Raw genomic sequence first — 72,089 nt, forward strand, 5'->3', positions numbered from 1 at the left:
ATTACAAGTGCATGATGGCATATATATGGCTAACTTTCTGTTAAATCTGATACTTACAACACAAGGGCTTTCCTTTTTGGGATACCCTTCCTCGGCCTTGATTGCTTCGAGGTGAAGAGCAAGGATGTGTGGGGGCCGTGCAAAGTCCTAAACCACGGGGGGAGGGGCATATGAGCGTAGGCGAGCCTCGGAGTGGAAGAAGAGCTACAAAGTGAGCAATGGGGGGGGGGGAAGATGAAAGTGTTGCCCAACACGAAAACTAAGTAGAGGTTGGGGGGCTCTAATTGGGGGTTAAGCGCAATTCTTCTCGAGTGACTTGGAAGTACACATTATTGTGTGCAACATATAAATAACTGGAGAGGCGAAGCTGAGGGCCTTTTGAGCATCAGAGGCTTCAGGCTCTGCACTCTGCTCCCGTCCCTTGCCTTTTTCTCTCGCCACTCTCTCTGCCCTAACTCAGCCTTTCCGACATGAGCAAAGACGATGATCAGGTCCCGCCTTACTCCATGGCTGAGCTTGGTGCCTCCCTTCCCGGTAATCCTCCCCTCTTTTCTCCCTTGCCCTGCTCTTTCTTGTCTCTTTTTTTGTGCTCCGTTGTTGTAGTCGGCTTTCACGCACCTCTTCCCACAGCTTCTATGCCCTGCATTCCTATCTTGAAGCTCCTGCCTCGCTGCAATGTTGTTCTTTCTTCCTCCTTTGTGGAGTTGTTGTTGTGTCACGTTTTTCTCCAACATAGATACATGCGTGGTGATGGACGAGACATGTATGCATGATAGGAACAAATGTGTAATCGATTTTCACAAAAGCTTGCTTTTTTTCCCCCAGCTTATACGGTTTCTTGAAAGGCCGAATACGTCAGAGAAGTTATTAATCTTCAACATCTGTTTGTGTTGGCGTCCGTCCTTACTTCTGTTTTTAAGGCCTCCCCCGCATGTTTAATCTCCTGTCCTCTCATCTACAGAGCAGGGAAAGAGACCTTCTTTTTTTAGTGGCGGTTTGATTCGTCAGACGTTATTACAAGCCGCTTTGCTTTTTTGGTGAGATTAGGGGACTTTAACCGATGGACGTTTGTGCCATTAATTTTACCGACTTCTAATGCCAATACTATCCTTGCTACCTTTCTCCCTTGCCATTTATATATAAGTAATATACTTCGATTTCCAATTCTGGATAGCTAGCTGGACAACATGAAGCCAAAGGTGCTTGTTAAGACTAATTTTGGTGAAGGGCTGTTATGCATTAAGGCCTCACGTGATACATTTAACTGCTCAGTATTTAGTAACAGAAAGTTTGTGATATGTTTTCAGTTTGTCACAATGCATTAAGTACAAATTCTTGTCTTCCTGTATAACAATGGAATAGAGCCTTTAGATTAGCCTGGCCGCTTCAATATAAAAGACATGGTAGAGGTGAGAACGACGAAGAAGAGGACATTTGAATGACATCAACACACAAGGCTTTCAATAAAATGGAATTTCTGGAAAAGTGCCATACAAATGAAATCTTACGTTAGCATCTTTCTTCCACTCTTGAAGCTAAAATAGCTAGCAGAAGTAAAGAGTTCTCTTGAAGGAGTTCTTGCCAAAGCTATGAGTGACATTGACACTATGGAGAAAGGGTGCAAATATAACCCATAGTAAAACGTGGAAATGTATTGAGTTGTTGCCGATGCCCATTTCTTTGATAAACCTCACGATTTGATGTATTCGGCTATGTTTCCTCCAATAAGAAACTTGTCCTTGTAAGTGAGGGATTTTGTTTGCTATGTACGATGTGTGGTCTAGTGTGCTCTTAAACCTAGAGTTTCTTGACGAGTTTAAGATTATTGCAAAGTTTTATAATTGATGTACACTTGAAACGGCGCGTTATGTATTAACTTGACAATGTCAAACTTTTGTGTTCCAACTAGTGTTAGTTTCAAATCATGGGTTCCCTATTTTGACAATGGTGTTGTGGATAGAGCATTATCTCCTAGTAGTTAGTTTGAGCTTCATGCCTATTACGCTTATCAATGCGTTCAATCTTTCTTGAGTTTGTAAGGAGCAGAGGGGGGACCAAGACACCGAGGGTGTCTTCTACCTCAAGTATCCTCTTGATAACTCCCCTCTATCCTTTAGTCTTAGTGGGAGATTTGTTCGCTCTAGTAGGACCGAGGAGTGTACAGTGACGATTGCTTGCGATAAGGTTACTGTGAGTGTAGATATGCTTGCAAGCGACAAAAGAGGACGAGGCAGTGTCCACACCCTAGGTGGGCCCACTCTTGAAGCATCCATTACATTTGCTATTGTGCTAGCCAAGTAGTAGAGAGCCCACCTGACGAGTTCCACCCTAGCAAACTCCTTGTTTCCAAGGAGCTCAATTTCGATTGGTATGATAGGTAAACATAACCTTTAGTACACTTATCTTGGCTCAGCTAGTTTGAGAGTTGTTACATCACAATTCTTGCATCCATTCACTTTCAATAATACAAAGGTTGTTGTTGGATCATTGATGGAGCTACTACTAGCGCAGATTGAGACACCATAAAAGAAACCTCCACGCTAGCCAAGTAGTAGAGAGCCCACCTGATGAGTTTCACCCTAGCAAACTCCTTGTTTCTAAGGAGCTCAATTTCGATTGGTATGATAGGTAAATATAACCTTTGGTACACTTATCTTGGCTCAACTAGTTTGAGAGTTGTTACATCACAATTCTTGCGTCCATGCACTTTCAATAATACAAAGGTTGGTGTTGGATCATTGATGGAGCTACTACTAGCGTAGATTGAGACACCATAAAAGAAACCTCCACGTCTCCTTTGCTGTTGTTGGCTTGCTATTTGTAGTGTTGTTGGTCTTTGGATTCCCCTAACATAATGTCTCGTGATATTTCTTGTTGAGGGGAGCTTTTGGTTCATGGCCCTTGCTCATTAGCTCAAATTTTGTGTGAGCTCTTAAGCGGTTTTGTCTTTGGCCTTCAGCTTTGAACATATATGTATGTTACTGGCTTGCTATAATGTTGTTGGTCTTTGAATCCCTTGGTCTAACGTCTCTTGATATTTATGTGAGAAGTGTAGCGGTAGGAATGGAGAGAGAAACAACAAACACTCACAGGAAAACTGGAAACAAGAGACTTGCACAAGGATCTCAGGAAAACTCTACTCTATTGCCGGAGAAAAACCTCAACTTGTGAGTGAACAATTGTCTGCTGAGTTGAGAAACAAGGGAGGGACGGGGCCCTATTTATAGGGTCACCCCTGCCCCAAATGGATCGTTTAAGGGGGGTAGGTGGTTGACTACGAGGGCTGACTTGGTTTGCAACATACCGACCAGTAGGGTCGGTTGTTGTGGGCTGGTCTGAGGCCTAAAGGCCCGCCAAACAAGGTGCCAACTAGGCGAACATGTGCAGCCCAGTGGCAGCCCCTAGGTAGGCTGATGGCACACCCTACACAGACTCTAGCAAGCCTTATAGACCCCCACACCTTGCGCGACAAATGGCGGCCCCTTCGTGACATGTGGCGGTCCCTCCACATCCTCGAAACAAAGACAAACAGCCTCACACAAGTTTGTGCATATGCAGGCCTTCATGATGAACCCCCTCTGCCTCTCTGGGGCGGTCAAACCCACAACAATGGCCCTGACTCTTCTCACATGGGCGGGTAGAACCACAACCAAGGCACTCATTCAAGGAGACAGGAGATGAACTCTAACACCCCGTCTCAGGTCCTAGATCATGAATCATCTGAGGGAGCTGGAATGATCACCAAGCAGTTGCTGTGCCAAGGGCTCGATGAAGAGGTTTTGCCTTGTTGTCCTTTGTCTTGCAATACGTCAATTGGACTAGGTCATCGAGAACCTTTTTTTAGACATATTCATTGGATATCAATATGCTTGGTAAGGGCATGAAACACGGGGTTCCGGGCAAGAGCAATACAACTTTGATTGTCACTGTGGATGACCGTCGGGGAAACCCAGTCTCTCCAAGCAACCACTGGAGCCAAAGTGCCTCACAAGAGTTGGAACATGCATCATGATACTCTGCCTTAGTGGAAGATAGGGCTACCATCGGTTGCCTTTTATTGCTCCAAGTGATAGCGGCTAAGACAATACCTAGTGGTGGAATGGCGAGTATCGGAATCTCCTCCCCAGTTTGAGTCACTCCAACCTAAAAGTTGGATCCTGGAATGTTGTTTGGACTGATAGAACAACCCTCGATTGCAAGACCTTTAAAGATAGTGAAGATCCACATACCAGCGTCTTGATGGGTCTTCCTAGGTGTGCATGAAGGAATTGAGAAGACCAATTGAGGAGCCAAATCAGGGAACCAATCAACTAGCTGTATATGCTTGCATCTAGTGGATCATTGGGGTCATACTTGGACAATTTGGTACTGGGGCCCGTGGGTGAGGAAATGGCACGACATTCTGACATATGAAAAGCCTCTAGAAGCTCCTGACTATAGCGTTTCTGGGACACAAAGTATCCTCCCAGTCCCTGTGAAATCTCTAGACCCAAGAAGAAGTGTAGACGATCGAGATCTGTCATCTCAAAGGCCTGAGAAAGAGCTGCCTTGGTCTGGGCAATATGTGTGGCACGACTTCCTGTAGTGAGTAGATCATCAACATAGAGGATAATAAGGGAAATAAGTTTTCCTTGACGGTGAATTTACAAATTGGGATTAGATCGAAGTGTTTTGGAACAAAGAACGCATCAATCTTCTGATTTCATGCTCGAGGAGCCCATATAAGGCTTTATGTATGTATTGTACGCCAATGGTGTAACATGTATTTGTATTTATGATGGACACCGACCGATTTGTTATGGCGGAGGATCATCTCAGTAGAGAGGACTAGTCGAGCTGGAGCCATTGCTTTAGACGGCATCGAATTTGGACATGTGATACTTATTCTATCAATAAAAATATGCACACGTGTCTAGGTCCTAGGGGCAATAGGATGGGAAGGTGTAGTCATAAGATAAGGGTAGGTGTAAATGGAAAGATGGAACTTGAGTAATCTCAAGGGATATTAATGAAAGGGTATCACCCTTTCATTGTGAATCTCACATAGCATTCTTCATTCACCTTGCATTCATCTGCCATCTCTCTCCGTAGAAGGGAGAAGAGGTCATTTCAAGTGTTTTCTGAACACAAACGAAGCGGGAGTCGGATAAGTACCACCGACTCTATAACACTTGACTTTTTCTATAAAATAAACCCCTAAGGGGAAGGGATATTTAATAATGAACTTGTCGTTTTTCCTCCATTATTAGAAGAAGATAGGGAGAGAACACCATCACCTCCTCTTGAAGAGGATAATGTAGATGAGAGTTACATATGAGTATGATAACCCACGTATAGAATTACCTTCATCTCTCCTTCAAGAATCTCTTGATAGAGAGTTTAGAAACGAGGAGAGAAATGAGTCCATCCAAGAGCAAGGCATTGAGTTTACGCCTTTAACTCATAATCCAAGTGCAAGAGGGAGAGAGGAGTCTCCTGTTGATAAGCTGGTTTCTCAGCTTAGCCATATGATTGAACAGTCCATTATGACAAAATTAGGGACTAAGAGAGTGCTGAATTTTGGGGATGACGAATTAAGTACCCCCTCAATGAGAGCTAAATTCTGACCCCGAGAGAGAATAGAGTTCCCAATGTATGACGGAGCAAGAGTGGCGGATAAAATCCTCAATTGGATTAGCAATTTTGAGCTATATTTTGCCCATTAAGATAAGACCGACCACGAGAAGCTTGCTCTTGCCACACTACATCTACAGAAGGATGCTTTGATGTGGTGGTCTTTATCACAAACGGGAAAAGAGCCTATTCTTCAATGGTCCAAATTCGTAGAGCAGCTTAAGGCCACTTTCATGCCTCCGAGGCATGAAGAAGAATTGACCTTCCGTTGGGAAAGGTTCAGGCAATTCGATAATGAGAATAATGCTGAATTTACAGCTAGGTTCTGGAAACTCTCTTTAGACTTACCTGAGAAGAGCGAGGATGATAGAAGGAAGAAGTATTTAGCATCCCTAACCCCAAAAGTGAGGTATGAGGTTGAAATGTTCAACCCAACCACCTTGAAAGATCTCACGTCCTGGATGGATACCATTTCCTTCCATGACTGATGATGAGAAGAAAAAGCTAGTTAAGGAGGGTAAATGTTTCGGATGTAAGAAACATAAGCCAGGGCATCCGTGGCATAAATGTCCTACTCTATTAGCTAAATTTGCCAAAACCAATTCTGAAAATGGAAAAGGCAAAGCATCCAAGCAGGAGGGTGAGGCTTCTACCTCCTCTTCCCAAGACTCTACGGTGAACATAGAACCAAGAGTAAATGCTATCCATTCAGCCAACACTAGTATATGGATGTGTGAATTGAATAGAGAGTAGGCATATTCATTGTAGAGTATGGATAGAGAATAAATATTTTATCCTCCGTGTAGAGACTCTGATAGGATGAATAGGGCTGAAATAGAAGAGTTGGAAAAAGAGATTGAAGGTCTATAGTTTCTATAGACTAAGTAGTTCTCCATCGCAAAATCATCGATAGCCAAGGTCTACCTAGTTCAATGAAACATTTGGGTGAGAGAATCGTTTTAATACTGATCAGTTTGTTGAGAACATGTTTCAGCTTATTGAGCAGGTTACTATAAAGAGATTTCAGCAGTTGGTATTCAAAAGAGAATTTTGAGTATGAAGAGATATTGAAGAGGCACTGCAGTGGTACTTCTGCATTTTGAATATTCAGCATTAAGACGAACTAGAACTTGAATATGAGATTTAAGTTCTTATTCAGAAGAGAGTGTGTACTACCAAGAGAAGACTATTTGCAGATTATGAAGAGGAGATGCAAATGCAGAAGTAAAAGGGAAGCGTACTTAAGAGAAAGAGACAAGAGAGGATCCAAAAGAGGACTTTTGCCCATTCAAGCAGGAGGGAGTGTCATGACGAGAAATCACCAATCCGTGATTAGTAGGCATTAAAATATTATTATATATTATACACCAATGGTGTAACATGTATTTGTACTTATGATGGACACCGACCGATTTGTTATGGTGGAGGATCATCTCAGTAGATAGGACTAGTTGAGTTGGAGCCATTGCTTCAGACGGCATCGAATTTGGACATGTGATACTTATTCTGTTAATAAATATGTGCACACACGTGTCTAGGTCCTAGGGGCAATAGGAAGGGAAGGGTGCATTAAGATGCATTGAATGGTAGATGCATGGGTCATAGGATAAGGGTAGGTGTAAGTGGGAAGATGGAACTTGAGTGATCTCAAGGGACATTAATGAAAGGGTATCACCCTTTCATTGTGAATCTCACTTAGCATTCTTCATTCACCATGCATTCATCTGCCATCTCTCTCCCACCTTGCATCTAGGTCGAAAATAGAAACAAGTACTCTGACGAGGGCGCTCTTCCCCATTGGAGGGCCAATTGGCATTCAAATTTTGCATGCATTGCATACATTCGCATTCTCGAAAAGTTTGGTTCTTCACAGAGGTATCTTCTGAGAACCGAACCTGAAGCTTCCCTTGCGGCCTAGAGAGGTGGGGAATCATCTAGATCACTGTCTGGGGAAGTATCAAAAACAGTTGTCGGGGCTGGAGGCGTCGAGGCTGGGAGCAATGAGGAAGAAATGTCGGTGACACCGGAGTCACGAAGAGTCTCAATCATCCAACGAGGTACCTTTTGAGAACCTAACCCGGAGCTTCCCCTGTGACCTTGAGAGGTGGGGAATCATCTGGATTACTATCTGGGGAAGTATCAGAAACAGTTGCTGGGGCTGGGAGCAATGAACAGAATCACCACTACTGTCATCATCCACGGGCTCTGGGAGAAGGGGTGGGGTAACATTAATGACGGAATACAGAAGCTACATCCTTTGCTGAGGATAATCTCTCTCTTGGAAGGATCATATAGTCGATAACTTGTAGATTGAGAATTGTATCCGATAAAGATCGTTTGAGTAGACTTCACATCTAACTTCCCCCTCTGCTTCTTGGGAATGTGTACACAGGTGTCACACCCAAACATGCGGAAATAGGAAACATTAGGCTTCTAGTGGAAATAGGCTTCCAAAGGAGTTGCCTTGGGAACAACAGATGTTGGAGAACAATTCAGGATATGAACTGTTGTGGTAGTGGCTTCAGCCCAAAGGAACTGAGGAACCTCCCGGTGAGTCATCATGGTTCGAGACATCTCAACCACGGTACGATTCTTGCGCTCAACAACCTTTGCTTTAGAGGGAGTGTCGGTGTTGGCAAATTCCCATTGAATGCCTTTTGTTACACAAAACTCATCAAATGGATGAGAACAGAATTCACCTCCTTTGTCAGACTGAAGAGCTTTCAAATAAAAGTTGGATTTCTTTCTTAACTTAGGCACACCATTCCCGGAAGCGAGAATACACCAGAGACTTTTGGGCCAAAAAGTATATCTACATAAACTTGTTGAAGTCATCAACCAGTAACATGAAGTAGAGAGCCCCGCCAGGATTGGCAACAGTCATTGGTTGACAGAGATCAACATGGACCAACTCTAAAGGTAAGGAAGCCCGCCGTGAAGCTTGCTTCGGGAATGCATCTCAATGTTGCTTGCTTTGAATACATGAATGGCACTGACCGTGCTTGTTGCCCACATCCAGTAGTCCGAGGACCATTTGTTCACGAGTAGCACACTGGAGGGCATCAACATTCAAGTGACTAAATAGAAAGTGCTAGAGATCACCTTGAAGAGACGACGTGATCGTGGAAAGCACTGACAAAGTGTAAATGCCACGACTAACTGTACTAGTTTGTACCACTTGACCGGTAACATTATCTCAAACTTTCACAGAATTTTCATCAAACAATACTGTGGCTCCAAGTTGGTAAGTCTCATAAACAAACAACAAATTGAATCTGAGAGAGGGAACGCAAACAGAACTCGAGAGGAGTGCATCCCTCCTTTTCCATTGGGCATGATGTCGAGGTTGCCTTCACCACGAACTTTGATGATTGAGCTATCGTCGATACAGACATCACTACGGGAGATCACAAAATCCTTCAGCTCAGCTGGAGAAGGACTCATACTCCCGGATGCCCCGCTATCAACGATTCAGGTCTGGAAGTCTTTGGCTTGGAGAGGCAGAACCCCCTCTCCAACAGAGGACACAAGAGAATCAATCATTTCAAGATGCACAAAAGTGGGAGTGATAGCAGTAGAGGAAGAACCGGGGCCTTTGTTGTTAACCTGATAAGGACACTTTCTTGCTACAATGATTACACGACTGTTCCGCCTTCAGTGCCTCCTCCTCATATTCAGTCCTCGTGTCAGGGGTACGACGTCCTTCAAACTTGCTCGACTGCGGGGCTGCCAGAGCATCAGAGCCACCGCCATGGGGAGAACTTTGAAACTGCTTTTATTGATCCAGCACCATAGGCACCAATTCTTCCCAACCTGAGAGTACTCATCCTGCCACTAGTGATCAGGGAAGAATAAAATGCAACTCTAGGCACAACATAACCACCCCTAGTAAAACAATCGCAACGACTAGGAGCCCTATGACATGATCTTCCGGCCGCTCGGGAGGAAGCTTTCTTGGAGAAGCAATCTAAATTTTCATTTTCAACAGGATTCACTTCTACTTGAGGTTCACGCTCTCTCTCTCTCTTACAAAAACAAAGTATGCAGAAATATACAAATAGGATTGTCTCGACTCTTTCTTTGGCCAAAATCTTGTGCTCCTTGTTCTGTGCACGAAACTGAGAGTTCTTGCTTTGATGTACTTCCTTTTTGTGGAACCACGGCATACCCAAAATGACGTCATGATGTTTGAGGGGTGAAACATAGAACTCCTCCTCATCCACATAGTCCTGGATATGCATTTTGAGCTTTCCAATCAATGGAGTGATTCCCTTCAAAAACATGTTCCACATCTAGAGCTGGTCCCAACTCTTCAGTCTTGATTCCTAGCTTCAAAGCTAGGTCTTCTGAGATGAAACTGTCTGTAGCTCCTTGATCGAATAAGTTCAAAGCACTCTGGTCTCTTACTTTACCCCATGAGAGGCAAAGCTCTCAAGCTTTTAGGTCAACGGCTCTTCCCAACATATTAGGGACTACTCCCACCAATGGCTTTGATGTCAATTTTGGCATTTTCTGCTCCCTCAAGCTCGTAGGCTTTTCGGAGCATTGGGCAGCCCAAATGCCCTTCTCTTTCGCCCTGAATTGTCGCGGTCATGTTCTTCTTGAAGGTGTCTCCATCTTTGCCTTTTGAGGCAGCCATTGTTCGTAGCAAATCTTTATTTGTTTCTTCAACCACTAGGGTTGAGTGGCTTTGTCTTTCGTTCAATGCTCACATGCGTAAATACTTAGATGCAGACCAGTTCGGTACTTTCGCATCTTTGACTTTTCTGAAATTTCCTTGAAGTGAGTAATTTGGAGATACGCCAAAAAGAACTTCTGATTGTAAGTCTCAACCGTATCCGTGGCTGTCATGGATACACCCTCCCAAGTTGTATGAGCATCATCATAAAAATTCTTTGGTAAGAATTGCTTGAAAAACTACTTCGTGAAACTTTTCCACTTCTTGGGTGCTTCATCCACCACTAGAAGAGCTCCCCACCATGCTTTGGTATTGCTTGTAAGATGGAGGCTTACAATTTTCAATTTTGATTTCTCATGATAGTGTCCTGTCTGAAAAGCTATGTCGAAGGAGTCCAAAGCTTTCTCACTTGCCCCATACTTTCCATCAAAAGTAGTAACGGACTTGCCTCCTTGTTTGAAGTCCTTTCGTCTTGTTCCCGTCTGCCTCCTCTTCCTCCTTTCTTGGGATGAAGAGGAAGAAGAAGAAGAAGAAAGAAGATGGGATGGAGCTGGGAGATCTCCGTCGGTGCTTTCTGCTTCGTCTTCCATGAGGGTTCAGACTCCTTCCTCTTTTCTTTGAATTTGAATATCTTTGAATTGAAGGAGAACTTTGGGAACGCTTTCCTAAGGCACGATGTTGCCTAGGAGATCTTTAGAAATTGAAGGAGTTTTACGACCAATTCCTTATCTATGGGAATAAGGAACGTGCCAAGGCATCATCTCCTCGAACAAGTGCTGAAATCGAGGTATCTTTCTCAGGGACTGAACTCTTGGATTCTTCCCTTTATCTAGATCTTAATCAGGTGCAATAGAACGTCTCATACTAGGCTGTCTTGTGGCTGAATTGCCTTGTTTTGAAACCATGATGTCATTGAATCAAGCTTGGCTGAGCCCAAAACAACCAACAGTGAAACCTCACTTCTTCCAAGGAGGTAAATGTTACGGATGAAGAAGGGAGTCGTCTTGACGCACGATGAAGTAAGGGTGGGAGTGGCTTTTCAAACATTAGTCCGTGGTTTAGGCCACACAAAATAAAAAATTATAGTATATTCTATAACTCGAAATGTATTGCGATGAGCTCAAGCGGAGTGGAGGATCCTTTGAAATCGCAAGTGTGCTACCATTGAGGAGTCTTTTGATCGTTGCTACCGAAGAAAGTGGCAAAACCGCAGCTTTGATTGGTGCAATCATCTAGTTAGTATTTAGTGAAAGATGTTTTCCTCATGAAGGATGATCACCTTTATGTGACTCTAGACATGTGGACAAAGGCTTGGAAGCGTGTCATGCCCCTCGTTATGCGGGACATCAGGGTATTTCTTCTACTACAGAAATATATTTCTTTGGCCAGCAATGGGGAAAGATATACACAAGTGTGTGACGGAATGTCTCATGTGCGGAAGTGCAATCGGCACAAGACCCTAGGACTTCTCATGCTGCTGCCCATACCGTAGAGACCACAGGAGAGTAGCGGGACATCGGGGTATTGCTTCTACTATAGAAACATATGTCTTTTGGCCAGCAATGCGGAAAGATATACCCAAGTGTGTGATGGAATGTCTCATGTTGAAGTACAATCGGCACAAGACCCTAGGACTTCTCATGCTGCTGCCCATACCGTAGAGACCATGGGAGAGTATTGCTATGGACTACATCTTTGATCTTCCTAGCTCTAGATACGAGAACTATGGGATATTGACAATCATTTTAGTAAGCTAGCCCACTTCATTCCAGTAGGAAAAACCATTAAGCTAGACCGCATGGTGAGGTTGTTTCTAGCACAGGTTCTCAAACACCATGGGATGCCTAAGTCGATTGTTTGCATTGTTTGATAACATGGGTATGAAGTTGGATTTTTTATATCCATTTTATCCTCAGATGGACGGACAAAGTGAGAATGCCAATTCCACGGTATTGGGTCTTCTGTGTCCAAATAGAAGATCGAATGGAAAAAGTATCTTCCTTTTAATACAATAGTACTCTTCACAGCTCCACAAGGAAAACTCCATTCGAAGTCATTTATGGAAAGGTGATTTTGCCACCTATCCTCGAAACAAAGAACTTCAGTTTGAAAAAGCACGTCCCATAAAGATGAAAGGGAAAGAACAAGTCTTGCCAAAGCTGTCTCCTAGATATTATTGTGAGCCCATTTATGATGTCGTGTATCGACTAGAGTTACTCAAGACTTGGAAGATTCACAATTCTTTTTATGTGAGTTTTCTCAAGAACACTGGTATATCACACAGAAAAGAAAGAATTTAGAGGCAAGATTATTTGTAGATACCTTGTCAACTATTCAGCACTTGATACCAAGTGGGTAGATGAGGACTTCTTTTCAAAACATCCTCAAGTTTTGCAATTGTATCAAGAAGCTTTTCAGTTGAGGGCAACTGATTGGGATGCCACCATTTGGTGCTTCTCTCAAGAAATAAAGAATAATCTTTATTAGAATTGACTTCAGTCAAATAATGTTAGTTTACTAAGAATAAGTTTTATTGTTTTACTTTCGCTTTGCATTAGTAAAAGAGAACTGGGGGATGTCCACGAGGAACTAAGATTAGTCCAAGGGCTAGGAATGCATGCATTTGCTAACCTTTAATGGGTTAAAGTGTTGGTGTTTGTGGAGGACTTGGAAGAGGCCCACAAATGATGGAGCGAGTGCCAAAAAGCAGATCCCACAAGGCCAAAAGCCAACAAGAAGATAGTGCCATTAAGGAGGACCCCACGGGGTTCTAAAAAGAGCATAAAAGCTGCCCCAAGGTGGGCTAAAAGTAGGAAAGCTTAGTTTAGCTTTAGAGAAGCAGGTCTAGCTTTTAGCAGGCCAAGTCTATAAAAGAAGTGGCCTCAGAGCTCCTAGATTCATTCAAGAGTTGTACTCAGCTTCATGGTCTTCTCATAGCAAGTTGTACAAATTTTATTTCTATTGCAATAAAGACCTTCGGAGGGTCTAACCCTTATTTTTGGGTCCTAGTGCTGTGTATTGTCTTCTTCTCTCTCTCCTAGACACCTTCTCTTGTTGCAAATTGCTTTTCCTGGTCTCTCCTCGCCTTACCCACGGTGATGCAATTGATTCCAATGCAGGAGTCCTTTCCAGTTTGCATGCGTGAGCTTCCCATATAGAGAGAGAGAGAGATCCTGTTGCGTTTTGATTCCAGCCCCCAAAGGGGCTGAAAGGCTGCTGCGAATCGGGTTTCCAGTCCTCATCAGTATTCCAGACCGGCTGCGATTTGCAAGAGTCCAAGACCTGATTGCGATTTGTTCTATAAGGCCAGCATCTGCTGCGATTTGATCCAGGGCTGCCGGATTGGATTGCAAACAGCCTCCTAGTTGCTGCGATTGTTTTACCAGGGGTGGTTTTGTTGTGCCCGGAGTTGGTTTCAGTGGATGGTGCAGAGATAAGTGGTGGAGCTTGCTTGGTGTTCGACAAAGGAGAATGTATTTGATCTCCTGACGAAGGCATTGTCTTGGTAGCAGCTTGAACATCTTCTTCAGTGTATGGGTATAGGCCCACAGCTAGGCACTAATTGGGGTTGTTTCAAAAGGGCAGTGTCTGCCTCTGAGCCCCTTTATTGTCAATTGTTTCCTTAGTCCCATTTTTATTCCTCAAAGTGTCAATCTATGAAAAAAGACATTCTTCCAGCTCACGTGACACTAACAAGGAGGGAGGAACTTCACCACATCTTTCCCACAATAGCCAACAAACGATGGAGCCCATGGAAAGCCTACATTGCTTTTTCCAAGCTTTGGGAAACACATCTCACATCTTCGTGTTGTTTGGTTGGAGTATCTGACAGACATTGGCTCATTTTGCAGGCTTGATAGGTTTTAAGGACTTATCTTTTCATGGTTTTATGTACTTTTAGTTGGCTGGCTCTTTGAAAAATAGAGTTATCTATTTATTAGTCTGGAGTTATGGTGGTTTTTGTAGGAAATTGTGGTTAGTCATGGAAGTGTTTGGACTTTTTCAAAGCTGATATGCTCTTGTTTTCTATGTAATGTCAGGTCTTAGTGCTGCAGACCGTGCAGGTTTAGCCAGTGTTCTGAAGGTGAGCTTCATTATGGTATTTCTGAGCTAGTACTTGACATGAGTGATAAAAACTTCCAAAATGATAAGACTGTTTCTTGGGATCCCATCCAACATGAGCAGCACAGTTTCTTCCGCTTCCTTCCATTATAAGTTTTCAACTCTCGTTTTTGTCATGTGTTGCCTGATTCTAGCATTAACAGCAGGTGAATGCAAAAAGGCCAAGTGGTAAGAAGGGAAAAAATGATTAGATGTGATGGCTTTTTTCACGTTAATATAAAACTGTTGATTCAAAAGGTGTGTCTTAGTCCACTGGCATCTCCTCCTTAAATTGCTGTGTGAGTTTTCTAGATGACCTTTAGTTTTGTCAGTTCATAGGAGACCTCAGCTGTATGCATGGGGCTTGGATGTAAGGCCAGGGTGGACTGGATTTGTGTGCACGATAAGCTCAATACACTTCAATGGAGGGGGTCTGTTTGGTATGTTGTAAATAAATTATAGTTTGCTGCACTTGGACTAAAGAGACATGTATGAGTGTATAGAGCTTTTCTAGATGACTTTTAGTTTTGTCAGTTCATAGGAGCACCTCAGCTGTATGCATGGGGCTTGGATGTAAGGCCAGGGTGGACTGGATTTGTGTGCACGATAAGCTCAATACAGTTCAATGGAGGGGGTCTGTTTGGTATGTTGTAAATAAATTATAGTTTGCTCCACTTGGACTAAAGAGACATGCATGAGTGTATAGAGATTTTTTACCTTGAAAGTTTGCAGTTTTCAGTTTTTCTGTGTGAGGATTGACATGTTATAGTCTTATAGCCCTAGTTAGTGGCCCTTGTGATCATCTTATCATCTTGGAACTGTATGTTGTGCTGGGTACTACTCTTCTATTTAAGGTCAGGTCATTTGTAGGAGTAGACTAGGACTCCACAGTTCTTCGATTGCCTGTAGCCCAGACCACTATGCACAGTGGAAAATATAGATTACTAGCCCACAAGATCACATACTGATATGGATCCTACTCTGTGTATGCACACAAGCATGTATGATAAACTCAATGCTCAGATCTGAAGATAGAGTGTGATATATAGTAACCAAAGCTTCAATAGGTTTCCGCAGATGGGACCAGAAGATAACTACGAGTCCTGGGCCAAAATGCCTTCCTTCAGCACCCTTTATATATCTGTGGAGCTTTATTTAGGGGTGAACCCCTTCCCGACCAGAACAGATTGGCCGACTCATGTCACAGACTGCCATGCACCCTCCCTTTTGTGGCCTCTAATGGCCCACTAGCAGGTGCCACATGCTGGGTCTCCATCCAGCACCGTAGAGCACCCAATGAGCCGCATATCCCAGCCAATGTGCCCTGTCAAGGGCTTATGTACAGCCTTATTGTGGGCAGCACCATAACTGTCCCAATATGGGACTGATCTGAACTCTATAGCTCCTAATCTGCAAAACCACCAAGTGTTAGCAAGGGCCTTTTTGGGGGAGCTGGGCTGGTCATCTGGGGCATACATGCTCATGCATTTACTGATTTCCACTATCTGAACTGCTGTCCACTGTCAATGGGAGCAACGCATTGAATGCATTTTCCAAATGATTGTGTCCTCATGAGACCACATACAGCGCTGTGAATGAGCTGTAATTTCTTGTCAGCTCTGACTAATTCATCCTTAGAGAAAGCATTCCGATGCATTTTGCTCAAAATGCATCCCTTACATACATGCTGGGAGTTGATTCTAGAAAGGCATATTTAGTGACATTTTTTGTCTGTGCAATAGCTAAACTTGCATAGCTTACATGGCCAAATCTTGCATACCATAAACTATGCCTCTTTCACGGCAGGAGTAGATTGTTGCCAAACAAGCATCATGCTTGCTGTCAAATCCGTCCAGCTGGTATAATGCCTAGGGACAAGTGCCAATATTGACCATCTGATAATCTTTTTCATGGCCCTTGACTGTACACTTGCCATCTAGCCATCCTCAAATGTGACAGCATGACCTCTTTTCCCCGAAGAGGAATCTGAAAGAATATTCTTCTTAATCCCTGGTACATGATCAGTCCCATCAACTGATGACAGCATTATCTTCCCAACTCCTCTAACACGATGAGAAGAATTGGTGGCACAGGACAAGTTTCAGCCACATTGAGTGATGCAACTTCCTATCTGGCATCATAATGCACACAACAAAATTGCAGTAATGGGGCTTGCTTGCATCAACCTTTACTTTATTTGACTGCTGTCTTGAAGTAGCCTTTGACTGAAAAGCACTTGAAGTTTTACCTTTGCCCTTTGTCATTGGCAACAAATGCTTGATCATTGCCATGCATTGATGGATATTTACTCTTGTTTGTTTCTTACAACAGGAAACTCACTTACTTCTCAAACTTAAGGGGCTGAGCATCACCCCTCAAAGACAAATCAAGAGAATTTGTGAAATGTTTGGTATGTCTCTGGCAATGATAACAAAATCATAGAATTCAGTTTCTTCTTAGGAATAACTTTAAGAGTATTTAGGAGCAGGTCCCAAAGATCCTGGATCTTTGTAAGATGATCAGTCATGCTGTCACATCTTCAAATTTTCAAGCTCCTTGAGAAAAGCAATTTTTGCATCATCGTTGGCTTGAAGCAGGCTATCAAGAATCTCCCATGCATGCTGCGAACTTGACTGATATAGAGATCACAACTAAGGCCTGAACATCGCGTGAATCCCACCTTCTTTGATCTTGTGGGAGCTGAAGGTCATACATTTTGCTGTCCACCTCTGACAGGTGTGGTGCAACATCGACGAAGCTCACCCACTAACATATCCCCATAAATTCTTCGCCATCAACAGATTGTTCCATCCAACATGTCCTCTTGTACTAAAATCCCAATGCATCTCCTCCGCCATTCTGCAAACACAAATTCAAAAAATACTTGCAGTCTGTAAAAATTACCCTGAATCTACACTCAATCCAAGTGATTTAAATTGCAGGAACGACTGGATCTGCAAATCTATTTGGAATATGAAAAAGCCCTAAAAATTGCAATGCCATCAAGGCACAATACTGCAAACGCCCCAATGTACTGACTGAATTTGCCTGCAAATATGGAAGCATACAACCACCACATATAACGAACGGGCTGCAGGTTGGAGGTGTGGAATCATATGGTTGTATGAATGGGCCCCGCAGTGCGTAGAATGGTGACGAAGCTGGTCTTGCACATATTGAGCCAGCGTTGGGCTGGGAGGACTAATGGAGCAAGCAGGTCGTGTACAATACTGAGGTGATGGCAGATGAATGGAGCGATAGAAAGCAGATCGCACATAGTATGGTTGTACGGAAGAGTATGGTTGTATTGAGAATGAAAGAGTTACAAAGGATGACCAAAATGAGGAATATATACTCTACAAAGGAAGCTTACCTGATACTAAAACTAGGGAAAACAACCTACTAATTGGAGGGAAAACTGTCCCATGGGTGTGTTCACACCACATATTTTTAAGATCCTCAGACCAAGTCTCTTCTCTTTGATTCTTTGGTCCGTCTAGTTGGTATACATGGCAGCCCATGTTGGGGCTGTAATTTATGTCAAGGTGGAAAGGCTCCAAGTTCTTTCACTAGCACAGACGATATGCAATAAGTTGTCAATCCGATACTAGATCATCTTGGCTGAGTTCGCCGTCCCCCCACTGTAGCATTCTAGGTGATCATATATGGGAGAGGATGTCTTTCATGTTTCTTCCCACGGATTATGTATTGAGACTAGACGGGCCTAGGGCATAGGCCACATTTGCACTCTATGGGATCTATAGGAGGATGAGTCAGAGAAGCACCATTGTCTTTTGAGAGAGAAATTCGGAGCCCTCTCTAGCCTCTTGGTTCACCTAAATCAGAGACGATTGATGATCGTTACTTTCGAGGCTATACGACACAGAAACTAGCTGCTCAAGACATGATAACGAGATAGGGATAGCACGGATGAGCAGTTATCAGAGAGATGGCGCACCCGAGAGAGAGACCTGACACACCTTCAGTTTGTTGCTGCATGGATGAGGCTTCCCTTCATATTCACCGGACCAGGGACAGTCAACGGGGATTGCTTGCCAGAGAGCAGCTACGAGGAGAGCACAACATGCCACTCTGGTTGATCGACGTTAGTATCACAGGTTTTATCCTACAACTTTTGTGCACCTTTTCTTTTTCAAATCCATGTCTTGCTTTTTCATCCGAGAACAATCAAAATGCATAGTACGCCTTAGCGAGCCCTCTGCTTCAGGCCACAGTGGCTTGTATGAGTTGCTCTATGATTGCACTTTGTCTCATAGGCCCAAGAGGCCTCTCAAAGATTGTAATAGATCTCTCTCCCCCCCCCCCCCCCTTTTATGGACATGCTCTACCAGACATGGGTAGGATACATGATCTTATCGTCTATCATGGCCTAGATTGTTGGCCCTCCTCAGGCGGGTTCACATGCTTCCCACACTCCAACGTTGACTACCTCGTGGGATGTCCTACCTTTACTTCACATATTACTAACTTCTTTGTCTCACCACCACCCCTAGGAGCAGACCAGCCAAATGGCAACGAGGATGGCTCTCCATGAGAGTCAGAGATTGTGATTGCTGGTAGTACATTGAGGGGACTTGGTGGCCTCCCATCAACAAGCTGTAGAGCGGGCGACCAAGTGTTTGAAGCAATGATGTTGGTCATCGTCTACCAAACACTGTCATCTAGAAAAGAAATTGGACGCTATCAAGAAGGGGGAGTCGAATCCTATCTTGATTCGGAAGACCCTCTGTTCTTGGATCCTGTAAGCTGGCGTGACAGTGTCAATGGAGACGGCTTGGCCTCCCTTTGTCGATTGGGCTGCTGTGTCCTAAGCAAAGACCCACTGCACTCTTATGTCCTAGCCTCTATCATGCAGGCCCTTGCCATAATTTTGGCTGCAGGGCAGCTCCATAAGAAGTGTGGTATTGTATCAAGATCACTATTTGAGCATTGGTGGCACCTTCCATCAATGCCCATTTGCTCCGTGGAGGGGTAGTCTCACAGTGGGCAGTCGTTCGGAAGAAGTAAGTATCCAAATTTCTCTTCTAGTACGCTAATTTGGGAAATCAAATCCCTTCGCTTGGTTCTTGCTTTGGAAGGGGTGGGCCCTCCCTCAACAAGAGGTACTATCAAGACCCGTCGTGCCCAAAAGTGACCGGTGTTGGATCATAGGTCTAGGGCCCCATCCATCTGAGTGTTTCTATCAGACTCTGGTTGGAGAAGCCCCCCCCGGCCCCAGTCTACAATCCTTGGAGTGGAAGGCGGGAAGACCACTCAAGCTTTGAAATAATTGGGCCGGGCCACTGTCTCATTGCACCCAACCAATATGCGCCCGTCGTCCAAACATGTGGCCCTTGTGTCGTGAACCTCTAGATGCCAAAGAAGGGAATGACCCTCAAACCCCTCTCAGCCTCGAGGGTTGGCCCATTTGAGTTGTCTTGACAACCGTTACCACACCCTATGTAGACTTCTCTTCGATGGTGAATCCGTTTCAGTGAGTGGGACCTTTTTGAAGTTGCCACTAACCATTTGTGTGGGGGGTGTTCTGGAGAAGCCCATGATGTAGCAAGAGCTTCTAGGACTTTAAGCCTGGAGTGAGTCAACACAGAGCTAGCTTGTCCAAAAGGACTTTGCTTTGTATCCCCAGGTTGCTGATGCCAAGTCCTCCCTCTACTTGGGGCAAGATCATCATCTGCTAGGCTATCCTGGCTCTAGGGATCCTTGTCTAGGGAGGTGTGTTCCCTCAACCGGTAAGGAAGGTTGCTTCCTCGCTATTGTGGAGAAATAACTTGTGCAGGAACTCTTTTCCTTGCACCTGCCATTCGGTTGTGCCTACAAGAAGCTGTGTACCAAGTGCATGAGCTGTCCCATGCATTCATTGTGAAAACACTAGCACGAGGCTATGTACTAGGTAGTGGTCAGAGGACTTGCTTGGTCACGAGGGCTCGTCTTGCTAGGGAGAGTTTGGCTGAGCTCTAGTACAAAAGCTTGCGCTCTAGCATAGGGGCAATCTGTTGCTCATTGAAATGTCAATATCCACCTGGCAGCTTAAGTACCTTGCTATTTGACCTTGTGGGATGGAGTGGAAGTCAAGAGCGCCTCCCCCTTCCCCCCAATCCACAATATTTTGAACCTTCGTGGTCAACATGAGGAAGCCTAGTGGTTTGCTCTAGTTGATCCTGGCTTCAGATGCTTAGCAGTGGCAAGCTTGCCACACTAAGCAAGAGAGAGAGAAGGCCTCCTGGCCCTCGACAAGCATTTGGCTATCACTCCTTGTATATAAGGCTGCAAGGAATCTAGTGCTCCGAGAAGCCCATCCTCCTCATGGTGGGCTCGAGAAGAGGCCAATCCACCTCGCCATAAGCCTTCTCGAAATCCAAGGAACGACTGCAGCCCAATCCACTGCCTTTCAAAACGCGAAGTTGTTGTCTAGGATGCGCTCTTGAACAAAACCTGTTTGAGTGTAATAGATGATGTCAGCAAGAAGCGAAAGCTCAAGACCTTGGCTAAGATCTTGTAAACAGTACTGAGTCCCTCGAGAGATTCTAGTCAAAGGAGGAGACCCTACAGGTTCTCACAACTAGTGCATCTTTTTGGACACACACCCCTTCCATGGTCTCCCTGGGGCATGAGCATTGAGTAGATAGTTCGAAACGTAGATTTGGCCACCCATGTTGCGTAGCCGTTGGAGCTAGGTCTTTGCTACTGTGGGCCAATGGTATGAAATAACTGCCTAGTCATCCTATCCCCTTGTTGGACCTAGCATGCCTTGGAGCAGTGGTCAGGGAACTCTTCTCTGTGGATCTCTGTGGCTTGAAGGTCAAGGCACACGCTCTCATACTTTTTACAAGCTTGGGAGACTGGGTCCTACTCCTTGAGTCTCTCTATGGAAGCCAAGTGATGTCCCAATGCTCTCTCCCTCTCATGAAGGAATGTCGCCTCTAAAGGGCTTGTGACTGTAGTTGCTCGCTACTCCTTTGGATTGTTGCTATTGTCCCCCAACTGGCCCAAGTGTCCTGGGGGGCACTACTGCTAGATCTTTGCTATGTCTTGCTGAACCAGTAACAAGGCATCGAGGATCCGCACTTGCTATGAAGCACTATCAAGGATTGATCTGACGTTGTCGTCCTAGCTAGGATCCTTGTGGCTCCTCCTTTGTGCATTGCCCACTCCCCCATCCTTGAGCCAATCTAGACCACTTGTCCTCCTATTTGATCATAAACATTTGTGGCCGTGGGCTACATGCGCCCCCGCCCCCCCCTCCCAAACCAACTCTTGCCTACTGTTGGGGATAAAATCTTCGGCACTTGCCTCGAGAGGAGTGGCACCATTCTCTCAACTCTGATGTTGGAGACTGAGAACATATGCTCCATAAGAACGTCAATAGAACGACCCATAGTTCACGAGGAAGAGTTAACTTCTGCGGTTGCTAATGCAGGCATCGCATGTAGGTAGTGCATTTTCCAATTGGCAAACAATGCCCTCCTATGCGTGGAAGCTTGTGTGGCGATCGTCGACTTCTGCGACTTCGGGAAGTAATCTGCATTCGTGTGATGGTGCACTAAAGGCATAAATGGTGAAGAGAATGGGGGTTCTCTTGTGGATGGGAAGTTGAAATGCCAAAAAGGACGGTGACACGATCCTGCAAGATTTGACTGTAACACTGACCTGGAAACTCGTCCTCAATCTAACCATAATCAAAGCGAAGGTGCCTCGATCCTCTCGACGTCCCTCGAGCACATGGTTTAGAGCTCGACTCATCCATAGGCCCGTTTCTAACCCAAGCGTCCCATACCACTTGAGCCTGTTCAGAGGACCCTCGATACACCACCTCTCATTCGCCATGGAGATGGCTAGAGTCCCGGCTTGGGTCCAAGCCTCATCTATCAATTGAGGAGCACTCAACTGAACTCCACGATAGCACTGGCCCTCCCTCTATATAGAAGGAAACCCGCTATAGATAGCACGATGCTATGAATAGCTCCCTCCATATAAAGTGAGCACTATATATGAATCAATCTCTATATATAGCAATCTCGGCTAAAAATAGCCATCCAGCCATGTGCTATCCCGTAACCCATGTTCACCTGTTGTCCAACCCTAGGTACATTATGCACAGGACATACTCCCCTTCCTCTAAGAACTCACTCCTGAGTTCACCAGAAAGCCCAAAAACTCTGTGTTTAGTCAATGCCAATAACTAAATTGTGACTATCAGATTGAGTGTGCTAGACTTTCCATGAGAGTGTAATCATGGAGAATCCAAGGCCGGAGCCACAATCTTTGATAACCAACTCAAGAAAAGTAAATCTCTCAACCTGAACAAGGTTACGTATCTTCGAGGAGTGTTCTCGAGTAACTCTTGAATCCACAGAGTTTGTTCCTTTGACATATATGTACACAAGCATGGTAAAATTCAAAGCTGAAGGTAAATGATTCTGTCAACCTTATCTATTGAGTTCTAACTTTTGCATTCGTGGAGAATTATTCATCATGCTGAATATCATTAAACTCAAAATCTTAGGTTGATACAAGGGAATCATTGTTCTAACAACGCCATCAATTGAACCTCTCGAGGTTAATTTTTGGGTTGTAATTTCGATCAATGAATTACCTGGTATTCAGAAAGAAAATCCATCAATTGAATATCCTTGTAATTCAAAATCTTGGGTTGAAACTTATGACAGACTTTCAATTGTAGAACAATTAGGTATCCATCTTTCCAAGTCACTTGTTTCAAAAGAAGCATTCTCTCAATCTATAATCGTAGGCTATCCTCTAGTGGTTCTAGTGATGCCCTATAGGCCATGGTATGAGCCTTGTAGCTAGAGACACTTATAGTGTTAGTGTCTTTTAGGCCACATAGGACACTTAGTCCTATGTGACACCTAGGACACTTAGTCTTAGGTCTAGGTACTTGTACCTTGTAATCCTTTGTTTTTGGTTTATCTAAGTTTGACGTGACGGGTGTTCTTCTGCGACCCCTTGCTACTTGCACGCTCTCCTTTCTATCCGATCCTACTGTGGTATCAGAGCGAGATCTGCTTCTTGTGCCTCTTTTTTCGTACCGTCCGTACAACTGTACGGACTTTTGTACAGATACGTACGGATCACCGTACGTTTCCTTTGTTTGCTGTCCAAGGCTTCTTGAGCTCTTTCGTCGCCACCAAGCATCTCTTTGCTGTTCCTAGACTGAGGCGACTCCTCGTAGGCTCCAGCTGCAGCATTTTCGAGGTTCTACACAGTACTGTGGCCATCAGTCGTCACTCTTGTACTTCCCTTCAGTAGACGCCTAGTTCAAGTGACGCTTTAGTGGATCCAGGCGCCTAGATTCCGTGAACCTTCAATGACCTCTTCACAGTTGTCTGCAGGAGTCGTTCTGCTATTGCGACCTGTTCAGATCCCCACACAAGACACCTGCAGTTACGCACTTATTTCGAGGTGCCTAAGGGCAGTTCCAGTTTGACGCACCTGAGTCAACATACCACACATCATTGCTTTCTTCTGCACTTGTCACAGATTGTTTCCCTTGGGATGGGGTACTAGTGGATGGACTTTAAGGCTTTTATGTGTTTGTTGTTGACGACATGCGGCCTCTATGGTTCTTCACGACTCTCTTGCATGGCTTCTTCGGTTCCACCCTGATTCAGGCTTCCTTGGAATTCTCCACCGAAAGTGTTTGGGACTCTTGCTTGGACCAGTTGAGGCCGCAGGTGGGTGGCAGGTCTTGGCCCAGTCCATTTGTCAGTTCCTATGAGTCTGGCAGCGAGTGAAGAGCTGGGGAAAGACCTGCAGCCAGCCACATCCACAGCAGCGACCCCCCCTCCCCCCTTCTTCTGCGCCCTACGAGCAGGGGGGAGGGAAGAAAATGCCAATGAGCTGCTGCACTAGTTGGAAAGCGGAACAGGCTGCTGCTGTTCCGCGAACAGCAGTGGTTGAAAAAGGGCACGGAGGAGGCGCGTGTGACAGGCGGGGAGGAAGGAGGAGGAGCAAGGGAGGAGGGCAAGCAGATTTTTTTTTTTTTTGGGGGGGGGGGGGAGCTCCAATCTTGTTAAATTCTAGCATACCACATTGCAGATCTATCTCCCCATGGGTTCAAATATTTATGTGTATATGTATTTCATGCTTCTCCTCCTGTTGCATTCCGTCTGTACGCTGAATTTTCGTTGGAGCACGCCATCCGTACAATCGTCGTCCGTACAATTTGTACGGACTGTTTATGTACAGTTTCACACTGTACTTGCGTCACTCGTCTGTACCTGCTTGTACTTGTCGTACTTGCACGTATCGTACCTGCTACTTTCGTACCTGTCGCACTTGCAATCTCGTCAATACTGTACTTGCGACGCCTTGCCATTCGCCATTTGTCATCGTACAGATCGTCGTCGTCGTACTGCATGTGTAGCGCTGCCTTCCGTACTGTACCGTACAGCTTGTCGCCGTACGCATGTACTTCGTCGTACCGTTTCGCAGATCCGTACATCCGTACAACAGATCTGCTCGTTCGTACAGTCCACGACCGTACAGTCCAGTTGCAAAAATTGTACTTGCAGATATGTACATGCAGATCCGTACATGGTTTCCTTCATCTACTGGTGATCCTTGGTAGGCATTCTTGCAGTTCTTCTGCAACATTTGCAGATTTGGTGGTATTTGTGCAGACATTTGCAGTCATTTGGGTACTTTCGGGTTCATAGTTGCTTGTGAAGCAGACATTGCAGGCAGATTCAGAGGGTTAGCCAAAAATTTGGGGCTTTCTGCTGAAATTGCAAAATTTGGGGCTTTTTGTGCTTTTGCCCCTTTTTGGTTGCAATTACAAGCTCGAAATTTGGGGCTGTCAATTTTGCAGTACAATTTATTGAAGAAAGCTGGGGCTTTTGCAGACAAAGCGCAATTCTTGCAACATTTGGGGCTTTTGATCAATTTGCCCCTTTCTGGTTGCAATTTCAGGCCTATTTTGGGGCTTTTGTGTTGGGAGAGCAATTTTGGAGATTTCAGTTCATACTGCCTTCCTTGGAAGTGTTTTGCAGCACTTTTGGCAGATTTTGAGAGTTTTTTGATGCTTGGACAGATTTCTGACAGTGCAAGTGCAGAAATCTGAGTTGCATTCACAGCTAGTGCTTGGCTGTGTTTTTTGGGAGTTGTGCATTTCATTCCTAGTAAGGGAATTCAGTCTTGTATCTGCTAAAATCTCTTTCTCAGATATGGCCCAGCAAAATCAGAATGATTTCTAGTTCGGTGGTCTTTCACAGGAAGACAAGTTGGATGGTACCAACTACTCCCTCTGGAGTTTTATGGTACGCAATATTCTGATTTCTCGCAATTTATGGGATTATGTGAATGGGGGTGAGATCCGACTAGCAGGTATGGCACCTAATACCCCTCCTTAGCAAGGAGGTGGAAGAGGTCGTGCACAGGGTGTAGCTGCAGAACAAGTTGTTGGTGCAGCTATAGCCACTACTCCGGAGCAGAAGAGATGAGATTCACGGGATGCCTTAGCTTTGTCATGCATCTCTCTTTTAGTGAAAAGATTTATCATTCCGCATATCCGGTCGTGTAAGACCTCGAAGGCAGCGTGGGATATCTTAGAAAGCATGTATGCAGCCCGGAATGATGCAAGGGTATCTTTCTTGAAAAGAGAGTTAAGTAATACACATATGTAAGAGGGTGACTCCATGTTAGTCCACCTCACAAAGCTACAAGATCTCAGAGAGCAATTATTGAACATAGATGAGATTATTCCTGATTTAGAGATGATTACTACCACTCTGAATTCTCTTCCTGAGTCTTATCTCAGCTTTCATACCTTGCTGAACTTATCATTGAGGGGGGGTGCAAATCCTCTCACTTTTCATGAGTTGATAGGACTTCTGCTTCAGGAAGAGCAGACCAGGAAAAACAAATCAGCCTTCCAGTGGGTCAGGACAGCCCTCACAAAAGGCTAAAAATGATGCAAGTAAGCCCAAGAAGAAGGGTTTTTGTCATTACTGCAAAAAGCCAGGTCATCACATTACAGAATGCAGGAAAAGGCTTGCAAAAGAGAAGAAAAACAGGTCCGGTATGGCTGTTTCAGATTCAGCTCCTCATGCATCTGACAGTGGGGATGCTGCAGCCAACTTTGTTGGACAGGATTATGCCTTCTTATCTTGCATTTCAGATTCTAGGCTGGCTGCTCCAGATGCTCGGGATAGTACAGCCACTTGTAATGATGATACATATGCCTTTTTGACTTGCAGTTATGACTCTTCTGCGGATGCATCTGCTTTCAGTGTCAATGAAACACTGAATACTTGGTATTTTGACAGCGGTGCATCTAAACATATCACTTCTAGAAAGTGTCTCTTTACTTCCTTGCATCCACCTCCCGTTGGTAAGAAAGTCACTTGTGCCAATAACTCATCATATTCAGTACGTGGCACAGGAGAAGTTGAGCTTATTGCCATTGATGGCTCAGTTTTCAGACTTTCAGATGTCTTATATGTGCCTGGTATCACCAAGAATCTTCTTTCAGTGTCCACTCTTAACAGGGCTGGATTTTAGGTCATCTTTGAGGATGACAAATGTGCTGTCCGAGATAGGGAAAATGATTATGCCTTGAGATTATCTGGTACTTTGCTGCGTGGGCTTTTTCAGCTTGATCTTTTTGAGAAAAGAGCAGCCCATGCTCTTGCAGTTTCTACCCCTACTGTTGCCATTATCTATCCCACCAACCCATCGCCCCACTTTGCCTTGTCATGTGCTTGGCATCAAGCTCACTTGCATACTTATCTTTTGCCCCTCTACTTCTTCTCCCTCATGGACCTCACTTTAGCTCCACTCTCACCTCTCCTTACCCATTGCTCTTCTATCTTGTCTCCTACCATAGTTCTTTCTCTCTTTCTCTCGGACCTGGTTCCTTCTACTTGACCTACTGCATGCGTCATTGACGTTTCACTTGGATTGTATTATTGTGTTCTTGACAAGCCACCTCTACGCTCCCGCTCCTTGCCTCCACCTTACACTTGTCCAACACTCAGGTCCCTTTCTCTATCCTTGCTTGCTTTTCTTCTTGTAATGGTTGCTGTGTTTGGCACTTAAATGTTCTCAGCTCTTTACAGGTTGCCTTTAGGGTTGCGTTACTATCATTTTATGTGGGTACCCATGAGTTTCAGCTGCTCGCTTCTACCTTCAAAGTGATCTCATAGTGTTGTGGCTTCATGGCTCCACCCTTGCATTTGGTTGCCTCCTCTTTTGCTCAATGACTCAACTTTCGTTTGACAGATGTATGCTGAAAAGCAAACGCATGCCTCACAAATTCTGGCTTGAAGGTCTGATGTGTGCCAACTACATTTTAAATCGGGCTCCCACTAAGGCTTTGGAAACAAAAACTCCCCATGAGGTTTGGAATGGGAGAAAGCCTTCAGTGGATCATTTCCGAGTCTTTGGATGCCTTGCATATGCTCATGTGCCAGTTGAATTTCGGCATAAGTTGTCAGATAAGGCAATTAAGTGCATATTTGTTGGGTACAAAGGGGTACCGTCTCTACAATCGTGCTACACGCAAGATCATTGTCAGTAGAGATGTGATATTTGCAGAAAATTCAGCTCACACTCATGCTGAATTTCATATGCCTTCTTCTTCAGAGGATGTTTTTGAGGGGTTACTACCCATTGCTTTGGGTTCCCCTGTTGATATTTCTGATGCAAATCAGAATTTACAGCCACTCACGATTGTCCAATTCAGCCACAAGATGTCTTGCCACCTCCACAGGCAGTGGAACAGGTAGTTCAGCAAGAAATTGCAGACATACATGCAGCAAAAATAGTCCCAAACTGGTTGTTACAGACTCTCAGGGAGAGTAAGATTGATGCTTCATTACTTGGCAGGACTCGCAGTGCAGCAAGGCACATGGAAGGTGCTAATTCAGTGGAATCAGCATATGCAGGTACTCTTCTCGATGAGGAGGAGCCTGCAACATTCGAAGAAGCAAAGGACAATGTGCATTGGATGAATGCCATGCAAGATGAGTTGCAGTCCATTAAGAAAAATCAGACTTGGGATGTTGTAGACTTGCCACTAGGTAAACATGCCATTGGCACACGATGGGTTTTCAAGGTGAAACGGAAGCCAGATGGCTCCATTGACAAATTCAAGGCAGGCTGGTTGCTAAAGGCTATGCTCAGAAAAAGGGCTAGATTATGAGGAGACTTTTGCTCCTACATCGCGGATGACCACCATCTGATCTGTTATTGCAATGGCTGCACATTTTGAGTGGAATGTTCATCAGTTGGACATAAAAACAGCCTTCTTAAATGGAGACTTGTTGGAAGAGGTTTATGTCAAACAACCTCCAGGCTTTGAAATTACAACAAATGCACTTCAGGTATGCAAGCTAAACAAAGCTTTGTATGGGCTGAAACAGGCCCCTCGTGCATGGTATGCCAAGATTCATGCCTTTCTGACTAGCAAGGGGCTGCACAATAGTCCTATTGAGAGCACCCTCTACATCAAGATGGATGGGGGGGAAATTTTAGTCATCCTTCTGTATGTCGATGACTTACTGCTCACAGGGTCGAATGAAGATAATATTGCAGATTTCAAAGCTGATTTCAGACCACCTTTGACATGTCAGATTTGGGGCTGCTTCACTTTTATCTGGGGATCCAGTTTTCTCAAGAGAGACGTGGCAGTGTTATGTCTCAGTCCAAGTATGTGCAGAAACTCTTGGACAGATTTAACATGCATGATTGTAAGCCCATAGCCACTCCCATGGAGCTGGGGTTGAAACTCACAATGCATGATGTAGGAGAATCAGTTGATGCCACATCTTACAGTCAGGTTGTTGGATGCGTCATATATCTCTGCAACACTAGACGTGATATTCAGTTTGCAATATCTCAGGTGAGCAGGTATATGCACAGCCCAAAAACTATGCATTGGCAGGCAGTTAAGCGCATCTTCCGTTATTTGCAGGGCACGAAGTCTTTTGGCTTGTTATTTCCCAGGGGGAGTGACTTGCAGATGCATGCCTACAGTGATTGAGATTGGGCTGGTGATTATGAGACTAGGCAGTCCACTAGTGGCAATTGTTTCTTTTTGGGTAAATCTTGCATTTCCTGGCTGAGCAAGAAACAATCTGCAGTGGCTACCTCATCATGTGAAGCTGAGTACAGGGCAGCTTTCACAGCAACAGTTGAATGTGTCTGGCTGCAACGTCTATTTGCTGATCTTCATCTGTCTTTGGAGGGTCATTCTCCAATTCTCACTGATAGTCAGAGTGCCATTGCAGTGGCAAAGAATCCAGTGTTTCATGCTCGCACGAAGCACATCGAGGTTCACTATCACTACGTTAGAGAGAAGTTGCATGCAGGAGAGATTAGTACGATCTTTGTGTCCACACATGACAACATTGCAGATATTTTCACCAAAGCACTACCACGTGAAAAGTTTGAGGCATTTCGCAGTGCCTTGAACTTATACCCGTTTGGTGATTGATCAGCCTTGTACATGACATTGGCACTGCAGGGGGGTGTTAGAATTATAGATATAATTCAGCAGTGACCAATGTAATTTAATAAGCTAGTTAGGGGCACTTTTCCCTCTTTAAGAGGTTTTTTCCCCTAACCGCAGTTAGTTCACTAACTATGGTTAGTGACTACTAAGGTTTTGTCACTAGGACAAAACCTTATCTCTCACTCTTTTAGTTGTACTCTTACACACTCTTCTATTGCAACTAAGCTTTCAAGCTTTCAGCTCTCAGCTCACACTCTCTTGCTCTCTCTCTCTCCCCAACTCACATCTCTTTCTGAATTCCTTTTGACGAGTTGAGGTTTTGAGAAACGCTTTGGTGGAAGATGCTTCTTGCCTCTTTTTGCTAGTCCTCTTTTTGTTGACGCATCATGTGACATTGGAGGGACTCCAACTTAATGTGAACGGAGGTTGTTTCAATCAGATGAGATCCTTGAGAAGAGGACCAAGACAAAGTGATTGATGACAAAAGGGGAAGCATCCAAGGAGTTTGTAATTGACCTTTTTATGGCAGGCAAGTGGTGGATCACTTTTCTTCCTAACTGATCAGACTTGTTTAGATAAGAGCTGATTGACTCTTAGTTTGTCTATTCTAGTATTATACCCTTTGACTGCTCCTGTTTTTCTTAAAAACTGATTGGATTTGAATCGAACTATATAGCTGAACAATGAGCGATCCTTCCATTTCAAGGTCAATTTGTGTGTGTAAGCTTTAGCAAGGAAAAGATAAGCTCAAGTAGCAGCTGAAAAGAATAAACCTGCATAAACATGAAAGCTAATGGTTGATGATTGAAAGATGAATTATTTCTTTTTCTCTAAATTCCTACTTATACAAAGCTGGTGGAACTATAAAGCAAAAGCTCTAAAACCACAAAAAGGATGAACCCCAGTAGTCTAATAAAAACTAGTTTGGCAGGGGTACTATGATCAAGTCATCTATGTATGCATTCACCAGCACCTGTGCATGCACTCATGGCTCACCATTGCACACCTGTGTTTACATTGATTATAGGAAACATATTGAGCATATGCTTGAAAACATATTTCCAGTTTGTAATCTCAAACTTTTAATACGATTTTCATTCTTACTTGTTTTTAAGTAGATAAAATCTGAGAAAGCATAACTTCAAGTGACATTCAAAAACGTGTTGCAAGAACTTGCTTTTATTGGCGGTATTGAAATTTGTAACTTGACACATGTTATTTGTAGTGCAGGATAAATTGCAAAATCTTGCTGGAGTGTCATCAGGTTATATAGAATCACTTTCACCAAAAGTGAAGAGACGCGTTGTGGCACTTCAAGAGATGCAGGTCCTTTTAACATGCTCTTCTTTCCTTTGTGGGGTCTTTTGAGGGAATTTCTAACATGCTCTTCATTCCTTTGTGGGGTCTTTTTAGGGAATTTCTACTTCTTCTTTAGACCTTGTTGGGAGTCCATGTGCTTGTGTTTAACTGCTTTAGTTTGTTTGCATGCTTGTGTGTGTAGTACAAGTCTGGTAAGCTTTTGAGGCTGATGTATCAATTGTCTTAAGATGCTTGTTTTTGAGTTTGCACATTGTGTGTGAAAATAAATAAATAAGGTGAATGTTACCACATGCACCAAGGGGGGGGGGGGGTAGGGGGGTAGAAAGAAAGAAAGTCTATTAACATCCATGGGAGACCAAGAAGTCTATGGGACAACGTGAGAAACCAACTAGTACATCAGCTTAGCTCCCAAGGAGTGCAAAGGCAGCTCCATTTTATTTTAAGTACCTACGTGATAGCCTAGATAAAACATACATATATATAGCTGGCCGTATATCAGTTTAAGACTGAGAGTCTTTTGGTTTTGGTTTAAACTCTTTAATGAGTGCTACACCTTCACGATAGACTGCCCATTTACCGTCCTTCCTGGCAGCTCGAACCTTTGCTAATTCCTTTGCCTTATCCTTCAGTTTAGCTCTTGTGAGTTCTTTGGCTATCCATACCTTAGTCCCTTTCAGCTTGTGAGATTGTCGTAGTACTTTTATATGTATGTCTAGTGAGTTGAATGTAATGATAGCATGACCATTATGCAGACTGATCTGGACCACTCGAGCCTCACCATCATCATTAGGATTATCAGGATTGTCATCTGCATCAGCTGTCCAATCAATAGTAGGCAGGCTGCTTTGACATGTGCAAAGGTATCACTGAATGATTCCCCAATTCTGATTTTCAAAGCATTATCCTTTCTACCTGCATGTTCTTTAATTTCTTCCTGAATATTAGCTTTGTTGACCTTTGCATCAAACTCCACAATCACTTCTTGCTTGGCTGTCTGCACCTCAGTTTGAACTAGATTCTTGACTGCAGAGACTAGTTGGGGGGTAGGGGGGGAAGCATTGCATGACTTAACAACCTCGTCAATGACTTCCTTCTTACCAGGTCCTTCCAAAACTTGAATTCTAGTTATGGCATCTGCCAGCTGCATCCTCAGCTCTCTCACTTGATCCTGTAAGAAGCAAACCTGTTCATGATAATTGTAAAGTTCAGTGGCTTCACGGGAATTGTGTTGCTTGTGCACAAGGTCCCTCTCCATTGGGGGTGGGTTGGCTCTCCCACCACCAAGGAGCTGGCTGATTCAGGCCAACCTGCCCTCCCTTGGCCAACCAGATGTCTGCTGCAGCACACATGGCTGCTGTCCATGTGACAATCACATCACATGTGACAGCCTGTTTGTTGTTGCTCACATGGCACAGCCCTAGGGCTACATTCATGTGCCCACTCATCCATTCATTCAATATAGGTGACAAGCCGCTAAGCTCTCCTCATAAGGGGACCTACATGTGGGGCATTGTCCTTTCTACCTAACACCTCAACAATTCATTGTGTGGCCACACCAACGTTTTAAAGAGGCGCTTCGTCAACTCCTAACAATTGGTCTAGTTTAGGCTCTGCATTGTACATGTGCCGTGCGTGCTCCTCCTTCCACATCATAGAGATAAGCGGTCTCAGATGTGATATGAAAAGAACTGCCACACCTCCAAAGCCTCGACCCCACTATCGCTCCTTGTCTCTTGGCTGTGAGTAGACTCCTAGGTGTACCCTATGACTAGGGTAGTTCTCTCTTTGACTCTCATGTGTCTAAGTGTAGAATATAATCCTTAGATCAGACCGTTTGTAGCTCCATACCAGTGCTGTCGGTTGCTCACGGGTGCGACCCTGTGACATCTCTTGGTCATAGTTCTACGCCTAACAAGGGCCCCTGTAACCCCAGTAACAAGGGCCCCAGTAACACACACACACACACACACACACACATTTTTTTTGGGGGTGCAATCTTTGATTGATTATATTATACGAGTAGCAACCTCAAAATAAGGTGCTACAATTACATCAACTGAAAATTTCAGTATATGCCAAAAAGACCTCATGATCTATGCAACGTGTTTGCAAGCAATCAAAGAAAGATTGCTGCAGAGAATGCCTAAAAAAGGCAAACAGAGAGAAAGTAGGATCACCAAAGACTTTCCAATTCCTATATGTCCATAAAGTCTATAGTGCCCGGTAGCGAACCCAAACGAAGAAAAGATGAAACTCCGGTTTGGATGGATGAAAGCCAAATAGCCAGAAGAACTTCTTAAACGGAACAGATGGGAATCTCGTGGCAGGCGTTGTCGAAGCAGATAAAAAAACTCACGAGAGCACGGACAATGGTTTGGATGGATGAAACCCAAATAGGCAGAAGAACTTCCCAAATGGAACAGATGGGAATTTCGCTCGCAGGCGCTGTCGAAGCAGATAAAAAAACTCACGAGAGCACGGACAATGCCAAAACAAGTGAGGCAGAGTCTCCGAAGAAGCAGAACATCTGTGGCAAAGTGCAGGAGCAATGTGTCGATGAGCTAATAGCTGTACAGATGGAAACACTTTCAAAAGAACTCGCCAAAAGAAAACTTGTTGCTGAAGCGGTACTGTATAGGCCCAAAGTTGCTGTAATCTTTTCCTCCACCACTTTGCTGGGCGATGCATTCGCCAAACAAAATCACCTCTCTCTGAAACCTAAGGTTGAGGCAAAATTATTTTATACAATGCAGGTACAGTAATCTGAGATAGCCTCAAAGGACGAGAAGAGGACCCTTGAGAAGTCAAAGTCCAATCTTCCAGCCAAAGGAGGAATCGGAACAAAAGGCGAAAGCATAGAAGTAATTTGTCATCACAAAGGATGATAATGAGAGCCCAATCCATATGTAGTGGCTCCTAGAGAAAAGGGGAGCACAGTACCGACATCATCTATAACATCAGCAACCGAGGTGATGCCTTTAAACGAGACAAAGTAGGAATGTCGAGGTTCTTGTAAAGCCAAGGGAGGCTGAAAGACTTTCGTCCATTGAATGCTTTCAGCCCTCAAAGAATTCCCAAGCAAAGATTGCCGTCCATTCCATTTCAGAGGAGAAAGAACATGCTTCCAGTCAAGAAGCAAGCGGGATACAAAAGGGCAGCCAGGCAAAGTGCCATCAATGTAGCCAAAAAAGAAATCCCATTGATCGAGTTGCCAATGATCAAACGTAGAAATATTGATATGAGTGACCAGAGTCCTAATCATAAGAGCCCAAGGCTGATCACCTTGTAGAAATTGCAGCAACATTTTCCCCATGTGGGCAAGAATATGCACATGAATATCTGTGATGTTCAATCCACCATGCATCTTGGGAGAACAAATGTGATGCATCGAAAGAAGCTTGAGACTTTTTTTGCCATGTTTGGTTTGCCAGAAGAATTTCATAAAGACAGACATGAAAGATGTAAGATATGCCTTAGTGAACATGATCAATGGCAAGTAAAATTGAATATATGCCACAAGGATGGACTGCACTATTCGAAGACGAACGTGCAAAGGCGAGGTTGCCAGTTTTAAATACTCAAGCTTTTTCCGAAGCTTAGCCAAAACCCAATCAGTTTGTTGTCTGCGAGTGAGTTCCCACCCCAAAGGGTAACCAAGATGACGAACAAACTGAGTGGGTGGAATGATATCCCTGGGCCATAATAGACTATGCCAGTCTTTGGAATGCAAAGGGTGCAGCTTAGACTTCTAAAAATTAACATGAAGACCAGCTGCCAAACCATAAACAGAGAGGGCTTGCATCAAGGCACCAAGATCATGGGGCGTATTCTTCGGGGTAAAGAAAGAATCATCAGCATAAGCTTGAGCAACCATGCTGCGATTAGCATCCAATTCCAAGCCATGAAGTGATCCTGTAGCCACAAGATGATCAATATACTGTAGCATAGGATGAGTAGCAATGGCATATAGTAAAGCACTGAGAGGGCATCCCTGGCGGACCGAACAACGAAGAGTCCACTCATCAGAGATATCCCCAGAAAGATTGCAAGCCGCATTGCTATCTCTGTAAAGCCAGTAAATAACCTGCTGCATTTTTGGTCCAAACCCCAAAGCTTGCATAGTTTGCGAGATGAAATCCCATTGAACTATGTCAAAGGCTTTTGCGCTGCGTGTATTTGGCATATTCAATCCCAATATAAGCATTGGCAATGTTATCTGTGATATGGCGACGTGGAACAAAGCCATATTGGGAGGGATGCAACCCATCATGCAAATAACCTTTAATCCGATCAACCACCATTTTGGCAATGATCTTGTAAATGACTGGCATGAGCGTGATTGGCCTCCAATCACCAAGTGAATCACATAGCTGCTTCTTTGGAATCAGCTTGAGAAGATCCTTTTTCCATGACATAGGCATCTGCTGATTGATAAGGCGACGTGGAACAAAGCCATATTGGGAGGGATGCAACCCATCATGCAAATAACCTTTAATCCGATCAACCACCATTTTGGGAATGATCTTGTAAATGACTGGCATGAGCGTGATTGGCCTCCAATCACCAAGTGAATCACATAGCTGCTTCTTTGGAATCAGCTTGAGAAGACCCTTTTTCCATGACATAGGCATCTGCTGATTGATAAGGCAACGTGGAACAAAGTCATATTGGGAGGGATGCAACCCATCATGCAAATAACCTTTAATCCGATCAACCACCATTTTGGGAATGATCTTGTAAATGACTGGCATGAGCGTGATTGGCCTCCAATCACCAAGTGAATCACATAGCTGCTTCTTTGGAATCAGCTTGAGAAGACGCTTTTTCCATGACACAGGCATCTGCTGATTGATATGGCAACGTGGAACAAAGCCATATTGGGAGGGATGCAACCCATCCTGCAAATAACCTTTAATCCGATCAACCACCATTTTGGCAATGATCTTGTAAATGACTGGCATGAGTGTGATTGGCCTCCAATCACCAAGTGAATCACATAGCTGCTTCTTTGGAATCAACTTGAGAAGACCCTTTTTGACACAGGCATCTGCTGATTTTGCCATGCTGTATTTACCATTTGCAGCAAGGTGAATTTAAGAAGATCCCAGAATGCAAAAAAGAATTCAGCAGTGAGACCGTCCCATCTTGGAGATTTCCATCTGCCACAGGATCTCAGTGCATCAGACAATTCCTAAGACACACCAGAAAAGGAGTGCTCTCCAGCATAGAAGATATCATAACCAGCAAAATGGCCTCTTTGACTAGCATACATATGCTGATTATGCTCTTGCAAAGCAACTATATCAGGCTGCAATTGCCTAATATACATCCATACCAGTTTCCATTTGTGACCATCACACATTCCTTGTACATTGAGAGTAACACACTTCAGATGATCAAGCATATTTACAGCTATGGGACAGGTATGTACAGCAACTAACGGGCTGTCTATGTCTGCATTTCCACCTCAATGTCCGAGCCTCTGCCCTGGGATGAAGCATCGACCTGAGGAGAGGACAAAAGTGCAGCAACTTCTTTTTCAAGAAACAAGGTCCGATTTGCATTCACAGCAGCCCAGGTCAAGCCAACACCAGAGTTTTCAGTAGTTGTTTTCCCATGAGAGGATGCACCACTCCAAGTCCGAGAAGGCAAAGGTCGCCCTGGGGAGATCACTTTGCGAGGAGTTTGCCATCCATCAGTCAATAAAATTTCCCCCTTCCCCTGAGGTGGAGATGACAAAGGACAGGAAAAGAAGCATTACCATTTGAGACAGCCGGGGATTTGCCTTTGTCTTGAACATAGAAAAACTGTATAACCCCTTTGTTTTTGACTAGAGAAGAGACATTTGCATTCCTATTCAAAGGTTGAACCATTTCAGCTTGCACTGGCATCCGTGGAGCTCGGGAAGGACATTGTGAAGCCATGTACCCAAATTGCTTGCATTCAAAGCAAGCACCTGCAAACAGCCCCCACTTTAGCTTGTAAAAGGCACTCCCCATGGAAACATTATTCACAATAACCGAATATGAAGTTGGAGTGGGATGATCTGTATCCCACAAAATGCAGAAGCGATTCGAATTTCCATTGGGTCGCGGTGGACATACCAACTTACCGAGGGATGCTGCAATTTTAGGTAGAAGAGAAGACAAGCATTGAGAAAAATCCACAACTTCTACCCAAACAGGGAACGATGCCGAATCAATGCCTGATAATCTCGGGTGGGAGACCAGGGCCGGACATGGACCATCTGTTGGTCATAGAAGAGAGGAGAGTGCTCCAGCAAAACCTGATGGTGCTTCTCATCACTTCTCATCAACCATGATGATCTCAAAAAGGCCCCTCGTTGGATAATGAATTTTTTTGACATAAGAACCACCTAGGGTTCAAGTCAACCAATTTCCAACATCTGCTGCAGCAGGCATCCGTCCTGGGAAGAAAATCATAATGGCATGCTTTGCATACTCCTTAACTGGATCAAATATATCATCCACTTCCACCATAATGCCAGTGGTGGGAAGTGGATCTTTCCAACCTTTGCGGGTGTCTTTAAACCCTTCATGCATAACCTCATAAACAAGCTGAGCCTCAGCAGAGTCATGAAGGGAATCATCTCAATCCATCACTTGTTTTTGTTTCTTATTGGAAACTGACTTGTCTTTGTGAAAGGTTTTGTCATAGGAATAATCCGCCATTCGAGTTAAGGAAAAGGCTTGGAAGCAGCAACGCTTTACAAGGAAGAAAGCACAGCAGGTACAAAATTGTACAGATTTTTCCTTGGTTGTATGGACAAAATCGTACGGATTTTTGATTGCACGATTTTTTTCCCTGAATTTTTTGACAGTACGGACTGTACTGACAAAATTGTACGGACTGTATGGACAAAACTGTACGGACTTTTCCTCTCTCTCTCTCTCTCTCTCACCCACACACCCACACACCCACCCACCCACCCACGGGGCCCCCCCCCCCCCCCCCCCACACACACACACACACACACACACACGTTTGCGGGAGGCCTCGTGGGCCTATGGGACAGAGCATGGAATCAAGTAACTCATACAGATACAGACCACTATGGGTTGGGGCAAAGGGCTCACTAAGGCCCTTGGTGAGTACTAAAATGCTATGCTAGTACAAAACTAGTACAAAATAGCAAAAAAAGTAGCAAAATAGCATGAGAGTGGCATGAAGATATCAAGTGCTCAAAGCTAGAGTCCCAAGTGTATGAAACGGCTCCACGGATCCAGGCTCCATGATGGCATTTCTGATGAGATGCAAAGAGCTCACGTATCTGCATCTGTCAGGATGTCTGCTGTGGTGGTGGACGTGGTCTCCTCGATCTCTGGATCCAATGAGCTATGTCAAGGGTGATGCCTTGCCTCGGTCGATCTCCCCTAAGGAGAGCTGAAATAGGTCGAACCTCGATCATGTGTGCTCTAGTCGCCTGTCGCGCTATGTACGAACTCTGTGACCCTCGTCTGGCAATGTTGTGTCGGTCCCTTCACTAATCCATATATCTCTCATATCGGCTAGCTTCTCCGGGTCATGGGATTGAGTCAAATGCATAGAAATCCGTGACCTGTCTTTGTGCTTGGTCTACCTCGGTATCTTGTGGTGCGGTTGGTCCCATCCTCCTGCTCTCTGATATGTCGTAGTAGTATCTCCCTGTGTCGTCGCATCTCCATTAGGTAGAGCCCAATGTAGACCTGGTCTCGAAAGTGGATTAGTCGTGACTATGGGCCAAAGCCGTACCCCTTTTGAAAAAGGCAGTGGTAGCGCCCTTGGATCTCATACTAGGCTAGGAAAACACATAGAAAGTGCTCCTTTGTCTCGACCGCCCCCATCGTGCACAACCTGCAAGTTTGCTGCTCTTTGGGTATGCGTGCAACTCTCCCTATCTCGATCCTCAGCTGATGGGACGAGACCCGCATCTCTCCGATGGCAATCCTCAGTGTGTGTGAGACTCCTCTGTCCTCGAGATACTGAGGTCTGATCCCATCTTCCGATACTCCCAGAAAGTGGTCATAGTAGAGTTGGGTCTTGGTGGGGAACTCCTGGTCCCCCCCCAAGTGCGAGATGTGTGGAGCTGGAGGAGATCTAACCGTATGATGCGGTTAATCTCATCTTGTGGGATTGACTCGGGCGGTGCATCCATGCTATACTGAAACGGGGGAAGCCAATCCATCTGAATGCCGTGATTGGCAAACCATGCGGTGACCTGCCCAACTCACAGAGAGAGAGAGAGAGAAAGAGAGCGAGCGAGAGAGAGAGAGAGAGAGAGAGAGAGAGAGAGAGAGAGAGAGAGAGAGAGAGAGAGGAGGGTGGGAGGGAGAAAGTTTATTAAAGTCTTCGAAAGACCGATGGGTCTATGAGATTGTGAAACCCGAGAGAGAGAGAGAGAGAGAGAGAGAGAGAGAGAAAGAAGAAAGAAAGTGTATTATTGTCCACTAAAGGCCAAAATGGGCCCATGGGACATCAAGAACTCTGCATACAAGATAGCACAAAATCAACGTGCCACAAAGAAGAGGCATCGTCGAATATCATCTAAGTGCTACGCAATACAATGCAAGTAGAAGTACATAGTGTCAAATCTGAGTCTAAATACAAAGTAAACTAGATGCAAGGAAACCGCCCTTGGGTGCAAAATGGGGGGATGAGTACAATATGCCAATGCAAAGATACAAGTCCAGGTGTCACGGAGTCTGAGAGAGAGAGAGAGAGAGAGAGAGAGAAGAGTTACAAACATCTACGAAAGACCAAAGGATCTATGGGATTGAAAAGAAACTAGATACAATGAAATCTAAGGGTGGGGCCCCTAAATTATGACGAGTAAGAATAGTACATTGAAAGCCTAAAGGGTCTTACAAATCCATATACATTGATCTGAATGGGTGGAGCCACTAAGTGGACATCTGCACCCAAGACAATTACAAATACAATTACTAGATTTCTTGAGAAAGATAGATTTGCAATGTGGTATCATTGTGACGCTTCTTTATACGCTATTTTAGAAACCAGGTCCATTGGGTGCGTGAGAATGATAGGAAGGTCTCAGTGGATAGGGCAGTGAGTGCTGGTGTCGATCAACCTATGTTGTCGCCTTTCAGTAGCTCTCCATCGGACAAGAGCCATTGTCACCCTCGTCAGTTGTATCCTTGGTCTGACAATGATAGAGGTAAGATACGTAAGCCTTGTTTGTGTGCCAACATGTTGGAGGGTTTGTCTATGGGTCTTGATTGCATCCAATTCCACAGCTCTCCTTGGGGGTTGCTGGTTCATGCTATCTGATTGAAAAAAATCAGTGATCACCTTCTTAGTGGAGTTTAGCTGGGTCTTCTGATCTTTACTTTGTGTCTTGAGTAGTTGAGGCTTGAGAGGGGGGTGAGAGCGTCTCTAAAAAGACAGTGGTGGCGGCTTCGAATCTCATAGTACATAGGACATTTGAAAGCAAAGTGCTCCTCTCAGTCAATCTTCCTAGAGATCTCATAGAGTGCAGATGTGGCCCTCTCTATTGATGCCCTCATCCCGTCCAGTCTCAATAGATAATTGGTGGGAAGAAACACAGATTTGCTTGATCAAGATCCTTAGTGAGTGGGGGAGCTGGATCTGGGTGTAGCCTAAGCTCTTTGCTGATATTTGTAGGCAGTGATGTCTGTAGAGGCTAAGCTTCATAGAAAGCTCGCTACGTAATAAAAAGAACGTGAAGCCTCTCCACCTGTGCCCAATATACCTTTGATAGATCAGTGATGCTATGCATATCGGTTGGATGGACCAAAGTTTCACAGAAAGAAGACTTGGTTCGGGGATCCTGGAGTACACGTGCCTTCTCCGCAAGGAGGGCCACATTAGAAGATTCTAAGCTATCGAGTTTTTCAATCAATGCAAGGCATATCTTTTGGAGGCTGGTGAGGAAATTGGATGTAGTGTTTGGAGTGGTCCCTGCTGTGTAAGCTGTCATGGCATTTTCAAATGCTTGTTTACCCCAAATGTCCTCTACACATGCTCGTGTAGGCATTGTGCAAAGTCAATATGTGTTCCTGTTTGTTTGCTGAACTGTAAAATGCAGAAATAGAGAGAATCCTCACATATTTACTGCCCTGGGTGGTCTTCAAGCAAGCTCAAGTTGGTTCAAGGTGCAAGGGGCTGGACTCCAGGTGCAAGGGGGGGGGGCTGATGGCAGCCACTCCTGGAAATGAGGCGCAGCCAGTCCGGTGGGGGCTTGGAAGCCCGTGTGGCCTGGTGCAGGTCTACCATATCAGGAGCAGCAGCCCATACGGGGGCTATGGAGAAGCCCACAAGACTGAGGTGCCACACAGCACCAGCGACAGCCCACACGGGGGCTAGGAGCAGCAGCCCATGGGGGCCTGAGTGCAGCACATACCCATGCGGGGTGTCTAGGGGGGCAGTGCGACGCGACAGCAGCCCACAGGGGGCTGAGGGCAGTGCACGGGGGCGAGAGAGAGAGAGAGAGAGAGAGAGAGAGAGAGAGAGAGAGAGATCTGACGCTTCCTTTATGGGTTGTGTTTTTTGAACCTACAGAAGCAACATGATGATTTGGAGGCAAAGTTTTTTGAGGAAAGAGCAGCCTTGGAGGCAAAATATCAGAAGCTGTACGAACCATTTTACAACAAGGTCTTTATAATTTGTTCTCTTCTCCTTTTTCTTAGTGTTTTTAACTTTTTTTAAACTGTGGGTTAGAAGGTGTGCTTTTATGGCTTAGGTGTGTTCTGAGTAATTGATCTCCCGTTTAATATAAATTTGAATGAGATGAATAATATATAGGGTTACTGAAGCAATTACCTATATCATGCTGTAAGTCTATCAACTGTTGCATCAATTGATTTAGCTGCTGTTTTTTTCGTGGTGTCACCTTGCCCTGCTCTTTTTATCGTCTGTATGCATGTAAGGATTTCATTTAAACACTTTTATGTTATGACTTAACAGTCTGAATTCAGATACCGTGCTTTTTTCTGGCTAAATAAGCGCTAACAAAAACAGTTTAACAGTTTCAAGCAGCTACTTCGTGGGCTGCAATTGAGCCCATTCGTTTAGGTGAGGTTACTGTCTAGTACATGTATTGATTTTTAAGAATGTTCTTTCCTTTGCAAACATGGATGCATATGATGATTTATTTTGTTCTATTTTTGTTGAATATAAAGTCTGTATTTGATGGGTGTAAATTTTCTTTTTCTTACACTCATAGAATTTCTTTTTCTTCTGTAAATCTGGTGGCTTTTTCTTGTTTTATCAGATTGGCACAAAAATCATGTTCAATGTTGAATTGCATGTTCCCAAAAAGCAAGCTAAGGGGAAGACCTAATGGCAGTTTAAGTTCATATAAACAAAGGGCTAATTTATGATAGGAGGGGAGCGCTGGTGCTTCATCTGCAGAATTTCTTCCAGTATGTGGGAAATAGGAGTGCCTGCATCACCTAACTATTTTGCACTCTTCATTGTCCTGGTTATGCTTGGGAGCAATCGAACATGTTTTTTCCATGGTTGACTTTTTATCTCATCTTGCTTAAAGACACAAGCATGGCGAACTGCTTTTTTCAACGAGTTGTGTGTCATAAAGATGGTTTGGAAGATGAGTTGCCACCTTAGATTCCATCAAATAAAGTGAATGCTGCTTTTGTCTAGGACTTGATGCGGATCTATTTTATAAAAATGTTTGCACACATGTCCTTGGAGTTGTAGACTGTAGCTGGATTGGCCTGGCTATGGACTGTTTGAATGAATCCATTTACTAGTGAAAAGCTTAAATTATGGTAAAATTGAAAGTGGACTAGTTGTAATTTCAGTGATTTTGTACATGTGGTAATGCAGCGCCATGATATTGTGAATGGCATTGTTGATCCTGAAGCTACAACAACAGATGGAACTCCAGAAACAAATGCAGTTGGGGAAGAGAACAACACAGGTCCTTGTTTTAAGCCTTTGGGTCTTGTAATGTCCATGCAACTATGTATAAAGGAAACTAATTGATGGACCAAATTAATACAGAGAAAATCCCCTTTTCTTGTTGGATTGGAATGCAGTCTTTACTAGTGATTCAACAAAACACAGTGATAGCATCTGTGAAATGCCTTTCAACTACCTATTGATCCTTTGTGTTTACGATACTAAACAGAGAAAGGAATCCCAGAGTTCTGGCTCATAGCCTTGCAAACAAACGATGTTGTAGGAGAAGAGGTATGATCAGATGTTAATGGCAATCTAATCTGATAGTTGTCTTCAAATTTTGGTCCTATTCTTTTGACAGAGCGAAGTTATGATGCAACATTTTTAATAATAAAAAAGACATGCCTGTGCAGATAACCAAACGTGATGAAGGAGCCTTGAAGTACTTGAAAGACATTAAAAGTTTTAACTTGGAAGGCTCAAAAGGATTCAAACTTGAATTCTATTTTGCTGAAAATCCATTTTTCAAAAACTCAGTGGTACAGTATTTTGAATTTTGTGATACCTTCTAAGTGTTGCGTCAGTTCCTTAAGAGGGAATAGAACTTGACAGCATGGTATATGTTGCTGCAGCTCACAAAGACTTATCACATGGTTGAGGATGATGAACCAATCTTAGAGCGTGCTACAGGGTAGGTTTTCTCTGAGTACCCTCCAACAGGGGCACATATTCTTAATCAGTGATGGCTATAAGGTTTGCTTACTGATTCGTGGTCTCTCTTCACAGGACACAGATTGACTGGTATCCTGGGAAAAATTTAACACAGAAAGTTCTGCAGAAAAAACCTAAGAAGGGTGCCAAGAATGCAAAACCTGTGACTAAGACGGAAGAATGTGAAAGCTTTTTCAACTTTTTCGATCCACCAAAAGTCCCAGAGGATGATGAGGATTTGGACCAAGATGCTGTAAGCTTATTTTGAAGTTTTAGCACAGACTTGCTTGTCTTTTCACACTAGAGGATTGCTGTCTCTATCACCATAACATTTCGAGTCATTGAATAAGATATGGATTCTATTTTGGGTTTGAGCTGGACCTTGTTTTTTTTCCCCTAGAGAAAAGGACTTCCTGTTAAACCAACATACAAGTCTGTCAACTGTGAGTTGCTGTTGGTGAAAGAAACAAATCTGTGAACTGTGAGTTGCTGATCGTGCAAGAAATACAAATCACTCAACCGTGAACTGCTGATCGTGAAAGAAAGAACTGGTTGTCAGCAATCCTGTTTATAGAGAACCCAGCTCACTGCCTACAGAATGTCTGAAACTGTGACTAGCAACCAGGGTGGAGGGATATACATCTAGTGAATGCCTCGCTTCGTAAGTACATAGAAGACCCTGCAAGCCAAGCCTTGCAAAAACGTGCCTGCCTCTCAGTGATCTTGACATCCCATGCTCCTAGATGGTGTCCTGATGGGTGGCCCGGGGAACCTGGTGGCCTCTGTGACGAAACTATAGTGGGCAAATCAAATGTTCCAAGCAACTGTCTCCAATAAACTATCCTTTGACAATGGCATAAGGCGCTGTTGAGAAGGTGGTGTCGCGTCCTATGCCTTTATCTTGAAAACCCATCTTCCCTAGATCCTATAAGTTGGAAGGGCTGGATCAATAGAGAAGGCATGATCCCCCTTTGACAACCAAACAACCATCCACCAGCTGCATCCTCTGTGTCGTGACAACAATCCGGAGGGCTCCCATCAAATCCTTTGTACTGCGGGCCAGCCCCAACGATAGTGTGTGATCATCTCCAAATCTCTATCTGCTCAGCGGTTTTATCTACTATCTATGCGCATCTCCTCTAGCCATGGACCAATAGGTAGACCTCCATGCGCCACCGTCTAGAAGTGTAGAATCTTACGCAGCTTGTGATTGGTCCATAAGCATGATTAAAACTAGGGAGTTCAAAATGTACCCTTCAATTGTAGACGTCGACCAATGCAGGTGCTCTACTCATGATGGCCAATTCCACTGCACTTCTCGAAGAGGCCGGCCATCCCATAATCAAAGATGCCATCACACCCCCTCCTATCTCGTCGAGACTAGGACTAAGTTGATGGTCTAGTCCTTGCCCAAAAGGCCCATTTCCTTGATCCTCTGCTAGCATAGCTAAGGCCCCATTAGTCTTTGGGTCTCCCGCTGTCTTGGGCTGAATAAGGCCTCTAGGCCTCACTCTATACTGTGTGGAGTAGTAGAATCCAAGGGATCTATGCAAAAACAAGATCTTGAGGGGCACCCTGGTCCCATAAATTGCTCATACTTTACCAAGGGTGGGGGCCGAGGCTTTGTGCAACCCTCTAGGATCGCAGAGTTGATCTCCAACATCCAAATACATGCCTCTATTAGGCGTCCTTTGCCCTAGCATGAGACCCTCCTAATCTCTAACCTTTAGATGCCACAGGGGGGGTTGACGCTCAAACTCCTTGTGGCATTATGGGCTGACCCGAATAAGATCCCTGGAAAAACACTGTGAGACTCTATGAAGGCTTTGTTCACCATCTGCCAGGCGACCTTGGCTCTAGTGTTGCTTGTGCCAATTGATCTTACCCATAGGAAATTACGTATTAAGCACCTGAGCTAGTGCATGCAACCTCTGTTGGGACACACCAGCATGAGGCTATATACCAAGCTGTAGCCAAGAGTATCTGGCTAGGCATGAGCGCTTTGCTTGCATGAGAGTTTGGACGAGCTCTAATATAAGAGCTTGCACCTCACACTCTTGAGCACGGGTGCAATCCACTCCTTTGCTGAAATGTCAATGCTACCTGGTAGCTTAAGTATCTCATTGATTGCCCCATGGAATCCAGTGAGAGTTGAGGCTCTAATACAAGAGCTTGTGCCGCACATTCTTGAGCACGAGTGTCTTTGGCTCCTTTGCTAAATGTGAGGCATGTTGCCTAAGAACGCAAAAAGTAGCCCAAAGCCTCTGCCACATAAAAAAAGAGAGGAAGGGAGCAAGGGGGCAGCTCTAATGTACATGGATGGGACCCCCCAAATCCATTTGTGTGAAAAACATTGTAATCTCTACGAAAGACCACTCCACCTGTCATACACTCTCTTAAAATCCAAGAGAAGTAATGCGATAGGCTGGGACTCCCCGTGAGCCCAATCCATTGTCTCCCAAAAGGTGAAGATGTTGTCCAGGATACTCCTTTCTTGAACCAAAACTATGTGCGTGTCGTGGATGATATTAGTAAGGTGGGGTCGCAATTGCAAGCTCAAGAGCTCGGCCAAGATCTTGTAAGTGGTGTCCATCAGTGTAACCAGTATCCACTGCCAACTGTCAAACCTATCTCCCCCCCTCGGGATCAATCAAATCCACCCTCAACTCAGTGACTAGGGGAGCGAGCTAGAGTCGAAAATCTCCTGAAAAGCTAGACGAAGGGGGGGTGTGAATGAACTCCCAAAAGCACCTTAATAAGGAGTGTCTATCCACCCTCCGTTGGGTACTTCTGTCCTCATTAGTGAATGGGGGGTCCACATGAGCAGCGGGAAGACCATTGCGGGATATAAGCCTAGACTTCCTCCCAGGTTGCAGGGACCTAGGGGAGACCAGTCCTTCAAGTGAAACAATTGTCGTAGGATCTCCTGTGGGTTTGAATGCGTCTGAGCGTTAGCATCTTGTAGCCATTAGAGTTGCGTCCCTGTTGAGCGAGGGCTGCCTAGTCATCTTGTCTCCCTGTTGAACACATCATGCCTTGGAGGATTGATAGGAGAACTCGGCTCGATGAATCTGCATGGTCTGAAGGTCTAATTGAGCCCTCTCATAGAGGGCTGCAAGCCATTGAGGGACTGGGTCCTACTTTCTAATCCTCTCTATGGAAGCCAAGTCCCATCTTAGTGCTCTCTCACACCCTTGGAAAGAGTGATGACGATGAAGAGCTTGGGCCTATAGCTCCTCTGCTCCTTTGAATCGCTTTTGTTTTCAAGGCAGCCCAATCATCCATGGGGAGCTCTTTGGCTGCTGCCAAATTGTTGTCATACCTCCTTTTGAAGCAAAGCATTCAAGATACAGACGCCTTTCTGTGGGAGCCTGCGACGCCCCTGGGGCTGCTTTGAGTGAAGCACCATCATGGAGTGATTTGACATCATCATTGTTGCCAAGATACCCGTGGCTCCCCACTTTGTGCATCGCCTAGTACTACATAGAATCTATCCAGTCACTCTAGCAAACCATCATGCTGCCGATGACGGAAAGAGAAACAGAAAGAGAAACGAAGATTGTCGAGAAGGTTGCAAAGGTGAATTGCACCCAAGTTATTTGCTTGGTCCAGAAGGAGGCAGTGCCATGCTTGTTCTTCTCAAACTCTAGATTAGTGAAGTCATGTCCAAAAATCTAAGAGTTGGCATCTGTGAGGCTCTTTGTAAGCTATCTATGGAAAGAAGGGTGATGCTGTTTGCAAGCAACGATGTAACGTTCATGATCACAATCTTTGAGTCACCCTTCTGTGAGTCTATCCACATTGCGGTCCTTAATATCTCACCTTCGTTGAACACGCTCAAGGTCAGTGATTGGGATAATAAAATGCAGCCCCCCCCCCCCCCCCCCAACACACACACACACAGAGGGGATGGCACCTCAAGGCCTCTCCTTGGGAGAAGACAACGTTGATGTTTGATGTTTGCTGTTGGAAACATGTGCTTCTGAATCAAGAGGATATTTAGTAGCTGTCCCACCATAACCCTCTACAACTCTTGACGGAGTGTCAAGTGTTGCTACGTACTTGAAGTGTGTGCATGTTCCAATTTACCATGCTCCAGCTCGTCGCGCGGGGGGGGGGGGTGTGTGCGAACAAGGCCCTCCTATGCATCAAAGCTTATGTAACAACTGTCGACTTTTAGTTTTCCCAGGGGCTGGAGGGAAGGCGCGGGGGCTTGGAAGGTGAGTAATCTTTGTCTGTGTGATGATGCGTTAAAGGCATGATTGGCTCAATGCCTATCGTAAACGATCACTACATCAAGAAGGTGGTCTTCACACATGGCCAGCTAGCTCATTGGTTCAATGGCTTGTGCACAGTTAGTATGGGCTGGACCTTCGGCTCTAAGCGAAGCACCAATGTTGCAAGACCCAAACCTCTTTTGTCGGGAGAGAAAGCTAGCTAGAAAGTATGCGCGTGTCCATGCATGATCCACAGCTTCTTCCCCTGCTGCCTCGACCACTCATCATTTTGAACATCTGATCCCTCATCAGCAAATCAAAGAGAATGGGAATCCATTGCTCCTCCCCCGTGGCCGTGAAGTTGAGGGACGGGCTTCCAATTGTGGCAATGGTACCCTGTTTTTGGCATTGCAAAATCATGACAGGTAGTCTTCTGGAATATCTAGATAGTTACAGTGCCCTAGCCGCCAAAACTCATGTGGAAGGGGCTGTCCTAGAGGAGGCTTCAGCCCTCTAGTCCTCGAGACTCTTGTGTCCGCTCAAGGAGGGCACACCTTGATCTTGGGAGAAAGAGGGCTGAGGTGGCGACAAGGAGGCCGCACTTTGAGGGTAGAGGTGGAGCACGGAGCAGTTGACGAAGTGGAAGAGGGGGGGTGGAAGGTGAGGATGTCGGTAGCGGGAGGCAGAGGGAGTTGAAGGAGGAAACGGGGGGGATTTGGGGGGGGGGGGGGGGGCAGGTAGTGAGGGTGATCCCTGACCTCACTGAGGTGCTGGTGGAGGTGGGAGCAGAGAAGGGAACGGGGGTTGGAAGATGGAGGGGGAGGAGCCCCGCGGGGGGGGGGCAGGGGGGCTTGGGAAGCGGCACCTGCCCTTAGCCTGCATTTGGAATGGACTTAGGGATTGGGTAGGAGCCCTGCGGCGCAGACAGGATAACCGGGTCTGCTGAAAGATCGAAGAAGACCTCCCCCTCTAGTGTTTGAGGTTGATCTAAGGGGGCTCCCTCATCCTGCTGCTCATGAGGCATGGGAAATGTCGAGTCAGCTCCTGAACAGGACCCTACCTGTATTGCACGGGCAGGCTCTTATTGGGGAAAGTGCAGTCCGAATGGCTGTGCGAGTCAAGAGAGCTGCCATGTGATCCCCTCTTGTTAGACCAAAGGGTCACCACCAAAATTGCGTTCCCATGAATAAAGAAAGAAAAAACACTGAGCTGCTAGGGGAAAAGAGTGCAAGGTGGGGAAAGAAGAACAGGGAGAGGAAAGGGCTGGAAAAAGGGGATAAAGAAGGGGGCGTTTTGAAGAGGAGCAGCAGCCCTCCAACAAAGCCCCACCGGGGGGGGGTGGGGGGGTGTGGGGCGCTAAAGTGGAAAGAATGTCCTGCTGGAGTCCTCCAATAAGCGTAGCTGACAGATGACCAGAAGGGCCAAGAGAAAAGCCCTCCAAAACATGGAACACCAGCTTTGAGGAAGAATCTCCTCAAACACAACTGCTGCCAGAAAAGGGGGGAGAGACCCCTTTGAACCAGGCTGTACTGTGCCAGGCAAGGGGAGGCTGCACAATGGGGGAAGCAGCCAACAAATGCTGTTGCAAAACAGCGCGACAACCCAAAAGGCGACAAAGGGACGGAGAACTGAACGGGTTGGTGAGGTGAAAGAGCAATAGGGCCTGGGCACAAGAAGGTGCAGAACGGTGGAAATAGGGGTGGAAGCAGGGGCGACGTAGGCAGAAGGGGGCAGAAGGAGGGACAGAAAGGGGGGGCGAGGAAACAAATTGGGGGCAGGGGGGAGGCAGGCAGGGGAAGGAGAGAACAGAAAGGCCTTGATAGTAATCTTCAGCTGAATCAAGTACAAAGGTGGGGTTGATTGGATTTTGTTGATTTTGTTCTAGTGGCAAAGAAAAGACATCTTTTGACCAGAAATAGGGAAGAGAGGTCAGTTTGAATTTTAGGGGCCAAGGTTGGTTCTGTCTGCATTCAGTAATCTGAGATATTTGCACAAGGTAGTGTTTGAGTTGAGAGTCTGAGCAGATCTTTATGTTTTTAAGTTTTTAACTTTTTCTGTCATTGGGTGTTTGCCCTTTATGCAGATTCCAGCCTTGCGAAGTTTTTTGTCAAATTTTCTATAGCTTTTAAAACAGCAAATGTCTCTTGCAGCGAGACTTCTGCATGCTGCTTGTCTATTGTTTGGGATATGTTACGAAGTGTTTTGCTTGCACAATGGAATTGTGCTGCATGTCAATGAAAGCATGTTGCACCAATGAGTTTTTCCAGGCCGTTGGATTCTGAACGGCAGGAGTTTGAAAATTTTTGCAGGCAGAACAATTGCAAGACTTGATGGAGCAAGACTATGATGTAGGGTACGTTGACAGGACATTTTTGATACTAGTTGGGATCTGCAAATGCTCTACTTCAATACAATGTTATGTAATTGTTGCTATCTCATGTTATTGAAACAGATGATTACTGTTGGTACGTTTTTGTAGATCCACAATCAAGGATAAGATCATTCCCCATGCAGTATCATGGTTTACAGGAGAGGCATTGCAAGGGAATGAGTTTGAGGATGGCGAAGGTGAAGAAGGTGAGGATGATGAAGATGAAGATGAGGATGAAGAGGAAGAGGATAAAGATGAAGAGGATGAAGATGAGGAAGATTCAGATGAAGAACCTAGTAAGGTATGCACGTAAAAAGTTGAAGCATTCTTTATATCGTGCCCGCCGGCCTGGCCCTCGGGGTCAAAATGAGTGATATCTATTCAAGCAATTCTTGATGTGTAACATGGCATGGGCCTCAGAAATGTTATAGTTGACCTAGAGATATAAAATGGAAAGATCTGACTCTCACTGCTATGGTGTTGCAGAAACCTGCTCCCAAAGCAAAGGTAAGAATGTAACCCTTCTGGAAATTGACAAACTTGAATGAAGTTGACTAGTCACTCTGTTAACTTTTGTTTTGTTTGATTGCATTGTGATCTTCTCAGTCGGAAACAAAGAGACTTGCATCAAAGCAAGGAGGGGAGCAGCCGCCTGAGTGCAAACAACAGTAGGTTTCATGTGAATGTTTTGGTAGAAGGCGCTCCGCCTTATCTCTCTTTCATGTAGGCCTACACGATGTGTGATGATGGAAGTCTATGATTTCATTTTATGAATTCCTATGCAATAAGAACAGTGATTTTGAGTATTGGAAGTACATCATTGTATCATTGTTTCAGCTCTAGGCACATACTCATCTGAGTGACACACATCCTCCTCCCCCCTGCCAACTTTCTCTCTAATGGGCAGAGGAAAGAGAGAGTGTTCACACTTTGGACTCTTTGGATTGTTGTGATCTTCAGAAATCCCATGATGAGTTTTGCTTAGTATCTCAGGTATAGGTGGCCAGTGGAAGTCGGAGATATGCTATTAGAGCATATGTGAAAGTAGTCATTTGATATGGCCATTGCTTTCACAGTGGTTCCATCTAAGAAAAATGCAAAGTTGCTTTAGACTACAGCTGATTTGAATCTCAGTAGTTAAGTCTGACACATCTGGCGGTTGGAACTACTGTCTAAGAAAACTTGCTTACAAGTGTTATATAATGCTTCCATTAGTATTAATTTCATAATGCTGTTTGGCATCCGCACACTTGCACATGCATGCATGCGTAAATATGCACATTTCTGGGTGCACGTGCACACATGCATGCATGCGTGCACGTGGACGTCCACGTGCACACTCGTGCACACACAGACACCCCCCCCCTATTTATATGTCTACCAGCTTGCACGTTTGTAGATAGATGGACAGTTTTATTTATTTGAAATGTGTTTGTCTTTGTGCATGTGTTGCTAGCCCTGAGGTGTGGGAGATCACAGTCCTACCATAATTGTAGCATAACAAGTCGGCATTGGAGTTATTGTTCATAAAAATTGTGCTTGCTGTCTCAATTACTGAATATAATTTTGAGCTCTTTGTTTGTATGTAATAGGTTGTTAGTGCATTTCTGCCTAAAGGTGTAAGAGATTTATAGTTTAACCAAAGTGCACTGTTAGATCTTCATTGTTGATCATTAAAAGTGTAGGTTTGTTGCGACAGATGTGATCAATGCAAACATGAGTGCTTGCTTGCTTGACTGCATTGTAAATTGATGTAAGACTCTTGTTTTTAGTGCTTTGTGGCTATGATGTCTCTCAATCTTCTTAAAATTCAATTTTATATGATTGCCTTTCTTATAGAACTTTAATGAAATTTTGTGGTGACAAGCAATGAACTCTTGAGTTTGACACAGTTATGTGTAATCTATATCTTTAAAAGAGCACTGCTAGTTGGAAATAGTTGGAGATTTTTGTGGCTAGTTGCTTCCAAAGCGATAATTGGTGAAGAAGAAATCTCAAAGGGGTCCATTGAGAGGTCGGTTATTTAGAGTCTCTTTGACACTTGCCAATGTGGGTGGTATAGGAGAAGGCACAGAGAGTGTCGGGTTCCCTCGGTCTAGAACTCCCATCAAGCCTAATGAAGAGGATGGCCTTCCCTCAATTGGAGTGACATGAGGACTAATTTGATGACTAGTAGAATTTTATTCTAAACTAATATTGGCTAAAAATAATTGTCATTCATCATTTGGCTTGGAAATAACATTCGAGTCACAATAGAGTTGGTGAATTAGAATTCAGAGTGTTCGAATAGTTTCTACTAGCATCATCTATGCCGAAAAGATGGGCACACTATTGGAGCGTCCGCAATAGTGGGGCTATGTGCGTACAGCCTCTAGTGGCAAGTGAATCACTGCTACTAGCAAGCCTGATCTTGGCTTTGCTAGGAGAAGCCAAGTTGAAAATACACACAGGCTCCATGAGCGAGCCATCCTATGGCCCCATCCATGTGTCCATTCGGTACACCTAATGCCCCATCATCGTGTTCAAAAGCGTCGGAGTCCACTTCTCCACCCTAGTGGAGAAAAATTGGAGAATCTGAACTGGGTGTGTGCGGGATCCTACTACACTAATGCCCCTTTCTAGGGCTGCAAGATCAGAATGGTCAGTTCCAAGGGCATGGGGTGTGTATCTAGGATTCCCAAATACGTCCATGGTCCCAACCGCCAGAACTCTCTTAGTAGATAGAGGTCACTGTCGACGGTCTGACTCCCTCACCCGGCTAACTTAGAGTGCTTGGTGATAGCCCAACCTGGTGCTATGTTTGATGAAGATTCTTGCTCTTGTGGTCTTAAGGTGGGCGTGCTTGGGTGCAGAACAAGTGCCAACACATAAAACACTCGGAGGTCGAGGTCAGCTACTATGGGAGAATCGTGTGATGACAGGAGAGTCATGCACACAATTCAACCACTTAGACAATGGAGTATACACAATAGAATTAAATAGACAATTAATCATTCACTTCTACTAAATCCACTTGATAATAACCAAGCCACCTCGACTTGCAATGGACACTCCCTATCCTAGCAAACTGAGGTCAGAGGAAGAGAACTCGGCACATGGCTCTCTTGTTCTCCCCTCTGCATGTTACAATCATATCACTACCTAAAGAACCATTTTCCAAAAGAGTGTGCGCGCGATGTGCCATCTCCATCTGTTGATTAGTTGTGTTGTCGTGATCAACTGCACCTCCGCTACAAAACTAGTGCTTGGCCAACTCCATCGCTTCCAATCGAGGTTGACACTCGATGACCACGCGCCTGTTACTCTAATTGAGGTCTACCATCTCGCCTCAGCTACCCTTGGCCTTGTCCTCTCACTAACTAGTAGAAATAATTGTTGCTCGAATGTGAAAGCTCTAGGGTTGAAGCCTCGTGGTTGATAATGTCGCCTTTGATGGAGGGGAGGTCAAGGATAGGCTGGTTGTCGGGATGAACCAACCTCGTTTGCGATAGAAGTGCGGGGTGGGGAATGTGGTGACTCAGCTTCAAAATGTTGCCCCTTGGTGGCCAAGGATAAATGTCACTAATATCTATAGGAGGTTGGGGTTGGTAGCCAATCCATCGTCCATGCTTTGGCTACTGGGTCTTCAAATGGTTCATCAATGTCTAGTGCCATTGTGAAATTGGTCTTGTATTGCTGGACCTGATGACCCACTCTTGCCACTTCATGTCGAAATCCTTGCATAGCTCGGGAATATTGTCACTGGCTTCTGTCACATGGCTATTGATTAGTTTCTCGAGCTCTTGCAAAAGGCTACCGTAGTAGGTGGGTAGCTCGGGCATAATCGGGCTTCGGCAGAGCTGGCGTACTCTGGCAAGAATCAACTTATCCTAAGTTTTGAAGATGTTATGTTGTCGTTGAGCATGCTCCTCGACAAAGTGGTTGAACACCCCTATTGCTCAGTTGTACGCCGAGACTACTGGCTACACAGGTTCCAAAATGCCTTGATGCATAGAATGGGGGGGAGCAAATCTCTCTTTGGTATGCCAATATACTCGATAGTGAATGGGCATCTCCTAGAACACAGTGCAAAACTTCCGTGGTTGGAACTGCAACACAGGGAGACCCTCAAATGGCAAAATGGGCTCGGCCTCAACTGTTTGCTCTATCTGTACCCCTACATCGATTGTCTTCAAAAATTGACCTGCACTGCTACATCTTCAAGATTGTAGTGGGTCTGGGTAGCTTGCTCAGTGTTCTCCGCTCGACATGCTTATTGTACCATCAAGAGCGCTTGCGCATGAGATCCCTTCTGCTGCCTTTGTTTGTGAGGCACCTCCCCCTTAGATGGAGTGTTGTCCTGAGGTGCCCACTTGCTTACTCAAACTAGAGAGGCTGCACATACCATCCTGGCCATCTGTGCCATCATTGTCTGGTGGTTGTCGACGAGGCAGCTTATCTGGGTGCTCGTTAGGTACTTGAAGGAGATGGATTAAGTGCTGGTGTTGACTGTATCTCTCCAAAGTAGCCTTAGTCATGAATTCTCCTCCTTCAAGACTGACCCTCCATAACAACCTCCCTTCGGCATGCATTCTCCTGCTCCAAGGCCTTGAGTCGAGCCTGAGGTACTTGCTCCTACCAATCCTTTGAGGTCTTCTTTTGCAGGCATTGTAGGGCATGCTGCAACTTTACATTCTTTATGGTAATGGTTATGACATTTTCCTGGGCCTTGCTCGAGATCGCCTTCAACTTGTCCACCTTGTATTGCAAGTTACCAAAGTCCATCCTTAACTCATTGTGTGCCTGCTACAATTGCGAGTGCAATTGCGAGTAGGATTGAATCAACTCATTGTACACCGCGCAGACGAGGTTCTTTGAGGAGTAGACTATCAACTCTATTGACAGATCTTCCTTGGCTCAACGCAAGTTGGCAGTCTACTCCTCAAAGAACCTTGCTACCTCTTCCCAGTACTTCATTTGTAAAAATAGGTTGTGCTCCAGTACCTAGGTAGGGATCCAATGGTTTGCCAAAAAAGTCAAGGCCTATGCTGCGTGCAGTATCTTTTCCCTGAGTACCTACCACTTGCTCTTGGTGGCAGCCGGAGCTTGATGATCATTCTTTGTGAGGGGGGTCTAGGGGAAAGGGATCCACTTTGACGGGGCTCTGAATAGGCGAAGGAGGTGGAGGCAGAGTAAGTGGGGCAAGTGACAAGCCACCTTCCTATTGCTCGGCCTTTGCAAAGGAACGACATCACCTGCTCGAAATTCCCTTTGCATGAACCAAGCTACCATCACATGGTCCACTACAGTGACATCTCGAACCACATACTGCCTTGACACATACCCTTCACTCTTCTTCAATCCAATAAACTCAGATAGGAATCAACAGGTGGTCTTGAAACTTTCATTGCCGGCCTTACTAATCAGGCACCCTTGCGAAGATGAGTAACTTACATCTCCAAAGTAGGTGTCACACTACTAAGCGTATGCTAACTTTGACGAGGTATTGTGATGCTTCAACCTAAGGGCTCTCTTCAATAAGTTCGAGGTGACTCTGACATGGGTCTCATCGATCATGAGACTGTGGTCTTCCTCATCTTAGGAGTCAAGGATCTCCTCCACCAGCTCCTCATCATAGACCTCCTTCTAGGGCAACTGCACAAACTTTAGTAGGAAATTGGCCTCTAGGATGCATGTGAGGACATCACTAGAGAAATCTTCAATTAAATGCAGGGGTGAAACGCGAGAGCTCCTTTTGTGCTCCTGTCGATTGTGGCATTCTGTGCCTCCATGATGACAAAGATAACGTAGATATAGAAAGAAGAAGGTGGATGGTGAAAGGGTTGGGTAACAGAGGGAGACTAATGCAATAGAGGTAGAGAGCTCATAAAGGATGATGGAGACCTGAGAGCTATGGCAAGCATGATAAATAAGAGGACTGTTGAAAACGATGAAGATGATGATATCAAATGCTCTACCTTAATCTTCTCTTTTAAATTATGGTTTTGTTTTCAAAGGAAATTTAAGATAGTTGAAAAGACCCACTTGTAAAGCAAAAGAAAGTTAACTTGAAAAGACCCACTTGTAAAATAGAAGGCTCTATAACATGAAAACTACTCATAATAACACATGAGTATTTCACATTACAAATTTATACACAAATAGCACTCGAAGTTTGAATGCCTTCTGTTGTAAATTTTCAATTGAAAATGCCCATTTTCTAATAACACCGAGTATCACATTACAAATTTATACACAAATTTGAAAAAATCTTAGATGACTATTCAAACAATGATAATTTTGCATTTTGGTGATTGTAAAAGGAAAATTCAATTTCAATTATTCAAACTTAATTTTCAACCCTTTCTTATTTTGAATAAATTATTATTTTTCCTATTGATGTAAACTCACACATTCAAGTGCTTTGCACTTGGCTAACATAAAACATGAGACAAGCCCCTCATGACACTCGAGTTATCATCTTTCAAGATATTCTCCAATGATTACTAAAGTGGAATGTAAGATTGGACACATGAACTTTGTCATGATAGCGATACTTTTTCAAGAGAGTCCCACTTTTTAAAGAGAGTCCCACATAAAACACATAAAATCATCTTGTCTTACTCTCAAATCCCATCATGAAAACGTCTATTCCTTCGTGCAATATTGGGCATGGAGGGTAGGGATTGAGCCAGTGGCCATTGTGGTTCGTCGATGCACGGATACATAATACTCTCCCTCCAAACCTCCATTGAAGTCACTGAAATCCAGTTTCCTAGAGCAAGCTTCTATGCATAGGCGAGCCTTGTTTGCTTCCACTCCTTTCCCATGAGTTTGATAGGGGTGAGTTGGAATGTTCATAGGCTTCACAACCGTGCGGGTAGTCAGCCACCTGCAGTATCTGATTCTCCATGAGGAACTACAACGGGCTTTGGTATGTAGACCAGTTGACTTCCTCTTGATTTAGGAGCATATGTTCTCAGCAGGACATCACATGTCAGTACCATCTCCTCCTTGGGAGGGGCCTAGAGGTCTAGCCCTCGTAGAGTTGGTAGGAGCAGAGGTGTCTGCATATTAAGCGGTGGCCCCATAGATATTTGCACATAGGTGAGCTCATCCAAAATCGTGCAATGTGGATGGGTCTTTAGGTTGAAGAGGCCCGGATTGGTATTTTGAATGTGTACGCACTCGATTGCAGACAACACCATCCATCTTTCTGGTAGCAGCTCACAGATTGCCTCCTAGAGGTTGACTCGTGGATTGTTGGAGGTGACTTCAACAACTTAGTTCATGGAGGATAAGTAGGGAGGAACCTCTTTCACAAAGATGCCTATGGTGGAGAGGAGTACCTGGGAACATTTTTATCAGTGGTGGTAGGAATCCATGGCACAAGCATAAGTTTACTGGGCTTTTGGCCAGTCTACAGTTCATCTTTGGACAACGGCATTATGATGGGTTATTGGAGTGCCTAGACAGATTCTACATAGGGACTAGGCTCTACTTAGAGGCGGCCCCACCAGCATTCTAGTAGGAACCATGATGTCAGACCACTCTCCGGTGGTCCTTCACTTGGAGTAGCCCCATCCTGGACTCTCCCAAAAGGGGATTTGCATACCAGACGGTCTCCTATAGGAGGTGGAGGTACAATAGCCAACAATGGAGCTCTGGAGATAGCCCGAGGACAAACCCTATAGGTAGCTGAGAGGATCCAACGGAGCAGTCGGGAGCTCCAGTGCCAAGCTCTTAGATGGAGAGATATTCTTTAGGAGTGAGAGAGAGCACTTCGTCGAGACCTAGCATCTATCGAGAGACTCAGGGAACAAGATTTAGGGTCCCAGTGGCTCAGAGATGGCCTGTAGTGTGCACGTTTGGAGTTATAGGATTTGGAGGTCCATAGAGCAGAGTTCTCGTATCACTCTTCCATGGCCAGATGGGTCCAGTAAGGCGACAAGATGACTAGACAGTTTTTCTAGACCACATGATCACGGTCTGCAGGGGTCTAGCTCTAGCGACTTAGGGACTCACAGGGACATATGCACACGAATGCACCGGAGATGCTCGAGATGACCACGATCTTCTACGGTCAGTTCTTTCAGTCGGAGGAGGCTTCACCCACCAGTCTTTTGGCTAGAGATACAGTATGGGAGCAGGTTCCCTCAGTTGTTATGTAAAGTCTTAGTAGATATTTATTGATGAGGAGCTTTGGGAGGCCTGGGCTCTTCCAGCCCAGAAGTACCCTAGAGAGGATGGCTCAAGACTTCGAGCTTCTTTCGGTGCGTAGTATATCTCCACCCCACCTAGGTTAGCCTGCCAGGAGATCTTTGACTCCGGATTTCTTCCACTTTCCTTGAGCAAAGGCTAGATATGCTTGATTCTGAAGGGGGGAGATAGGTCCAATATTTGTCAATGGAGGCCGATCACCCTTCTTGACATGGCTTAAAAGATCTTGGCCAAATCCTTGACCCTGCCTTTGAGACCCCACTTTGCATACATCTATCCTGAGACGCATATTGGTTTTGTCGAGGAGTGTAGCATCTTGGATAATATCTTCACTTTCTAGGAGGCAGTGGACTAATCTAGGGAGGAGTCGCAGCCTGTTGCCATTCTTCTTCTGGATTTCAAGAAGGCATTTGATGGAGTGGATTGGTCTATTTTGGGGGGTACCATGCAGAGACTTGGCTTCTCAGAGCGCTGGATCAGAGGGTTTTTAGCTCTTTATGCGAGCAACTGTAGCCATGTGATTATTTGGGGGCACATGAGAGAGGCCTTTCCTCTCTCCCGTTCAGTGAGACAGGGATGTCCTTTGCCCCTATATCTGTATTTCTTTGTAGCAGATGCCCTAGGTTAATTTTTGTTCTCTCAAGTACTTGGCCTTACGATGATGAGGCTTCCAATCCAGTAGGAAGAGGAGCTCCTAGACTCGGAGTTTGCAAATGATATAATTCTCTATGTGGATGGCTCATGATTCACGCTAGAGAGGGTTAAAGGAGCCCTATCCATTTTCTGTGAGGCTTCTAGAGCTCACATAAATCAGACCAAATCTATTGGTTTCTTCACAAGCCTAGAGGAGATCCAAGAGGTTCGATATTGGGGAGCCAATTTTGGCTTTTGATGGATCCTGAGAGGGAAGACGGTGAGGTACCTGGGCTGCTAGGTTGGCATTGATATCTCGGTAGAGGTGCAATTCAACCCAATCCTAGAGAGTGTTTGGTGTATCCTATTGTACCAAAGCTTCGCCAAACTCTCGATTGCAGGTAGAACATTGGTGATTATAGTAAAGATGCGGGTGCCTTGAAAATGTCAACATCCCCCCCTTTTCCATGGAAAGACCCAGTAAAGAGGCATGAGAAAGGGAAAATATGCTTAGGTGCAAGCTCTTCTAAAAAGTTAACCTAGTCTACACATGGCATAGTACTCACCCACCAATGCCTTTAGTATTGGGTATTTGGGTTTTCCACCGAGTTAAATTCTTATTCTAATTTTTTTGGGAAAAATTATATGCTCTTTGTATAGGTGCAACACTATCAAAAAGATAGGGGTGCACAAGACTGGTCCCTTCGCAACATTCGATCATTGACTCTACTGCATACATTCTTTGAGTCGTGGATGTATATTGTGGGCAAGGTTGTGCATAGGGAACGAAGAGGTGATGCAATTGGCAGACGAGTAGCCGGAAGCTATTTGGACTCGAAAGAATATCAAATTATCTTGTTATCAGCATTGTTTGCATTGATTCTGGGATAGCCTTCAATGATTTGATAATAACATTTTCTCTCTTTGGTTAAACGAAGAACACATCATTCCAAGGTCGCTCAATTAGTGCTATAATTGAAATTTGGCACCTTGAAAAAAGCAACAAGCCACCTAGATATCAAGAAGTAAGGCAAATGTGTGGATAGGTTCCCAAATTGTAAAACAATTTAAAAAACATTGACTAGCTCACGGGTCTAAGGTTTTACGGATATGAGGTTGTAGGGAGTTTTTCATATCGTTTTTTCTTCATGTGTCGATTCAATTTTATTCATGTGTATAGTGTGTTTGTGCCTGATCTAATTTTGTATAGAGTGATCAAACCTTTTGCCTAATGTAAGCCTATGAAGGTTAGGGCTGAGCAGATAGAGACAAATTCTAAGGAACCAAACAAATATACGAGAGCTAGGTAGCTCAAGGTCAAGCATCCAAGAATCATGCATCATAGAGACATGGAATGTGGCTTTTTCTTAACAGCCACATGAAAATGCAATGAGACTCATGAAATGTGGGCTACTTTAAGAAGAGAGTTGCAATCAAGACTCCTTCAACAAGAGCTTCCTTTTTGTCTTCTCTAATGTGTCACACAGATTTGAAAATGTGGGTCTTGAGGAAGGGTTTTGTGACCAACATTGTGCGATAAGAGTGACCAGATGGGAGAATTGGCATGGGGTCAAAAGATGAGAGACATATCCTCTTTTTATTTGGTTATAGAAATGCTCTGTTGGCATATCTAAAAACCTTCCAGTGACAATGTTGAAACAAGTTGTACCGAAGCTGAAGACATCAGCCTCTTTCCTAAACACCACCTTTCCTGCTTCTCCCTCTTGCCTCTGCATGTTCACTGGACGCCTCACCTCAGGAGCTATATAGAAAAGGGTTCCCTGTTGGTATGTGAGATCCTCCTCTTTCATTAAGCCCTCAGACGTGCAAAGTTTGGTCAGACCAAAGTCTGTCAATTTGGCAACCAGATAACCTTGCCGACGGGCACCTGTAGGGAGGTCGTCCATTTGATTGAGTAACACATTTGCAGGTTTTAAATCTCGGTGCATCACCCCATGCTCGTGTAGAAAACGCATTCCTCTAGCAATTTGCAGAATTAAATCGATGCATACAACCACTGGGAATGGGGCATCGTTGGGATGCTTGGCAGCCTCCTTCTGGATTAGGTCCTGCAAGCTGCATGACATGAGCTCCATCACAAGTCCACAATACTCACAATCAAAACCATTGCTGGGTTTCAGCTCGCTTCTTCTGATGTACCCCTTCATCTCTACAACATTAGGATGTCTCATTTTGATCAGCACTTCCGCTTCTGTTTCAAAGAGAAACTTGGGGATTATTTTCACGGCCACTTGGGTTCCCAGCCACATCCCACGATGAACAACTCCCTGTGCACCGCTTCCCAACGGATCCTGAAGCACCAGTTTCTCAGCGTATTCATCCAGGTTGAGGCCGTTCGGGAAAAGGTTGCGATTGTTCCCATCCAATTCCCATATGCATCGAGATGATTGAAGCTTCAAATCATTTATGAGGCTAGATTGAGTTTCACATATCCTCAACAGAACTCCAAGTGAGCATTCAGTTGTCCCGTTCTGAAAAATTCCGTCGGATATGATATAGGTCTCAAACTCGTTGAAAGCAGACGGGTTGCTCAGGATCTGGTTTGTGCACCAGCCTATATCGTTGAAGAAATCTCGAACGAGAGCGTTCCGCTTCCTGCCCAGCTCTATTAAGTCACTAAACCCCTCATTGTCACACTCTTGCAGCATATGTCGTCCTCTTCCTGCCGTACACACCATCTCTTCCACTTCCGTCGACCACGGCTGCAACGTTTCTTCAAACTCGTGCCTGCGCTTTTCCATGTAGTTCATGTAGAAAATTCGGAAATCTGTGAGAGAGAGTGCCTGGCGACCCAGCATGCATCTAGCAACGTAGGACCAGAGCCCCGCCCCATCATCGTCCAGACCGCAAGGAAGGTGGAACCTGTTGCGATCGGGCCTGGAACGGTTGCGGGTGAGACGTTCCTTCCAGTCAGGATACCGCCAACCATCCTGGATTACGAACGCGCACGCCCTCGCGTTCCTGTTCGCCTCCCTCGCAATGTGGAACTGCAACGGCGCGCGCTCCACGATCAGGATGCAGTCGAATGCGTATATAAACTTCCAAAAGGTTTGGATGGCAACGTCCCAAATGACTATGTGGGGGAGTTTTGGGTGCACAAGGAAAGATCCGCTGGGCCTTGTATCATCGCCGCAAGGCCTCCAGTTTCTTGAATCTGCAGAAAAACCGCGATCAATACCTGCGATCCAACAGAGACGTGACGCGAAGCTCAACAGCTGGAGAAGGAAATGGAGATGCGATGTAGAAGACATTGGCGATTGTGTGAATTGCTCTAAAGTGAAGCAGAAACGAGACGAAGAACCTGGGAAACTGTCAATGAGGGCGTAGAGGAGATCGCGTTTGTTAATTCCGTAAATTGCGAAATTGTAACAAGAGATAGTATTGATGCCTAAGGCGTGAACTGCCTCAAGCTGAAGCTGCGCATGCGTTTTTCCGGAGTTAGTGAGGGCATGGCTGAACTGTAAGGGCTTCAAGGGGACGTTGCGGAGGATTCGGTCCGCAATTGATCGAGAGAAAACCTCTCGCTCTTGTTGTGGTTGCATTGTGAACACCATTCTACTATGAGCCAAGAGGTATCATCAATTATGTGGATAATAACATATTATTTAATAATTTTTCAAAAAAAGGGTCCCAACCAACCAACCAACCATTATCGAAGAAACCAATCGAAACAATCATAGTTTCCGGAAAAGCAAAGGCTGAGAACACTCAACCTCAAAATATGAGAGCAAAAGTAAAAAGGTATCACACAGCCAAAGACAAACTTGGAAGTCCTCCCTCACATGGTCTCAGATTCATCAAAGCCCTCAATTTCCCCATGAAAATTAGCCTTTAACCGTATGAGATTTGCATGCATTGAGAGATAGAACACATTCTTCTTGTCTTTATCCATCTGCTGGCATAGATCATGGAGGGTCTTTGTGCTTACTGGTCTGGTCTAATCAAGACCAGACACTTCATGTGACATCTTGATTTGCAAGTGTTTCCACAGTATGTGTATTCGTCCTTCAAGGTGATCCTCTTGCTGGAGGACTACAACAAGCTCTTGGTATAATGTAGTGATGCCCTGTAGCAAAAGATCTTGTGCTGACCCCTCCGCATTGTCATCAGTTTGACCTAGTAGTTGAAGTTCCAACTTGGAAATTATTGCCTTTTGATTTTGCCACTCTATGCACTTGTCCTTATACTTATCCAACTGTGGAGGTGTATGCAAGCTTTAGACTATTGAATTGTTGAGCTACTTTTGGATGCCCTGCAATTGATCATTAAGCATGTGGAGTTGGAGTATCTCTTACTCTTGAGCATCCAGTTTTGCTTTGGTGCTCACAAGTATCTCCCTCCATATTGTCATTCTTTGGAATCTATTCGGATTGCCGCCCTTCCACGTTATTTACATTGAGAGTAAGTGGAGGCTATAATTCCCATTTTGGTGTAGAGTCTTCCTCTTGCTCTATTGCAAACCCAATTATAATGGCCAATAGATGGGCAATGTAGCTTTTGCCATTATGTGTAGTGGATGCATAATTGGTTAGCCAGCAAGGATATGTGTTGAGCCCAATCTTGTTTTGCTCTACAAAGGAGTGTAAGAGTTTTTACTGACATATAATTTTTTCTCACTCTTGTATGATTGAAAATTTCAGCCAAAAACTTAGCTGCCTCTTTGCATATGGGATCCAAAATCATATGATGGCGTATTCCCCCACCCTATGACTTTGTGTTAGGTGGGAATAAATCCAGAATCTCAGAGAATCTTGCATCCAAATGTTTCTTTGGATATTCGTTTTGTGCCTCTGGAAATGAGAAAGCTTCTTGCATAGTGGATCTACTAAGGTAGATTTGTAAGGGCTTTTCTTTATATGTTACTGTGTTGTACTTATCTTTCTCCAACTCTCTTTTATATGATGAATTGACAAATGTATTCAATCATAGTAGGTGTTGGTAAGAAGGATTTTAGCTTCTCAAAAAGACTTCCTAGACTATTTGACTACAAGAAGTTGTATTCATCTGGTGACATGGCGAATGTGCAGACTTGTGGCCATACAAGCTATATTGTTTCATCTGTTACTAGCTCTTTGTTGGTTTGGTCATCAAGGTGTTCTACACCTACATCCTGCATAGGAAATTACTCTACCTGGATTTCTCTTGACTCTAGGGTCCTTAGGTTCTCTGGCATATCTTCTTGGCATGTTGCATTTATTTGCTCATCAATATCACTATCCAAAACCACTAGCCATGGTCGTTTTAGTGCTGACCTATGGTTGTGATTCTGGATCTTGTCCTTCTTTAGGTTGGTGATTTGAGGAGGGCTATTGAGGTTGAGGTTTGGGCCGTTTGGCATGGTGTCACTTTGTCGATGGTGTTGTAGGCCTTTTTACCATCTTATTGGATTGTCTTCACCTTGGCATTTCACACATGAATCAGGTCCCAATTTGACAGTGCTACCAATATAGTGCCATGTGCTAAGAGTGCATGTTTCTTTTGTGAGTGGCTAATGCATTTTACTCTTTTTGTGATGAGGGTGCCATGTGTGTGGATCAAAGCAAGTATCTCTTGGGACTTTTATTCATGCAATTTATTTGAGGTGCTCGAAACGTGTGGGTGTGTTATGCATGACTAGTGAGATAGGCATTCCTCTTATATGCTTAATTTGCCAAGGGAATCATAGGGAAGGTAGGACTCACTCATGACCTCTAAGCCCTAGATTGAAATTGATTAAAACTACCTATATGTGCAAAGTCATACATATGCTAGTGAGTGCTCGTGATACTAAATATAGAAGACTTGGGGCCCCCAAATCTTCATTATTGTCGAGGATGGCTTGCATGTTGATGTAGTAGTGCTTTAGTCGACTCCCGTTTATTGTTGTTGTGAACTGGACTCCATCCAGTGTTTATAGCAGCACAGCTCCGATGGGGTTCATTTTTTTAACTCTATAAGGTCCTTGACCTAGAAATTTGAGCTTGCCCTTATGGAATTTGGTATTGTACAGCAAAAGCAGGTCACCTTCCTTGATGTCTTTGTCTTTGAGATTTCTATCAAACCATGCTTTCCTTCTTTGTTTTTTTGTTGCCATGGCATGATAGGCAACTAATCCGGTCTCTGTATGCTTCTCTAATTGGTAGAGTCTTTCTTTTAGCCATGCATGATCTCCCATACATTCTTGTACTGCTATGCGTAGGCTGGGTATTACAAATTTTAGTGGAAACATAGCTTCAAGGCCGTACACCAATTGAAAAGGTGTATCTTCTATTCAGACCTTGAGTGGGGTTCAGTATGCCCATAAGGTTGCATTTAGTTTCTCTGCCCAATCAAAATGCTTTGGCTCTACTACCTTGGTGAGGACAATGCATAATATTTTGTTGGTGGATTCAGCTTGTCCATTCCCTTGGGGGTAGTAAGGTGTGCTCTTTCTGTGGATCGCCATAAAGCCAGACAAGAATTATTGGATGACCTCATTGACAAAATGTGTGCCTCTATTTGACACAATTGCAATGACATCCGAATCGGGTGATCACATTCTCGTATAAGAACCTTGCTATGCTTTTGGCATTTGCCTTTTTGACTACTTTATAGCTTCAGCCCATTTGGTAAAGTAATAAGTGGCCACAATGATGTAGCGTGCCTATGTTCCCTTTGCTACTGGATGGATGGGATCCACAAAATCAATCCGCCATTTTTCAAATGGTTTTTGTGCAACAACTGTTGCTAGGGGATTGAAGTCCTTGCATTGTGGTTTAGTAGTCCGTTGGCATATATCACAGTTTTTAACATATTTATAGGCATTTGCCCAAAGTGTTGGCCACCAATATCCTACGAGAAGGACTTTTCTTACTGTTGCTTCCCCATGGAAATGTCCACTCGGAATGCCTTCATGGGCTTCACTAAGGATTGGCATGATCTCATGTAACATCACACATCTTCTTAAAACCTAGTACTTGCCCATCTTGTATAGTTGCCTTGCAATGAGTTGATAGGGTGTAGCTTCTAGAATTAGTTTCCTAGCATCCACTGCTTTCATTTTAAGAGGTGGTCTTCTCACCATTAAGTACCCAATGATGTATACACACCAGTCACGCACAACATCTATTTAAAATAATGCGACATCTGGTAGATCATCTTCTATTCCTTTCAGCTCTTCTCCTATCGTTAATCGAGACATGTGATCGGCAATGAAATGTTGAGCTCCTTTTCTCACAATGATTTTGAAATTGAATTCTTGTAGTAGTAGAAGCCATCAAGTAATGCGGCCTATGGTACATGGTCAATTCACAAGATATAATAAGGCTTGATGATCTGTGTAGAAGATAAAGTCAGTAGTTAATAGATAGTGTCAAAATTTCTTCACGCTATAGATCATTGCCAAGGCTTCTCTTTTTGTTGTGGTCTAATTCACCTCTGCATCATTTAGGTGTCTACTTGCAAAGTATAACAGGTAGTATCTGTGTTTGCCAAGTTGATATAACACACTCCCTACTATATAATTGGAACCATCAGTATGTACATGAATTTCTATGTCCCAATTTGGTGCCATTAGAACAGGGCTATGATCAATCTTGACATGAGGGTTTTGAATGCTTGTTCACATTCGTCTATCCAGATGAAGTTAACTAGGAGCTTATATAGGGTTCTTGCAATCATGGCATACCTCAATATGAACCTTCTATAGTAACTGGTATGACCCATGAAGACTTGGACTCCCTTGGCATTTAGTGGGGGGGGAAGTTCCATGATGATATTTATTTTGTCCCAATTTGGTGCCATTAGAACAAGGCTGTGATCAATCTTGACATGAGGGTTTTGAATGCTTGTTCGCATTCGTCTATCCAGATGAAGTTGATTAGGAGCTTATGTAGGGGTCTTGCAATCATGGCATACCTCAATATGAACCTTCTGTAGTAACTGGCATGACCCATGAAGACTTTGACTCCCTTGGCATTTAGTGAGGGGGAAGTTCCATGATGATATTTATTTTGTCCATGTCAGCTACAATCCCATGTTGAGAGACTATGTGTCCCAAGTCTACTCCATGTGTGACCAAGAATTGGCATTTAAGAGGATTCAAATATTCCCTACATTTTTTTAGTACTTCTTCAAGGCATTTTAAGTGATCCTTTTTTTGTGAGTGTACGCACAAGTCATCAAGGAAGACTTGTAGGAACTTGTTGACAAAATTCCTTGAAGTCAGTGTACATGACCCTTTGAAAAGTAGATGGGGCATTGCATAAGCCGAATGGCATGACTTTGTATGCAAAAATGCCCTATTCTATGGCAAACCCTGTCTTTGCCTGATCTTGAGGTGCAATTTGTACTTGGTTGTATCCATTGAACCCATCCAAGAAGCTATGTACTTCAGGCCCCGCTACCCTTTCTAAAAGTGTTTCAGTCAATGGTAGGGGATAGTGATCTCTGATTGTTGCTGCATTGACATTCTTGAGATTTACACATATTCTGAGCTTCTTGTTTTTCCTAGGAGCAATCACAATCGGTGACACCCAATCTCATAAATGAACCCAACATCCACTAATTTTTCTAGTTCTTCATAGACATGGGTGTGGGGGCTAAAGGCCACTATACCTTGACCCTGATTATGTACAATACTCAAACACACATATATATATATATGGATGACATAGAAGATTAGGGTATTCTGCACTCACCAAAACTTGTGTGGCTCTCTCTTTTGGCTCTCCCTCTCTCTTACCTTCTTTCATTCCTCTTTCGTTGTTGAGATCTCTCAACTGGTATCAGAGCACGGGTGTTCTAGCTGAGCCCAAGTGTGTGCCTGGAGCCCGAAGTCTACTACTACTATAGCTTTATGGGAGGAAGGAGAAGCTTTGTTGGGTGACTTTACCTGCATCCTGGTGTGCAAAGACCTTGTAGAAACCTTTGGAAAGTTCTCTGAGTGTTTTTTTTTCAAGCCAGCAGGTGGTTTTAGAGGCAAAAGATAGTCTATCTTAGACCTAAGAGTTTTGTGATGAAGACATCTTTCTCTAGAAGCTAAATCTTTCCCTGAGATCAAAAGCAAAGTTGAGAAGACTTTGAGTACTTCATTTTTCATTTTTACATCTCTGTCATATGAGTTTTTAGTGAAAAGTTAGCTAAGTTCCCGCGTGGATTTCGTGTGTTGGATCTCCATATCCAGGCCACCGTTTGTGGTTCAGACATTTCCCATGGATTAAGAGAGGTCCAAAACTTCTAATTGTGAAGCAGCTTCCGATTCTGTGAAGTTAGGAAGTTGTGGTGAAGCTGTGTCTACTCCAATGTCTTCATTTCCTCATTTTCTGTGTGAGTGGGATCTCAACATCCAAGCCTCCATTTGTAGAGTTGTCTATCCCGTTGTGGATCCGGGACTACCTGAAACATCTGTCTACAAAGCTGCTTGCCATTCCGTGAAGAATCGAGGGAGTTGTGATTCTCTGTGTTTTTCCATCGTCTCTTTGCAAGAAATTTCTCAAAGGTTCCAAGACCTTCTCATTGATTGCCACATGGTAGATAAGGCTACTCCTTATGTTTTAATCTGCCTAAGGTTCATTTTTGCAAGAAAATGCAAGCATTGCTTACTCCATCCTCGGATGAGATTCTGGAATTCTAGGAAAGCAAAAGAGAGATATTTGCAGATTGTCTTTTTGAGTTCGATTATGTAATGAGCCCATGTTTTGAGGCATCCCAGGTTCTATTTTCACATAAAAATCATCCATGGGCATAAGCATCAATAATGTCTCATCCAAGAGAGAATAGCACTATGCATGCATCAACTGCAATGTGTCGAAGCTTTCCCTCAGCATAAAATGGCATCTTTGTGCTAAACATCCATCAATAAAGCATCCCACAAGGCAATTTGGGCCTATCAGCGCATCCAACAACGATCGCAATGCATCCAAATGGCCTGTAAAGCATCCACTACAATCCAATGCAAACCATGAATGAGCGCACAACAGGGCTCAGACTGCAACTAGAGTGATCTGCATAAGGTATATCCAAAAGAATCATGGCTAGATTTTCTCATATGGATGCATAGTATATGCACATGAGTCAGATGCATTGTGGTGCTTTGAGCCTTAGCTTTGGTGACACTATCTTTCATTAAGGTAGACATATTTGGGTGCACCTGGTATTTGGTGTGGGATTTTGTTTCATTTGCATCATGGCATCCTCTTCCATTTCTGAAAAGGAGTTTTTCAGCATTTAAAAGTTTGATGGGACAAACTTTTCTTTGTGGAAAGAACAGATAAGGGATGTGCAGTATGCTTATTCAAAAGAAGCAGATTAAACCCTTGGTAGGGATTGGAGCTAAGCTTGCAGATATGCCTGAGGATGGTTGGAATGAGTTGGATGCATTGCTAGTCTATTTCATAGTAGTAAACGACGGAAGATTTGGGAAAGAAATTATGTGCCACTTATGAGAAGGAATCTGCCTCTAATAAAGTTTACCTCATGAAGAGCTTGTTTGAGCTACATAGGAAGGAAGAGATCTCCATTGGTTTTCACCTAAATGAATTCAATATTATTTCAGCCAACTTCAAGCTCAAAAGATGAATTTTGATGTGGAGACTAAGGCAATATTCCTCTTATGTTCATTGCCATCCTCATGGGATACCTTCCGTACAGCTATCAGTAACTCTAGACCTGGTGGAGTATTGAAGTTTGATGATGTTGTGGGTATCTTGTTGGTCAAGGAGATTAGACAGAAATCTATAAAATGCCACGAGCAAGATGTAGCCTTGAATGTGCAAAGGGGCAGATCACAATACAGGGGGAAGTCCCAAGAAAGAGGGAAGTCTCATAGCAAATCCAAGGCACAGAACATTGAGTGTCACCATTGTGGCAAGAAGGGACACATGAAAAAGGATTGCTAGAAGCTAAAAAGAGAGCAAAAGAATAAGAAAAAGAATGCAAAGTGGAGTGCAAATAAGAAGGAAGAGAGTCCAAGGGAAGACAAAGGAAAAATGAAGATAGAGGAGATTAATGCAGTCACTAATAATAGTGACAATGACATTCTCTTCATGACTAGTCTACCTGTAGACTTGCTTACCACTTCAAATGATGCATATTCCCAAGATTGGATTTTGGATTCTGGTACTTCATTCCATGTTACTCCCCATAGGAAATGGTTCTTCACTTATGATAGTGGAAAGATAGATTGTGTGCATCTTGGAAATAACTATGCATGTGACATAGTGGGAGCAGGTGACATAAAGTTTTCTTTTACAAATGGGTCTGCATTTGTTTTGAAAAATGTGAGACATGTGCCTAAGCTGACCAAGAGTCTTATTTCAGTAGGTCAGCTAGATGATATTGGTTTTCAGACCACGTTTGGCTTTCAGAGTTGGAAAATTTAAAAGGGCTCTATGGTTTTGGCAAGGGGAGCTAAGTGTGGGACTTTGTATCCCTTACATGTATCAGGGGTGTGTGATCATGTTGTTGCAATAACCGAGAAGCCAAGTAGTTCTTTGTGGCATTGCAAATTGGGGCACATGAGCCAGAATGGAATGAAACTCTTATGCAGTTTGTGTTATGTACCACATTTGAGTTTTTCTGACTTTGAATTTTATGAGCATTGTCTCTATGGGAAACAGACTAAGTCAGCCCATAAAAGAAGGAAAAATAAAGAGCTTGAAAGGCTTGATTTGGTGCATTCAGATGTATGTGGTCCCATGCATACAAGATCATTAGGGGGGGCTGAATACTATGTGACATTCATTGATGATGCAACTAGAAAACTATGGGCTTATGCTATCGCTTGAAATAGAGATGTATTCCAAGTATTTCAAAAAGGGCTGGCTTTGGCTGAAAATCAGTCACATAGAACACTTCAATGCCTAGGGACTGATAATGGTGGAGAGTATATCTCTTATGACTTTTAGCATTTCTATGATACACATGGGACCAAGAAAGAGCTCACGTCTCCTCATAATCTAGAGCAAAATCCAATTATAGAATAGATGAACTACACCATTCAAGAAAGGTTACAATGTATGCTTTCCAATGCCAGTCTTTCTGGTGGTTTTTGGGCTGAGGCAATGAAGACTGCAGTCCATGTGATCAATAGATCACCTAGTAAGAGTTTGGATGGTAGTATTCTTGAAGAGGCATGGAGTGGCAAGAAGCCCTCTTACTCTCATTTGCATATATTTGGGTGTGAGGCATATGCACATGTGCTAAAAGAGCTTCGAAAGAAGCTAGATCCTAAGTCTAGGAAATGCATCTTTTTGGGTTATGGTGAAAGTGGAGAGATGGGCTATCATCTCTCGGATCCAGAAGCAAAGAAGATCATACGAAGCCACGATGTGGTCTTCAATGAGAAGATGACGCATAAGACACCCATCGTGAGGGATGTGGAAATGAGGAGAATCACTTTCCAGGATGTGAATCCACCCACATATGTTGATAGGCAGCAAGCTGTCCATGCACCGAATGTGCAGGAAATGGTGACACCAGCATGTAATCCCACAGGTACACAATCAAGGGTAGATGATAAATCATCTATTGGTGGAAATAATGAGCCAAATGTGGCTGATATCCAGGTGGGAAAACAAGTTGAAATGCCCCTAAGATATCATCTAAAGTGTCTAGACCACCTGAGAGATTTGTTCCAAGGGCAGACTATGTGATGCTTACTGATTGCGGGGAGCCTTCTTGCTATAGAAAGGCTATGATGCGTGAGGATCAGCATAAGTGGGAGTATGCTATGCAATCAAAGATGAGTTCACTCATAAAGAATAAGACTTGGGAATTGGTTTCTTTGCCACATGGAAAGAAAGAATTTGCCATGTAAATGGGTCTACAAGATGAAGGTCACACGTGATGATGTGCCTAAGTACAAGGCCCACT

At 44.3% G+C, this 72,089-nt stretch overlaps 2 protein-coding genes across 2 annotated transcripts; one reads left to right on the plus strand and one right to left on the minus strand.

Moving 5' to 3' along the window:
* The first annotated feature begins 365 nt into the window (after positions 1–365).
* LOC147905685 (nucleosome assembly protein 1;2-like) lies at positions 366–51,626 on the plus strand. The gene is made up of 13 exons (XM_087374018.1): positions 366–534; positions 14,332–14,375; positions 31,116–31,211; positions 41,745–41,837; positions 43,032–43,125; positions 43,336–43,397; positions 43,520–43,645; positions 43,739–43,797; positions 43,893–44,070; positions 50,344–50,387; positions 50,514–50,706; positions 50,892–50,912; positions 51,012–51,626. Exons 1-13 carry the CDS (start codon positions 471–473, stop codon positions 51,075–51,077), a joined length of 1,140 nt encoding a protein of 379 aa, XP_087230144.1. The 5' UTR covers positions 366–470; the 3' UTR covers positions 51,078–51,626.
* Positions 51,627–60,651: 9,025 nt separating this feature from the next.
* LOC147905686 (light-sensor Protein kinase-like) lies at positions 60,652–62,785 on the minus strand. The gene is made up of 3 exons (XM_087381222.1): positions 62,560–62,785; positions 62,357–62,412; positions 60,652–62,245 (listed from the first exon to the last, which is right to left on the minus strand). Exon 3 carries the CDS (start codon positions 62,054–62,056, stop codon positions 60,671–60,673), a length of 1,386 nt encoding a protein of 461 aa, XP_087237348.1. The 5' UTR covers positions 62,057–62,245; positions 62,357–62,412; positions 62,560–62,785; the 3' UTR covers positions 60,652–60,670.
* Positions 62,786–72,089: the final 9,304 nt, after the last annotated feature.

The sequence above is a fragment of the Dipteris shenzhenensis genome, chromosome 1, assembly GCF_047967505.1.
Source record: "Dipteris shenzhenensis isolate YYH24624 ecotype China chromosome 1, Dip_SZ_1.0, whole genome shotgun sequence".
Lineage (NCBI taxonomy): Eukaryota > Viridiplantae > Streptophyta > Polypodiopsida > Gleicheniales > Dipteridaceae > Dipteris > Dipteris shenzhenensis.

Coding starts and splice junctions, on each gene's coding strand:
- LOC147905685 (XM_087374018.1), top strand. CDS start 471: ATGAGCAAAGACGATGATCAGGTCCCGCCTTACTCCATGGCTGAGCTT. Junction 31,212..41,744: donor TGGCACTTCAAGAGATGCAG/GTCCTTTTAACA, acceptor TTGAACCTACAG/AAGCAACATGATGATTTGGA. Junction 43,798..43,892: donor ATCTTAGAGCGTGCTACAGG/GTAGGTTTTCTC, acceptor CTCTCTTCACAG/GACACAGATTGACTGGTATC.
- LOC147905686 (XM_087381222.1), bottom strand. CDS start 62,056: ATGCTGGGTCGCCAGGCACTCTCTCTCACAGATTTCCGAATTTTCTAC.